This window comes from Tachysurus fulvidraco, chromosome 7, assembly GCF_022655615.1.
Source record: "Tachysurus fulvidraco isolate hzauxx_2018 chromosome 7, HZAU_PFXX_2.0, whole genome shotgun sequence".
Lineage (NCBI taxonomy): Eukaryota > Metazoa > Chordata > Actinopteri > Siluriformes > Bagridae > Tachysurus > Tachysurus fulvidraco.
The window spans coordinates 22,578,291-22,639,403 of NC_062524.1; the positions used below are offsets into that span (position 1 = coordinate 22,578,291).

At 36.1% G+C, this 61,113-nt stretch overlaps 3 protein-coding genes across 4 annotated transcripts; all 3 read right to left on the reverse strand.

Annotated features, from left to right (window-relative positions):
• Positions 1 to 1,231: 1,231 nt before the first annotated feature.
• On the reverse strand, positions 1,232 to 5,170 carry emc4 (ER membrane protein complex subunit 4). The gene is made up of 6 exons (XM_027134766.2): positions 5,012 to 5,170; positions 4,161 to 4,271; positions 2,596 to 2,710; positions 2,149 to 2,302; positions 1,586 to 1,746; positions 1,232 to 1,464 (listed from the first exon to the last, which is right to left on the reverse strand). Exons 2-6 carry the CDS (start codon positions 4,256 to 4,258, stop codon positions 1,429 to 1,431), a joined length of 564 nt encoding a protein of 187 aa, XP_026990567.1. The 5' UTR covers positions 4,259 to 4,271; positions 5,012 to 5,170; the 3' UTR covers positions 1,232 to 1,428.
• A 1,628-nt stretch (positions 5,171 to 6,798) lies between these two features.
• On the reverse strand, positions 6,799 to 22,503 carry si:cabz01101003.1 (ubiquitin carboxyl-terminal hydrolase CYLD). The gene is made up of 16 exons (XM_027134992.2): positions 22,373 to 22,503; positions 21,905 to 22,103; positions 21,545 to 21,820; positions 21,069 to 21,458; positions 19,609 to 19,714; positions 18,957 to 19,450; positions 18,316 to 18,481; positions 16,361 to 16,502; positions 15,702 to 15,821; positions 15,088 to 15,179; positions 14,934 to 14,997; positions 14,623 to 14,842; positions 11,254 to 11,362; positions 10,894 to 11,012; positions 10,604 to 10,811; positions 6,799 to 7,559 (listed from the first exon to the last, which is right to left on the reverse strand). Exons 2-16 carry the CDS (start codon positions 22,082 to 22,084, stop codon positions 7,375 to 7,377), a joined length of 2,871 nt encoding a protein of 956 aa, XP_026990793.1. The 5' UTR covers positions 22,085 to 22,103; positions 22,373 to 22,503; the 3' UTR covers positions 6,799 to 7,374.
• Positions 22,504 to 24,177: 1,674 nt separating this feature from the next.
• On the reverse strand, positions 24,178 to 46,631 carry LOC113635544 (adenylate cyclase type 4-like). 2 transcript variants are annotated; one of them, XM_027135034.2, is made up of 26 exons: positions 46,470 to 46,631; positions 42,241 to 42,990; positions 40,001 to 40,195; positions 38,476 to 38,637; positions 37,877 to 38,026; positions 37,464 to 37,609; positions 37,222 to 37,333; positions 36,973 to 37,100; positions 35,690 to 35,848; positions 35,005 to 35,161; positions 34,729 to 34,899; positions 32,468 to 32,511; positions 32,290 to 32,349; positions 32,140 to 32,203; positions 31,949 to 32,046; positions 31,603 to 31,687; positions 31,267 to 31,404; positions 31,089 to 31,169; positions 30,669 to 30,847; positions 29,151 to 29,235; positions 28,885 to 29,043; positions 28,069 to 28,215; positions 27,751 to 27,858; positions 26,366 to 26,480; positions 25,991 to 26,115; positions 24,178 to 24,684 (listed from the first exon to the last, which is right to left on the reverse strand). In XM_027135034.2, the coding sequence occupies exons 2-26, from the start codon at positions 42,772 to 42,774 to the stop codon at positions 24,550 to 24,552; spliced, it is 3,537 nt and encodes a 1,178-aa protein (XP_026990835.2). In that variant the 5' UTR covers positions 42,775 to 42,990; positions 46,470 to 46,631; the 3' UTR covers positions 24,178 to 24,549. The 2 variants fall into 2 exon arrangements, with proteins under 2 accessions (XP_026990835.2, XP_026990836.2); XM_027135035.2 differs by lacking the exon at positions 46,470 to 46,631 and adding an exon at positions 45,341 to 45,521.
• Between the last annotated feature and the right edge of the window lie 14,482 nt (positions 46,632 to 61,113).

The window sequence follows — 61,113 nt, forward strand, 5'->3', positions numbered from 1 at the left end:
TCCTGAGACATCTAGAGATCTACCAGCTCCAGTTGGACTCTATGATACCAAGAGGAGATCTGAACTCCATGTGATCTTTACACCAATTCAACACTTGTTTGGCTGTATATTTGTAATCTCACCCCCAGTTCCACCCATATGAGGATGGGTTCCCCTTCGAGTCCGGTTCCTCTCAAGGTTTCTTCCTTACCAATTTAAGGGAGTTTTTCCTTGCCACTGCTGCCGGAGTCACCTCAGACTTGCTCATTGGGCATAAATAAATAATACATACATACATACATACATACATACATACACACACACTGTGAACTATATATATCTTAATTTTTTACTATATTAATTATTTTTTCTCCTTATGTTTAACTTCTGTTCTATGTCTATGTTCTGTAAAGCTGCTTTGAGACTAAGCCCATTGTAAAAAGCGCTATACAAATAAACTTGAATTGAATTGAACAGACAGGGGGGCTGAAGCCAACCTAAAAAAGGTCTAGAACCACGCCTGCCTCGCATCATGTCGTCTAGACAAAGAGAGCATATTGCACCTTCATTCAAATAATCTAGTCCCAATTATAGACGGACAGATTAAATCGTTTGATCCAATCTGATACAAGTCATCCTAAAATGCCAGATTGTAAAAATCTATTTTTCGGCTGTACAAGGATGCCGTGGAACAGGTAGTACAAGTCGACAAGTCTGTTAGGGGTGTGTTTCTTCTGTTTACAAATGGCTGTAGTACAAATCCGAGAAATGAAACATATGCAAGGAATGTAGTCATTTCAGTACAGCTTTTTTTTTTTTTAATATTTTTTTATTTGACCTTTAAAATACACAAGTATAATATATAATATAACTAAACACGAGCAGTTACGATCACATCTCACACTCCTTAATTTATGAGATACGAGCGATTAGAATTCATTCACATAATTGAATGGCGAACACTAAGAGTGGGTCCAGCAGGAGTGCTTGTTTATTTATTTTACCTTTATCCCTTACACACCCATGTTAAAACCGACGTATGATATTTATCACGACACATGAAGACGCTGGGCACTTTAGATGTGGAATTTTTTTTGTTATTCATGAAGACAAATAGTTACTGTGATGACAATGTCGTAGACATCTGTTTATCCCGTCTGGTAAGTTTTGATAGCGAATAGTGTGGAATAATGTGGTTCCCGCCCTGGAACACGCTTTTAATCTGACGAGATGCAGAGACGATACTCCGACATGAAAATCAAAATTAGTATGTTTATTAAATATCTTTTTGTAATGACATTGTTTATATGTAGCAGAAGTATATGAAAAACAAAAAAAACAACAACAAAAAGACAGGATTGAATTCTAAACAGCCATAAATTAATGAATTTGGGTGTTAAACAGGAAAAGGGTTTGGGTGTAGAAATGTGTACAAGAGGTTCTGAGGGCTCACAGGACCAATCCTCCACCCATTATCTCCAACCTCTGTGGGTGGGGGGAAAAAACGCAGAAAACAGCTTTAGGGATACTAAGGGATACAGAATGTATTACTAGAGGTCCATTATACATCCATATCTTTGTTATTGACAGGAAGTTTGCTTCATACCTGTGGAGGTTCGATAAAGGCGAGCCAATCAGACGAATGCGTTGGGAGGAGACCCATTGACTGACACTTGTAGATGGCCAGCGCTGAGCCCAGCAAGTTGCCGATCAGGTAGACCGTCCCCTGGAGCCACTGCTGACTCGAACTTTCCAGCAGTTTAAAGGCTGAAACACGTTAGGATAATCAAATGAATATTTATAGTCTATTCACAGGCTTGCTTCACTGCATCCTATGCAGATCAGTGTGGCTCTGAAATGACAGGATGATCAGATCTCTAGAATTCCTTCAAAACCACCATTGACGGTTTCTAGTCTGAAGTTAAGTATTAATGCGTCAGATCTGCATGACTGCATCTTTGATTTATTTGCTGCCTGCTTGTAGTTTCAAGAGTAAATGGTTATAGGGCAGCATTTTTATTATTTTTTATTTTGCTGAACAAGTACGAACAAAAACGTATGTATTGCCTTACAAAGTGTGTATGGCAGCTTTGAATGTTAGTGTAGTTCAGTAAAGTGTTTCGGAGTGGTGTTAAGTGCAACGAAAATGCAAACGGAAGCTTTACTCACTGGCCGACATGGACATGAGCGCCTGAATGGGCCTCCAAGCCATCATACACACCATCATGATGGGAAAGATAGAAATTGTGTTGCCAGACATGTACATGATGAACAGATTCATAGGGATTTGCTTCAGAGGTCCAAGGGCTACATCCCAGCATCTCTAAAAAGACACACACACGGATCTCAGAAGAAATTTCACTTTTCAAATGCTACAAGAATTTACCTGTTGCTAAACCATATTTTGACTGATTTTGATCTTTAACCAATTAAGACTGCTGTGCTCTTTAAGCCAGAAAACATCCAGCTTAAAAAAAAATAGCAACGTACATTTTTGTAAACCAGGATATTATGGCTTTTAAGTGTTTGGTGTACCATACAGCATGGTTAAGTAGACTTTAGATGTTACTTTTAAATACGCTGCATTCCTTAATTCTACACTTCCGGGGCTTTTACCTTCTCCACGAGGTTGCGGTCTGCCTCTTGCACGCTGGTGTCAGGGACCGGTTTATCAGAGTAGCCCACAGGATACATAACTTCTCCATCCTTAAGCTGCCGGTCTCCTCGAGTCCTGTCAGATTAAGAGATCAGTGAGCTTATTTCTGTATGGCAATGCTTATTTTTCAGTGGACGTATTTCACAGTAATGAAATGCAATGTGCTGTTCATGGCATCCTACACAACATACTCCTCATCAGTGAGGGAGCAAGGGAGGATTCTGGTCTGAAACGATGTACTCGTATGAGATCGAAAGTTAATCTGAGACACTGATATAATGCTCATGGCAATAAATACGACTGAGTACAAGCGACAAAAAAACCTCTTGAGAAAAGATTTCTTGGGTGCTACATTATAATCAGTGTATGAACAGTTTGGGTTTCTCAGAGCTGCTTTCAGTAATCGCTTTTTCCTGGTCGATCAAAACGATCAAGACCCCTGGATGAATCCCACATAGACCGAGATAGAAATGTCAAACTCCACACAGGAAGTGGTGCTGCATTCGATAAGAGGTTATAATTCCTGTCCTCTGACCAGAATCAAGACAAAGAAAACGCCACCTCAACATTAAATTTCTGTGCAGCAAGAATGAAAGGTCTCCTCAATTCCAACACCCGACGCCAAATCCATCAGCAGTAGACAAAGTAGCACTCTTTACTATAAACAAGTATTTGCTTTAGATCGGTCTAAGCACAGACACAGCAGCTTGTAACGTCCATCGAGCTAACTATACAGAATGCTGACAATTAACTAGCAAGCTTGCAGCAAAAAAAACAAAACAAAAACACCTGCGATAGAGGTGTCTATCTATTTTCCTGTTTTCTTAAAAAACAAAAACAAACAAACAAATAAAATAAAAAAACACCTGTCATCTAGCATTTAACCCACAAGAACCGCACAACCACTCAGCGATGAGATCTGGCACTTTTAATCTGTTAAAAAGGAGAAATCATTAGATCAAACTGGGTAGCGTGTCCTCCCACTCATCAACATACCAGAGTTGTTTACAGGGAGGACCGCAGAGTGCTTGCATCCACCAGCCTCATGCAGTGAAACTGAGGCCAACGGGTATCGCACGATGTGATGACACTCCCTCCCCAAACAAGTACTCGAAGAAAAGTTCCTCTACATCTTTAGATATTTAAACAAAAATGATAGAAACAAAATTGTCAAATTCATCACTTCATCTTGAATGTACACATGTGCAAAGTGTAACATTAATATAAAAAAATTAATTTGAGAATACAGAAATATATAAATAAGAGAAAAAGAAAACTCAAAACAAAAATCCAGTCAAGGCAACATTTATACCAGATACAGATGTACGAAAGAGTGCGACGTCCTGAAATCTCTGCCCTCCAAGTCGCACGTCAAGTCGAGTAACTTGCTCTCAAGTCAAAGTCAAAGTCATTTTCATACTTTAATCGAGCAAGTCGCAGGTCTTGAGAATTGTGACTCGAGTCCCCCAAATCTGTGTAGTCAGTTCTGTTATTCTTGTGAATAATAAAGTTTAGGATTTCTCACCTGGTGTTGGCCAGACTCAGCTCCAGAGCCCATTTCATCCTCTTCGGTCCGGCGGCTTTAGTGGACAAAGCTCCTCCATGTCCTCCCATCGATGACATGACTCAGAATTTACTAATAAAGAAAAACAGAACAAATAAACGTTAAGTGCATTCACTGTGTACCAAGAACATACGGTAAGTTTTATCTTGTAATGAAAATTTTCATGTCAATCAGAAGCCAAAAGCTGCTTATGGGAGTCCAGACATTTCGGCTGTCATTCTTAGGCAAGGCAAGTTTATTTGTATAGCACATTTCATACACAAAGGTCATTCAAAGTGCTTTACATAGAAATTAGAAAACAATTTATAAGAGAGAAAAAAAAAATAATAAAATCAATTAATTGGTGTGCACGAGCTACACGCGTTATTCTGTCTCCCTGTGACGTCAGAGTGGGAAATTTCTCGACCAAATAACAAAACAGCCACAGCGTCTAAACACGTCGGAAAAGTGTTTTCTACACGCACAAGGCACGTTTCATGGTGTAAACGTTTAAAGCGTTTTAGGGTGGACCTTCCCTTTAAACCTAGATTAGCACATTAGCTAATCGCTAGCTACTAGCTAACACACTTAGCATTTAGCTAGCAAACGACACGTCTGATCTGTTCAGGTGGTCATTTGTTTAGAATAGAATTAGCACGGATTTAATCGTAATTTATACGATTTAAAACCGACTATATTATATGATAAGATGCTTATTATTCTTATTACAAATTCGGGACTGTGATTAGCTGATTAGCTAATCAGCTGTTAGCTGCTAGCAAGCTAACATCGACGTTACGATTTAAATGATAAATAAACACAGACATACATACCTTGGAATAGCTTAGTATGTACTTAAACAGGGTTATAATTAGAATATAATCCTCTCCGTAAACGTTAATATTCTCTAAACAGTATTTAGATCCAACAGCTTCGATTCTCTGCTCTTAGCAACCTGTCTTCTCGACAGGGTTGCCAAATCTACACCACAAAGACACGACGATCGAATAAATCGTTTTTATTTATTCGTTTTTATTTAACTATGAAATCATTTAAATATTATATCTCCGCTCCCACGTTTATATATGTCCCTAATATACATAGTTTATTTAAAAAAATGCTCGAAACAAAATAAAGAAAAAAACACGCTAAGGTAAATTCGAGTACCTGGCAACCATTCCGTTGACTTTTTAGGTGGTCTTATATCGCCCCCTACTGTACTGGAGACAAACTGCAGTACTTTATAGTAACATTTTATCAGATTTCAGTATCAGATTTATTGGCCAAGTGTGTTGACACACACAAGGAATTTGGTTCCAGCAGTTTGTGACCCTCAAAGGTACAGACATAAATAACACTATACTATACAAGAAAACAATGCAGACGATGAGATACAATATAGACAGAATGAGTATAATATATGGATATAGAATGAATAAAATATATATGTGAATATGAATATGGAATATGAATGTTCAATAATGTACATAAAGTGTGGGAGTGCAAATAACAATAGCGGTAGTGTGTAATATACAGATGATGTGATGACTGAAAGTCCTGATTACTTATGATAAGAAGCAGTGAATATAATTATGGTGAGTTGTTGATCAGGGTGATTGTCTGGGGAAAGAAACTGTTCCTGTGTCTGGCAGTTTTAGTAGAAGGGTCAGTAGTGATTTCCCCGGTTTCTGGTTCTTGTGTCGTACAAGTCCTGGGGAGTGAGCAGGGGGGTGCCAATTTTTTTTCTGCCGTTCTAACCGTGAGTTGCAGTCTGTTTCTGCCCTGTTTTGTTGCTGCACCAAACCAGATGGTGATGGATGTGTACAGGACAGATTCTATGACTGCAGTGTAGAACAGCATCAACAGCTCCTGTGGCAGACCATACTTCCTTAATTGACGTAGAAAGTATATCCTCTGCTGGGCCTTTTTGATGATAGGGAAATGTGAAATGGTAGTGCCCAGAAACTTGAAGGCCTCCACAGATGACACCAAGTTGTTGGATATTGTGAGGGGGAGTAGTGTTGAGGGGTCTTTCCTAAAGTCCACCATCATCTCCACAGTTTTGAGTTTTGTTTTATAGTTGAGGGGGGAAAATTTATATTTACATTTATAAGTCTATCATTGAATGCATGAACTCTGGTTCACTATGCTACTGTTCTGATCACACGTAAAAACATGTCACCTACCATTCAAATTATACTAAGCTGATCCTCTTAACCATGACCTGAGAACAAGAAAAACACTGATTGTACAAAGACTGCAACTATATCAAAGCCAGGATATATAGTCAAGAGCAGGCATCTTAGCTGTTGCAGCCATCTAAGATATAGTTGGATTTTAATGCACATCTCCCAGTCGTGCCAGAAAATGGTACTAGAAGTAGTGATTGCTAGTATAATTGGGGTCATGTAGTGTGTTTCACATATTTTCTCTGGTTCAAACTAGAAATAAAGCGCATATATACTGTACATACATTATCATTATATATATATATATATATATATATATATACACTATAACGATCCCATGTGAGAAACTATGCTGTCGGTATGAAATTACTGTTTTAAATTGAATAATACTGCAGTCTTAATGAACTGGCCAAAGGACACAACACAACAAACATGTTTGAAAAGTACATTTTATAACCTTAGCATTTGTATTGTGTTACATACACCAGCACACTCCTTTCAACCATTGTAAAGACAACGCTTTTAATAGACACTTTTTAAGAGACGTCTTTGTCAGTTGCACTTGCCCACATATGGTAAAAAAAATTCAGTGTGACTAAACATGAGAAACTGAATAACTGGGGAATAAATCTGAATGATTCAATATGAATGCTGACAGAAGCACAATAATAAAAACCCACCTGTCTCGATCAGACAGATGTGTACAGCTGCAGTCATATAAGGCAGTTATACAGGTTAGGATGAATTTAAACATACGCTGGCGGTAAAAAAAAGTTTTTGAGCTCAGACAGCGGTCGTCTCGACCGCGGGACAAATAGATATTTTATCTCAGACCTTTTTTCATTTCAACCAGAAAGACTTTACATAGTGTTCAAAATCCTTTGGCTGACAGTCTGTTTTGTAGCTTTCATCAATTTGTTACAATCTATTTGTCCTCTTCTGTCATGTGGCCCACATGCGTGTGTGTTTGAAACGCTGTAAGCACGGTGGCGTGTTTATACAGTACTTCACTTATACAGGCTCAGTTCAGGACAGTGATAAAGACACATGTAGGCATCGCAGAGCAATCTTCGGACTGATTCCTTCATGGAGCTGGAGTCTAAACGACTGAGCTCTACCTCTGATAAGCTCAGGTAGCGTCCCACTTCTGGACACGCCCTCACCTGTGGCACGTTGAATCCGTTCTCCCCTCCTGTCATAAACATATCAGGAAAGCAAAACAAACAAATCAGCCATTTAAAGAGATCTTAAATAATAGTCCGACAACGGAAGGGTTTAAGCGTCTACGTCCGCTACCAAGAACGTAATCTATTATACAACGTTGCCGTTGAACTCTCAGCTGTGATTGGTCGGAAGGTGTTGATTAGGTTTCTACAGCAGCGGTAACTCTGACATTTAATGGTGTAAAAATGAATTCACAACATTTCCACATAATCTAAGACTAATAATGGGTTCCATTAATAAAGAAGGATACGCACGCATTAATTCATAAATCTTTCATAAAAAATAAAAAAATTGTTTTCCAAAAACATTTATATTCTACTCCATAAGAAGACTTACAAATGACTCGATCAACTTTAAATCATATAATCTGTACAGATTACTGGATTTTTATGGACATACTGCTGAGTTTATATTGCTTATATTATTTCCTGTACAGAATTGAGCAGATCCCTTTATTTAGAGCAACATATTTGTAGTCTGTCTAAAAAAAAAAAAAAAAACACCCAAAAAACACGTCTTCATGCTAGTTCATTAGAACATGAACTAAAAATACCATTGAGAACATATTTGGGTCATTTTATTGAGTATCAACAGCAATTTGAAACAAACCCACAAATGAAGACAAGTAAAACAAATATTTTAATTAGGACAAAAGAAATCCACGATATAAAGCAGCGTATGAGCCAGCCTCTTGATTATTATTATTTAATTATGTAGTAATATATATTTTTCTTAGCATAGATATGACTTTTGCCTTTCAGTATTTACCCTAAATATTCATTCTGGGTCGTAAAAATTCCACACTTGTTTTTCAGGCTTTACCTCGATGAATCTTTTCCTGCTCACTGCTGTCTGTTCACCTGAACTTTTACTTAGAGTTTTGTGGTTTTTCACAACATGCAAATCAGTTGTGTCATTAACACTCGTGGTAATTTACAGATGATTGGCATTCGTAAGCATGAGAAGAAAAGAAATAAACGTTGCTGTGACCTTTGTTAATCTGGCGGAAATGTTTTGTTTGCTTTGTATTACTCAAACCTTTACACACAAGTTTAATGCAAGACTGATCAACGAGGTCACGTTAACTGATGCGGAAAAAATATATGTAATTAAATGATATGATGAAGTTTCTGTAATGAGAAGGTATCATTCAAGAGAACTGAGGCTGGTGAAGGAACAGCTTTCTTAAAGCACTAATAAACCAGTGCATTATATAAACATGAGAATAATCAATTATAGAGGTTTTGGGAAACCTATAAATATCTTCACACTGACCAACAAAACTGAAATATCTGTCTCTATTAAAAAGACTGCTTTAATGCTTCTCCATTGGATTAAGTGGGCAAGTAAACCCAGACCATGGCAGGTTTTTGTCTCGTATAGTCCAAGCTAAATGTATAGTGTTATTTTATCTGTATTGTATAATAGTGTTATTTATGTCTGTATTGTCTTGTATAGTATAGTGTTATTTATGTGTGTATTGTCTTGTATAGTATAGTGTTATTTATGTGTGTATTGTCTTGTATAGTATAGTATAGTGTTATTTATGTGTGTATTGTCTTGTATAGTATAGTGTTATGTCTGTATTGTATTGTATAGTATAGTGTTATGTCTGTATTGTCTTGTATAGTATAGTGTTATGTCTGTATTGTATAGTATAGTGTTATTTATGTCTGTATTGTCTTGTATAGTATAGTGTTATTTATGTCTGTATTGTCTTGTATAGTGTTATTTATGTCTGTATTGTCTTGTATAGTATAGTGTTATTTATGTCTGTATTGTCTTGTATAGTATAGTGTTATTTATGTCTGTATTGTCTTGTATAGTGTTATTTATGTCTGTATTGTCTTGTATAGTATAGTGTTATTTATGTCTGTATTGTCTTGTATAGTGTTATTTATGTCTGTATTGTCTTGTATAGTATAGTGTTATTTATGTCTGTATTGTCTTGTATAGTGTTATTTATGTCCGTATTGTCTTGTATAGTGTTATTTATGTCTGTATTGTCTTGTATTGTATAGTGTTATTTATGTCCGTATTGTCTTGTATAGTGTTATTTATGTCTGTATTGTCTTGTATTGTATAGTGTTATTTATGTCTGTATTGTCTTGTATAGTGTTATTTATGTCTGTATTGTCTTGTATAGTGTTATTTATGTCTGTATTGTCTTGTCTTGTATAGTGTTATTTATGTCTGTATTGTCTTGTCTTGTATAGTGTTATTTATGTCTGTATTGTCTTGTATAGTGTTATTTATGTCTGTATTGTCTTGTATAGTGTTATTTATGTCTGTATTGTCTTGTATAGTGTTATTTATGTCTGTATTGTCTTGTATAGTGTTATTTATGTCTGTATTGTCTTGTATAGTGTTATTTATGTCTATTGTCTTGTATAGTGTTATTTATGTGTGTATTGTCTTGTATAGTATAGTGTTATTTATGTGTGTATTGTATTGTATAGTATAGTGTTATGTCTATTGTCTTGTATAGTATAGTGTTATTTATGTCTATTGTCTTGTATAGTATAGTGTTATTTATGTCTATTGTCTTGTATAGTATAGTGTTATTTATGTGTGTATTGTATTGTATAGTATAGTGTTATTTATGTCTGTATTGTCTTGTATAGTATAGTGTTATTTATGTCTATTGTCTTGTATAGTATAGTGTTATTTATGTCTATTGTCTTGTATAGTATAGTGTTATTTATGTGTGTATTGTCTTGTATAGTATAGTGTTATTTATGTGTGTATTGTCTTGTATAGTATAGTGTTATTTATGTCTGTATTGTCTTGTATAGTATAGTGTTATTTATGTCTGTATTGTCTTGTATAGTATAGTGTTATTTATGTCTGTATTGTCTTGTATAGTGTTATTTATGTCTGTATTGTCTTGTATAGTATAGTGTTATTTATGTGTGTACTTTTGAGTGTCACAAACAGCTGAAACCAATTTCCTTGTGCGTGTCAACCAATAAACCTGATTCTGATAATGACACAAAATGTCTAATTTCTTACCCTCTCTATCAGCCATACTGTCGAAGAAGAGCCAATCGGTAGGGAGCGGCCCGTGCTTGACGAAACTCACGTAGTGACTAGTCTCAATACACGTCACGGCGAAGAGAGATAATTGCTGGCGAGCCCCATGAACCGGTCCCTCCCACGTGCCCTTGGGCATTCTGACCCTGACCGGCTTGTGTGTCTGGCGCTTCTTGTGGGCGTGGACCTGAAGTGGAATAATGTAATTAACATGTAAACTGGACCAAAGCACAAATATGAAATATGCGATTTTCCAGACGTCCGCATACCTGCGCGTTGCAGGTATTGCAATACTGTTTTAACTGGCCAGGTGTGATGTCCAGGTCCTCATAACACTGTGAACACTCCCAATGTGCCACCGACTGACATATACTACACTGTCGAAGAGCTAGAAGGGAGAAGAGAGGATTCAGTCGGACTTTCTGTAAACTTTCTGTTCTGTATTGGTCACAATATTGATTTGTCTGCAACAGAGCAATTTAAAACAGTACTAATGTGCAGTACTAATAAAAAAAATTAGTAGTAGAAGTAATATATTATATCCTGTATTACAGAATAATGAATAGTTTTAATATGTAGGAATTTAAATAAATGAATCTAAAAAGAAATCACGGAAAACAAATTCTCACTCTCGTCCAGTAGGTCGGTGATGTCGAGTGTGAGCGAAGGCAGGATGGCATCAAACATTTTAAACTCTTTGCCAAAGCGTGGCATAAGCAGAAGTAGACAGGATGGAGCCTGAAATATAAAAATAGAAATAAATCATTTTAGTTTAATAATAATAAATAGTTTTTAGATAATGATTTTAATATGAATGATTTTATTATACATACGCTGCCAAAAAAAAGAGGTCGTTTTTTTAACAAGTCACTATATCTTGAATCTGTCTAGACATATTTTACTATTTTTAAGACATTTAAATTTTCTTGTTCTGGCAGATTATTTTGCCAATTTTAAGCATTAATTTCTAAAAAAAAAAAAAAAAGAAGGAGCCAAAAGAATAAGAAAATTTCAAGCTCAAAACTAATGAAATAAGAAATGCCTAAAAACAGGATTAATGTTACAGTGCCTTGCAAAAGTATTCATACCCACTGAACTTTTCCACATTGACACGTTACAACCACAAAGAAAAGTGTATTTTATTGGGATTTTATGAAATAGAGTGAAAGAAAGTGGAACATAATTGTGAAGTGGAATGAAAATTTTAAATGGTGTCTTCAGATATTTATTTGTAAAAAAAAAAAAAAAGTAAAGTGTGGTGTGCATTTGTATTCAGCCCCATTTACTCTGATACCCCTAACTAAAATCCAGTGAAACCAACTGCCTTCAGAAGTCACCTAATTAGTAAATAAAGTGCACCTGCGTGTAATTTAATCTCAATATAAATACAGCTGTTTTGTCAAGCCCTCAGAAGTGTGTTAGAGAACATTAGTGAACAAACAGCATCATGAAGACCAAAGAACACACCAGACAGGTCAGGGATAAAGTTGTGGAGAAGTTTAAAGCAGGGTTAGGTTCTAAATTAATATCCCAAGCCTTGAATATCTCATGGAGCATTTGTACAATCCATCATCCTGAAATGGAAAGAGTATAGGCACTATAACTACAAGCCTACCAAGACATGGCCATCCACCTAAACTGACAGGCCGTGAAAAGAGAGCATTAATCAGTGGTAACTCTGGAGGAGCTGCAGAGATCCACAGCTCAGGTGGGAGAATCTGTCCACAGGACAACTGTTAGTCGTGCACTCCACAAATCTGGTCTTTATGGAAGAGTGGCAAGAAGAAAGCCATTTCCACTGTACATACAGCTGTCTTTATTATATACTGTATGTGTCATGTCTTATCAATGCCATTCTGTTTACACTGTGGAGCTTTTGCATTAGAACAAATCCCTTGTATGTGAAAACATACTTGGCAATAAAGATCATTCTGATTGTTGAATTAAAGCCATAAGAAATCCCATTTTTCAGTTTGCAACAAGCCATGTGGGGGACACAGCAAGCATGTGGAAGAAGGTGCTCTGTTAAGATGAGGCCAAAATTCAAAACGTTATGTGTGGCGGAAACCTAACACTGTTCATCACCCTTAACACACCATTGTGAAACATGGTGGTGGCAGCATCATGTTGTGGGGATGCTTTTCTTCAGCAGGGACAGGGAAGCTGGTCAGAGTTGATGGTCAGATGGATGGAGCCAAATCTTATATAAAAACCTGTTAGAGTCTGCAAAAGACTTGAGACTGGGGCAGAGGTTCACCTTCCAGGGAGACAACAACCCTAAACATACAGCCAGAGCTACAATGGAGTGGTTTAGATCAAAGCATATTCCTGTGTTAGAAAGTCAAGACCTAAATCCAATTGAGAATCTGTGGCGAGACTTGAAAATCGCTGTTCACAGACGCTCACCATCCAATCTGACTGAGCTTGAGCTATTTTGCAAAGAAGAATGGGCAAAGATTTCACTCTCTACATGTGCAAAGCCGGTAGAGACATACCCCAAAAGACTTGCAGCTGTAATTGCAGCGAAAGGTGGATCTACAAAGTATTGACTCAATGGGGCTGAATACGAATGCACGCCACACTTTTCAGATATTTATTTGTAAAAAATGGACACCATTTATAATTTTCCTCCCACTTCACAATTATGTGCCACTTTGTGTTGGTCTATCACATAAAATCCATTTTTGTTTGTGGTTGTAATGTGTCAAAATGTGAAAACGTTCAGTGGGTATGAATACTTTTGCAAGGCACTGTATATTTAGCTGATTGGCTTAAGAAATAGATCCATTTTGACCAGATTCAAGATATTATCACTTAAATATATTACTTGATATTATCTAAATAATTTTTATGTACTTATCGAAGATGCAGAATCTCTGTAAAACATGTAAACTAACAAATATATTAATATGATGCGAAGAACAATTTAAATGTAGATATAGCAAAAATCTAAATGTATGAACACAAGACAGTTATATGCATATAATATGCATCACGATATTTACACATATTTAAAAAAAAATTAAAAAAATGATATTATAATTTTTCCCAGCAAACCATGAAGAATATAAAGACAGGAAAAGCATGTTGTGTTACTTAAAAATAAAAGTACAAAACAAATAAATTAAAAAAAAAAAGTTAGCAAAGAGGAAACAAGAACAAAGGGGAAAAAAAAATTTTTTTTTTAAAGGTCCATGATTCATTTCATTTGATTCGTTTTGAGTCTAGACGAAACTCCTTAAACTCATGATCTTGTATGCTATGACATACTTTTTGCGTCATCATACAGTCAGCCCTAAATAAACCAAAGCACATAATAAAATGACTGAAACCTTTAGTCAATATGTATTAAGCTCATATAGTATTATTGAGTTATTCATCTGAAAAGCATCTTAGCTATAACTATTAAATGTACTGTATGTACTAAGAGACCATGGATATTAATGTCTGGAAACACTGAGCTGGGAGCTTAAAGGGATATAAAAGAGGTTTCACAGCTTGATCCTTCTTTGTTAATAACGATTCTGTGCTAAATGTTGGAAATTTCCAAATAGTCACACTGTGGGGGGAAAAGTTCTATTGGAGATTGTGCTGCCAGTCAGTCCATATTTTTCCACAAACCTCCCTTTAAAAACCTCTCCTTAGTTAAATTCAGCAGATTTTCTGACCAACTGTTGGCCGAACATTCTGGTTGAATGTCAAAGATATTGCTTTGGCTCTTGTTTAATGGTCAACTGCTTTTATGAATCGTCAGTTAACAAAATAACCTGCATACTGTGAAGACAGTGTACAAAATGCTGTTAAAAATCATATCTGAAGCTCACAAATTTCTCTTTTCCATATCTCATTTAACAACGGTCTGAATGACTTTAAGAAACAATGTAAGAGAATTATGTCAAAAACGACAAAAAAAAACTCCCCCACAAAGTTCATCGTGATGGCTACACGTTCTGTAGAGATCAGACACGATTATGATCAGTCACAATAAATGCATTTACCTCTGTGAATTTAAGCCCAGAATGCATGAAAGAAGATTCCAGCAGCGTCTGCACACTGGCAACCCTCATGAGTCCAACCGAGGGTGAAAACAGAGGGATTGGGGAGAGGGAGGAAGAGAGAGAGGGTGAAAGCGGAGAACGAATAGGTGAAGATGGACAGGGAAGCGTTGGAGGGAAGAGTTGATAAATGTGGCATTCCTGTGGTTCCTGGATCATAGATCTAGACGAGAAAACAAGCACAAAGAAGCAATGAGATGAGTAAAAAAAACAAAAAAAACAAACAACAAATATACATAACAAAAGGGTTCTACCTAATCTTCAGAAGAGGTTCCACCCGAAGGAGCTGGAAAAGCTTGTTGAGGAATTCCTCAGGATCTGAAACACATACGCACAGGTATGCAAAGAATCCTGTTAGACTCGTCACAGGAAGTAAAAGCTGGCTACGTCTTTTGTGTTCAACTCTACCTTTCTCTTCATTAGTAAAGCCTGCGTCTGTAGTCTCGGCTTCCAGAAGCTTCCGCAGTGCCATGGTCTTACTGGCGCACACGTATCCAAACCTAAACGTGTATAGGGCTTTATTTATACAACTACAGACCAAATATGTACGTGCAGACTTGACGTTACAGCAGTACAGTTTGCATGATTTAGACATATTCGTCATAAACAGCTGTCACTTAACGACATTACAGAATGATTCACATCTGCCATCGTCTTTAATATTAAAGTCAACAAGGACCACAATACCATATTGACTAAAACGCACACTCTCATACTGTATAAGCTAATCCTTAACCCATTTATTTTAGACTAGTATCCCTAGCAAGAGTGATTACTTCCCTGTCTAACTGTTGTGGTAAGATAACACCAAATCTATTTCATTTAGGTAGAATAGATGACATAACAACTTGTACTAACATTCCTCGGACAAATTCTCAGGTTAACGGTGCACTGATACGTCCCTGAAGGTAATATGACTTTCATATGAGGATAAATTAACGGATTCCATCCGCTTTTCCCCCAGCAGTGTGAACTTCACCCGAAATATATCTCTATATATTTCTATGGCACAAAATGCAAACCTGCGTAAAGGATTGACAATTTCACAGCGCAGCAGTTCCTGAGCATCTTTGCTTCGGTGGCCATCTTCGTTGCAGGGCCAAAACAAAACCCAGTCGACTGAACTGCAGCATGCGAACAGACTAAAGGAAGCGGAGGGAGAAACATTATTCACCATGAGCGTTACAGAAATTGCTCAATAAACAGCAAAAATTAAATAAACAAACTAAAATGACTATATCCATAGTCATATCCCAGCTTAACCTTCATAGTAAATCTTTTTTTTTTGGAAGTCATGGCCTAAAGGTTAGAAAGTTTGACTCCTATCCCTAAGGTTGTGGGTTCGGCAATATCACGACTGAGGTACCCTTGAGCAAGGCACCGAACCCCCCCAACTGCTCCCCGGGCACCGCAGCATAAAATGGCTGCCCACTGCTTAGGGGTGCGTGTTCACTGCTGTGTGTGTGTGTGTGTGTGTGTGTGTGTGTGTGTGTGTGTGTGTGTTCACTGCTGTGTGTGTGCACTTTGAATGGGTTAAATGCAGAGAACAACTTCTGAGAATGGGTCACCATACTGAACTGTATTTCACATCACTTCACTTCACTAAATCAAAAATACAGACACATTTGTTTTGTGGCATCAGTACAGGATAAATACTATTATTAATGTTTGAGAATCTCACCTGAAGAGTGACGCATCCAGGTAACAGGAGTTGAGATGGCCCTGAATACCTTTCTTAAAGCCTTCGTGCAGCTGCCGAGCCTCCGGTCCCAACAATGGTGGCGTGTTCTCCTCCACACGCTTACTGCCCCATTCTGCAAATGCTGAAATGCATACATGTACACAGAAAAATACCTGTGAAACTGTACTTTGTACCTGTCAAAAGTTTGCATACCCTGAAAAAAATAGTTCAACATTGCCATTTATTTGGAAAATATGACTGATAATGCAATTTTTTTTTCTTATTTAAGAATAGTGGTCACGTGAAGTCGTTAATTATCACATAGATGTTTGACTCCTTTTTAAAACCTAATGATAACTGAAATCACCTAAACAACCTTGATCAAACGTTTACATATACTTGAATGTTTCACCACATTATAAACGCACAGGTTGAGGTTTAAATGGCTATTAAAGGGAAGGTGCCACACCTGTGACTCGTTGTAACTGTAATTAGAGTCTGTGCATAAAGTCAGTGAGTTTCTCAGCTCATTTGGTGATGCACTGGATACGGCACCATGGGGAAGACAAAAGAACTGAGAGTTTCTGGTGATACTAAGCCATGGTCAAATAGACCAAGAACGGTTTCACTCACTACTGCCAAAAGAATTGTTAGGGATGCAAAGAAAAAAATGACACACAACTTGGAGAGAAATACGGGCCGCTCTGGAAAAAAGTGACATTGTTGGTTCAAGGAGCACAATAAGGAGGTACTTGAACACAAATGAACCGCATGGTCCAGTTGCTAGGAGAAAGCCGTTACCGTGCCCATACCACAAAAAAGGCCAGGCTTTAGCACACCAGTCATTTGAAGTGATAAAACAAAACTGAACTTTATAATCACAACCATAAATGTTATATCCGTACTGTAAAGCACGGTGGTGGATCTCTTCTGTTTTGGGGCTCCAGTGGCACGGGGAAGTTAGTAAAAGTTGATGGAAGATGAATGCAGCATGTTATCAGAAAATACTGGCAGGAAATTTGCGTCTACAGCAGGAAATCTGCACATGGGGTGCTCTCGGATGTTTCAACATGACAACGATCCACAGCACAAGACAAGGTTGACCCTCCAATGGCTACAGCAGAAAAAGTTGAAGGTTCTAAAGTGGTCCATCACGGTCTCCTGACCTCAATATCACTGAGCCACTTTTCGGGAGATCTTAAACATGCAGTTTGTGAAACTGAAGGCATTTTGGCAAGAAGAATAAGCAGCTATACCACTTGAGGGAAGGACCTCATGCACTGTTATTACAAAAGACTGCATACAATCACTGATTGAACCGGGATTATTTCCTTATTTAGGTTTTGTTTGATTGAGATATGCATTCTGTTATGCCTTACATATTAACTTGAGTCCTATAAGAAATAAAATAAAATTAGTTTGGCCTTCTCTGTTTTCTTTAAAAAAAAAAAAAAGTACCCATTTTGCAAATTCTCCCAAAAAACACAAATTTTTGAGCACAACTCCTCTTGGTATACACTAAGTCTAGATAATCTAAGTAAAAGCCTTAACAGAAGAGTGGATGCTATTATAATAGCAAAGGGGATCTAAATCTGGAAATGGGATGTAATGGTCATGTTCCTAAACTTTTAACAGTCTATCGTGGCCTAATGGTTAGAGAGTCTGATTCGTAACCCAAAGGTTGTGGGTTCGAGTCTTGGGCCGGCCACGACTGAGGTGCCCTTGAACAAAGCACCAAACCCCCCAACTGCTCCCCGGGCGCCGCAGCATAAATGGCTGCCCACTGCTCCGTGTGTGTGTTCACGGTGTGTGTGTGCACTTTGGATGGGTTAAATGCAGAGAACAAATTCTGAGTGAGTATGGTTCACCATACTTAGCCGTATGTCAAAATTTAAGAAATTTTTTTATTTATTTATACCAAACACATACAAGTCATGAGTCAACAGAACGCTCACCAATCGAGTTGCAGCGCTCCACCTGATTGATTGGCGCCTCTGGGACAGGAAATCTGGAATCCCGTCTACAGTTACGCAGTTTGATAAACAGCCCCTTGTTAGGGGGGCAACGGAAATGACGCTCTCCAAGGTAGTTGCCATCCGTGGCAGCAGTTAACTCCTGGTCCTGTGTATAAAAACAAACAAACAAAGAAAACATGTTCCCAAAATGTAATTTATGGTTTACCTTTGCTTGTGAATCAATTAGGGGTGGGAAGATATCATGGATTATAGTAAAAAAAAAAAAAGTTATAGCACTATCATTATGCATAGTAGCATAGATGCAATAATGCCACAAATCATTAAAACGAAGTATTGTTCGTGCATCTTTAAAAATGTTTCAGCAGTTTCTCTAATCAAGTAATGTATTGTTGTCCCGACGCTTTAATTTAGTGATTATATACAGTATACACACATTATATATATAACATGAAATATATATATATATATATATATATATATATATATATATATATATATATATATATATATATATATATATATATATTTCATGTTACATTTATTGTTCGCAAAAAAGGTTCTGTTAGAAATCACAGATAAAGAAAAACCTAAAAAAAAAAAAATAGAATCCAAAGTCATACCAGTTCGATGCCAGCCACCGGTTCTATAATTCCACTGATGAATCCGATCCACCTAATGACTCCAAAAAGTGGAGGGTCATTCACCTCGACCATCGACCCAACCTCCAACCACGATTTAGCCTCTTCTTTTTCCGTAATCAGTGGAGAAGGTGGATTGTGAAATCCATTTGAAGTATTTAACTGGTCAGTGGAAGGAGAAATGGGCAGGAGTTGTGGCTTAATAGGTGGAACGGGAGGTGGTTTGAGAGCAGCAGGTTTAATGATTGAGACAGGAGGAGGTTTTAAAGCAACTTTTAAAGCTGCTGATGAAGTTGGAGGTTGTAGAGCAGATTTAGCCATGGCTAGCATGGAAGGTTCTATCTGCAGTCTAGGGTTATGGCTGGAGTTTGTAGGTGCTGCAGTCTGTGGAATCAGTCGGCTATGAGTGGGCGAAGAAGGCTGGTGGGAGTTTTTGGAGGAAGGAAGTGGAGGGATTTCTGGAGTTGATCTTGTTTCTAAAAAATAAATAAATAAATAAATAAATAAAAATTGGAAAGAAAGTAAAAACATTACTGGTGCTGAATTTGAAAGTTTATGTTATTACAAGATTTACACGTGGCTTCACTCACTGAAACTCACTACCTTGGCATGTTCTGTTTGAACTCAGCATTACCTGCAGTTACTTTGGAGAGTGGAAGAAGGACACCAAATTCAGAAGAAGGAATGGAGCACAGCTTGTAGTTTTTAACATAACCATTCCAGTTTCCAACTGGACTATCCTGAAGACACACACACACACACACACACCAAAACAACACTTGTTGAATGACATTAGAATGGTCAGAAAGTGTTGAAGTTTCTATTGTTGCAGCTCTGACAGTAATGCTGACTGTAATTGAAATCATAGGTGATGAAATTATTTTAATGCACTCGCTCGAATGTGTTATCATTTGTTTAGTAACTATTTATACAGGGTCTTGGAACATTTCTCACATAATCCATGTACAATAATAAACTTATTTGCTCAGTACACCAGTGGACATTCCAAAGTGTTGTGCTGGCTATGCATTAACTGGCAGAGAGTGTATAACCTTTAATCTATTCCTTTAAAATGTTTACCAAACATATAGCCATAAGAAAAAAAAAGTACAACCTCCTTCAATTCTCTCGTTTTATTTATCTGGGCCTTAATAAGAACTGTGTGGTCCTTAGCAACTTCCATAAGCAAATAAATAACCTCAGGCAGCAACAACAATCCAGATTTCAGTATGTTGTCCCCCCCCCCCCCCCCAAAAAAAAATAAATAAAAAAATCAAACCTTCATTCAGAAACTAGGTGGGTTAAAAAAATAAGTACACCGTAGGAACACATAGCACCAACCATAGCAACAATGATATTTGACCCCATTCTTCTTTACAGCATCGTTTTCAGTTCATTGCTTAAGATCCTGCCACAGCATCTGATTGGTGTTGAGATCTAGACCTTAGTTCATATATAATTTTACTGCTGTTCTTTGCATCATTTCATCTGTCAATCAATGACAAAGTTTTCCAGGGTTATTGATTGTAAAACAAGCCCAAATCATCACCCATCAACCACCGAGGCTGACAGCTGGTCTGAGGTGTTGATATGCGTGATTTTCTCCATAGTGCTGTACATGATACCCACCTTGGTCTCAACGGTACAAAGGAAATAGCTAATGAGTTTTTGTGGTTTGTTCAGATGCAATTTTGCAAACCTAAGGCTGATGAGCAACAACTCTTGAGGTCATGGCTGAGTACTCCAGAACAGGAAAGTGCTAAAAACTCTGCTTTCACATGGGTAGTCACACTTCTTGATCATTAACTAATCTTGTGCTTTATGCTTGTGGAACTAGAAAGAGTGTACATATTTTTTCCCCACCTAGTTTCAAAATGTTGGTTTACTTTTCGGAAAAATTACTACATGTTGAAATCCGTTGTGTGTTTTTGTGATCATCTCAGAGATTGTTTGTTTTAACACAAGTTGTTTAGAACCACACAAGGCGGTTAACGTTAGACAGTTATTTTAAAGATACTTTTTTCTATTGACATTATTATAATATGTGCGTAAATGTATTCAATTATTCAATAATTATACTCAGCTTTCACACACCAGCAAAACTCCCACATACACTCCTCCTGATGTACGTCCAGGAAGCTGTCCGCAGTACTGCACCATGCCCGAGTGATGCACCTTGTCTTGGGTGAAACACACCCTTTGCCCCACTTGCAGCGGAGGTAAGCAAGTATTAGCTGGCACGGATTCTGCAGTACGAGCTAAAACACTAACAGGATTTGGGACATGAGTTGAACTCTGGTTGTTTTGATTTGGTCTGTTTATTTCAGTTTGTTGAGGGTCATTATCCCCCAAACTGCTGGCACGGGTGGATCGATGTGTTATGATATCGCTGGCTGACACAAAAAGGGCACACTGCTCAGGGCACGTGAAAAGCTGGTGGCCTTTGTAGCTTCCATTACTGTTGCCCCGGCCTGCTGCCGATCCCTGGGAGAGAGAGAAAGGATGTCAGGTATGTCAAAAAAAAAAATCTAAATTCATCCTCCATTTGCAGGAATATTTGAGATGTTTACCTTTAGTTGGACCCCAAAATACATGGCGCCACTTCCTCGCGTTAAGGGACCGCGGTAACGGAGCTCAGCATCAGCCAGGTCTCCTGACTGGCCATACCGCACTAGCACAGGAGAACCCAGCGGCAAACTGGATAACCTGGCAAGCCGGTGAGGTTTAGCGAGCAGTTTGAAACGTAAATCAAGGTCAGTAATAGGCTCCAGCAAACCAGCCTGATCTGCAGATATTTCAGTTAACAAGTGCTTATCAAGCTTCACCATACTGCCATTGTCTATAACCTGTAAAGAGGGAAAACATGTCAGCTCATTCAATTTGTTGCTTCTGAGAAGGTTAATAAGTGAGGAATATCTAGCATCCCTTACCTTCACCCATAAAAAGTCCCCTCTTATTCCACGTTCCCCACCACCATCCTGCTCCAGGCACAGGTTCCCCCTCTGAAGCCGAATGGTACCATCCAGGTGGTCTAGAACTTTGTGGTCGGACGTCAGTATGTACATTTTCGGGGGGCGTCGCCTCCTGTTTTGTTGCGTGACCCCCGACATGGTAAACGCGAGAAACTCACTATACATAAACGACAAGGAAAAATAAGGAAAAAAGCGTTGTATAAAAAAAACAACATGTGAATTATTTTACACACAAAGCTAACGTTAAACTGATTTATCCGCACGAGCGCACGCTATTCATTTAGCAACCTCGCTAACTTTTTAGACGTTTAGAAACACAGAGGGGGAAAAAAAACATTTCATAAAGTAGCGACCTTGTCAGAATAACACAAGTCTAACAATCCTACGAGCAACAACATTTTCACAACAGTTCACAAAGTAGCTTACCAACATCGCCGTGAATTAAACTTTAGAACTTCAGCACAGGAGAAAACAGGAAACGAAATGATTGACGACTAAATACACCAATCAACGACGAGGTAATTTTTTTTTCATCCAATCAGAAAGAAGATAGGCAAGAGGGAAATAATTGGTTTTGAGGGAAATTCCATTATTGCAAAATTGTGAGTTCGGAAATAAAAAAGTATAAATAAATACATCCGCTGAACAAGGTGTTGTTTTTGTTGGAAAAAAAATCCTGGTCCATTTATTTATTTATCTATCTATCTATCTATCTATCTATCTATCTATCTATCTATCTATCTATCTATCTATCTATCTATCTATCTATCTATCTATCTATCTATCTATCTATTTGTTTGTTTATTTGTTTATTTATTTATTTATATTTGTATTTATATTTATTTAATTATTTAATTGTTTTATTTATTTAATTGTTTTATTTATTTTTTAAATTGTTATAATGTTTTTTTTTATCAAATTAAAAAATATATTATTATTATAATTTGTAATGCAAAAAAAATCAGCATTACTTAGTTAATTATAAAGGTTATCTGTGACTGGGTGGGTTTAAATATTATGCCAATTATTTATGCCAATTAATGTTGAGATCAATGTTTATAAATATTCATACAACATTCTGTCTTGGGGGAAGTCGTGGCCTAATGGTTAGAGTTGGCCTAATGGTTAGAATGATCACCATACTTAGCCATACTGTATGTCACTTCACTTCTGTTTATTTTATACATTGGATTTCTATTGAACATTTTCTTTGCATAAACATGATACCAATTATACAGTTACTGCATTTACTCCTGAGCCAAAGTGTCATTTCATCTGTAACCACCAAAAGGTAAGAAATTTCCAATCAGAGGTTTGAACTGAGGACTTTGGTGCTGTGAGGTGGCAATGCTTCCTACAGTGCCACTGTATTCCCACCAGCTAGCTTCACTCTGACCTTCAGGCTTTTTTTTGGTCTTATTACCAGGCTTTACCTGAGCTGAAAATTTCTGATTGGTTTGCAGTTGGTCCAATCCGAAACTAATAATATGGTCTCCAATATTGGAGAACTCCATTCCTAATCTGATAATTGAAAGAACAACGAGCAGCCGACAGGAGCCAAAATCTATGATCTTTGAGGACTTTAATTTAATTTCTGCAGCTTATCTTGAAGTAGATAAAGGAGTTGTACATGTAGTGTTAAAGAAGAGTTACAGTTCCTGACTTTAACAACCCAAGAATTTGCCTTAGGCAGCATCAGATTGTTGTTCTATATAGGCATTCTCTAAATTGTGTAGTTCTGTGTGTAGTTCTGTTTGTCTGTATGAACACCACTTATTGATTGCTGCCTGCTGCCTTACCATTTCCTCTGCATGTGTCATGGAATGTTTCTCCGTTACTAAACCAAAACTTAAAAACATAAGTGATGTTAAAAAGGCTGTGTCAATTAATTTTAACGCAATTTGTCTGGTTTGGATTTACATATATAAATAAGTTTTAGATATTGTAAGAAAAAACCTCAGAGTTGGAAAGTGTAGAATCCATTAGCATTATCCATGACAATGTCATGACAGATATCTATTTGTTTGATTTTATTTTTATTATTCTATTCAAAACAATATGTCATATACGTAATCCCTATTGCATGGGACTGCTTGCTCAAAATGAATCATAAGCCTCTGAAGATTAAGAATATTTCAAAAGTATAATCAACCAGTCATAGGACAGTTATAGGCCCCATCTTAACCATCGTATTTTATTAACTTTAATTATGAATAGAAAACTGGGAGATGTATGTGGGAAGCAGTCTTTAATAAATACATATTGTAAACAAAGGCATTAATGAAAACATCCAACAAAATTCCATATTCTAATATTATCGAAGTGCATTTGGCACATGTGCTAAGCCACAGGGCTTGTAATCATTTAAGTGCAGCATTGCCTGTACAGGAAAAATTAACATTTTTATTTTATAATTATTATTATTATTTTTTTTTTTACATTTTTAAACATAAATTTCTGTCTGAAATTCATGTGCCATATTCAACAGTTAAAAAATGAGAAGTTGTGACACAGATCGTATCAACCACATAACTTGAAAGGTAGACTGGGTTTTTCAGAAATATCCGTACAGTCTGGTGTAAGTACTGTATTTTTGCTATTGACTATATGTGCAGTAATGATGGCTCATTGTTGATGAAGTAAGTGGTAAGCTGTCCTTTGCCTTTCACGTTCACGATGCCTCTCATGGTCACCACGAATCCTAGGCTCTCAGCCACGAGTGCAGTTTCTTCACTCGCCTAAATGAGGCAGCAAACAACATCTAAGTAACCTTCTGTGGCTTTATGTTCTCTGACAAATCGTAGTAAATGTCTGTTTCCAAATTGGCTGTGAATGTCATGTACTACAGTCTTATAAAGAGATTTAATAGCATAGAATACCAGATAAAATGCCTATATTATATATATATATGTGTGTGTGTGTGTGTGTGTGTGTATGTGTGTGTGTGTGTGTGTATGTGTGTGTGTGTGTGTGTGTGTGTGTGTGTGTGTGTGTGTGTGTGTGTGTGTGTGTGTGTGTGTATACAGCATCAGCATATATGGTTGAAATGACAATAAAATGACAATAAAAGCTTCTTGATTCTTGACTTCACTAATCATATACTGAAAGAAGCAGATATATTTACAGGCATCCTGTTTCACATAAAGAGAAATACTCTGTCTCCAAGCATCAAAAATTCTATTGCAGACAAAAGCACTTATGCAGTGTATTTTATGAACAAACAACAACAACAACAACAAAAACAACAACATAATAATACTAAACCATTTAAACTAAATTAAAGAAGTATTAATAATGTCATTGAGTAAGAGAAATGGTTTAATGTACCACTATTATTCATGTACCACTATTATTAATGTACCACTATTACATTATTATTATTATTGGGGCAAGTCGTGGCCTAATGGTTAGAGAGTCTGACTCGTAATCCTAATGTTGTGGGTTCGAGTCTCGGGCCGGCCACCGACTTGAGGTGCCCTTGAGCAAGGCATCGAACCCCCGAACTGCTCCCCGGGCGCCGCAGCATAAATGGCTGCCCACTGCTCCGGGTGTGTGTTCACGGTGTGTGTGTGTGTTCACTGCTGTGTGTGTGCACTTTGGATGGGTCAAATGCAGTGAATGAATTCTGAGTATGGGTCACCATACTTAGCCGTATGTCACGTCACTTATTAATGTACCACTATTATTGAATTATTTCTTGAATAATATTATTGCCAGCAAACCTGTGTCTACTATATACTGTATCTTGTATCTGTATCTATCTGGGATGTGGTAGCTCAGTGGTTAAGGTTTTGGACTACTGATCGGAAGGTCATTGGTTCGTACCCCAGGACCAAGCTCCCCTGAGCAAGGCCCTTAACTCTCGATTGCTCAGTTGTAAGTCACTCTGGATAAGGGTGTCTGCTGAATGCTGTAAATGTAAATGTATATGCCGGCTAACTAATAATGGTGACTTGGTGCTGTGATTATTTTAATCGAAGAGTAAGACAGTTTTAAAATACATTCTACCTGTTATGACAGTTAGCATTGTTATTTGTTTCCCACCTGTATTTTATTCAGTACGCCAGTGCTGTCCATTCTGCTGGCTACATTCACAGCGTTACCCCAGATATCATACTGAGGTTTATGAGCTCCAATTACCCCAGCAATAACAGGGCCATGGTTTATTCCTGAATTAAAAGCAACAAGATTAGCTACTCTATATTATAATGTATTAGAATGTGATTATAATAACAGTGTAATTATTAAAACTTTAACTTTTACTTTTGGGAGAAATCAGATTTAAAAATTCTATAACTTTAATAGTGATGATTATATGTTCATATGAGAGATCATTTCCAGAACTATTTATAGTAGACATTATACACTTTTTGTTTGTTTAAGGCTAGTACAGATTTCTGCAATGATGTTTGACTGTACCTATCCGGAGTTTGAAGTTGTTGAAAGAGTGCTTGTTGATGCTTTCGAGTCTGCCCATCAAAGCAATAGCGAAGTCCACCATACTTCTGACATTATTTTTGCATGCGTCACTGTCCTGCAGGAAGTGGCAGACAAATATAAACACTTTCACTCTCCAGGCTCTTTATTTTAAAATAAAGTTTGCTAAATTATTTTTTACAAAATAAAGAAAAACTGTTAAAAAGCTTATTATTATTATTATTATTATTATTATTATTATTATTATTATTATTATTATTATTATTATTATTATTATTATTATTATTAATAATATTATTATTATACCATTTATATAGACTTCTTTATTATAATAATAATAATTATTATTATTATTATTTTTTTTATTATTATTATAAAATTTATATAAAGACTTTATACTGCTACTACTACTACTACTACTAATAATAATAATTATTATTAATAATATAATAAAAAAAATCACACACTTTAATATTTTGTTGGAGAATCAATATTATACAATTTCAAATGCATAAATGCATAAATGAATGAATGAATGAATGAATGAAACAATGAATAAATAAATAAATAATATTTATTTCCTTAATAAAAAAGTAAATAAATAATATTTTATTAATCTTCTAGTGAAAGATTTGTTTTCTATCTTATAAAATATTTGTTCATATAACATATTGTATGTAACTCATTATGTAACATGGCCGGAGAGGGAAGCATAGCTTTGATTAACACTGTTATATGGATAAACAAAACTAATTTACATTTTATTAAAAGGTTTTTAGTTTTCACTAAATAATTTACTACAGATTTTATTTTATAATTTACTATAGATTTTATAATGACAGATTTTATTCTGCAATATAATTCCCCAAAAGGCATATTTATTAATAAATTAATCTATTTTTATTATAATACAGCACAAATACAATGAAGTTTCACAATGAGATGTTCAACACATGCTGCTGCTACAGCAATATCTCATATCGGTTTTGCTCAAAAAGAGGAATTGTTTTTCAGGCAACATTTAACAACAAAGAGGAACCTAATAGACACCAGTAAATTAATATGTGTTACCCAGAATACTTCTAACCAAGGTTCTTGAATAAATACCAGCTTTAAAATCTCCTTTTTGTTTATAGTCTCACTATAATAAGTGGCATACATACAAGTTCTTTACTGCCTAAATATATCCTTGATACACCCACGTTAACACCACACCCATGATGGATATAAAAATAGCTCATTTGTGGACTACATTCCGACCATAGCGAGCAAACATAATAAACTAGACTGTCATGACATTTAATTCATGTCAAGCTGCTAATCAAAACAAGACACATCTTTCCAACAATCAAAGTTTCTTCACTTACTTTTCGCTCCTCTCTTGCTGAAGGATTGGTCAGTCCAGCAGCAGCCATGTACGTGGTGCCAATAGTCTTGATTTTCTCAATGATATTAAATTTGGGCTTGCTTAGAAGCTGGAGAGAGGAAGAAAGAGAGGGCAAGCTAGGTCAAGTCCGCTAAAATGAAAGCAAGACTTCTTGTTCATTTGAGTTTACTTCATTTCAGTTTTTCAGTTTTGTTCGCAGTAGTACAGTAATAACAATAGACATTGTCAGGAAACCAGATTCAATGGGGAACCGTCCCTCTTCTATGTGAAAACATATAGTGGGATTAAAAATTTATACTTCATCAAAGTCTGTGATGATTTCATTGAGGAACCTCAGACACTCCAAACCGTCTCCATTTACACTGCTCTCTGTGTAGAATTCCTTAAACTCAGGCACCGAGGCGAACATCACACATACACATTCACAAGACTGACTGTACAAGTCCTGGAAAACACACACACACACACACACACACACACACACACACACACACACACACACACACACACACACACACACACACACACACACACACACACACACACACACACACAGGTTGATATATTATTGTGCTTTATTATTTTGCTAGATGCATTTTGTTAACATAAACTCTATTAAAAAAATTTGCCCCAAGCCAATTCTGATGACTGTTGATCTTTGCGATGTGTTTTTCGCCCTGTTGAACGCTAAGAAAGCTACAAAGTATATATTATTGAATTGTCAAATGGGTCAGAAGTTGTTTAAGGTGCTGCTTAATTTTCTATAACAGCAGCTCAGACCTGCTACACCTACAAGGCGGATCACTACTGTAGTTTACAGTATGTTAATGTATGAAATTTATAATGTGTATAACTTTATTATAACAGTATCACTGATAACAGGAATAACTTGCTTAGAGGATGATCGTCTGATTAAGCAATAACTATGAATGGAATTTATATCATAACTTGTCATTCTAAAAAAGACCTAAAAAAGAATAAATAAAAAAAAAATCAAGTTATGCACCCCTGTGTACAGTGCTGTAGACTATACGCACATTTGTAAAAGTTTAACTTGGATTAGCAATGACATTTTTATCTCTGTATGTTTAAACAAACAATATACTTGCATTACCTGGTTGGGAACATTTTTGCCAATAAAGAAGTTAGTAACATGACAAGGCAGCAGATTTTCGAGGAGAAGCTTGTTGACATTTTCTGTCATCTCCATCTCTTCTCTCTCTTTCTCAAAGCATTTCTCTAAAAGGAACTCAACGCGACATGCCAGCTCGTCCTAACACACATACACAGAAAGCGTGTGTTATGCAGCACTGAAATACGTTCTGTACGTCATTACACCACATCAAAATAGGGTCACACTCACTGGAACACGAACCCTACCTGACGGGCAAGAATTAGACAGGCGAAGTAGAAGATGCAAAGCCAAATCCCTGACATGATCTTAGTCTCCTTTAGTACTCCAGGTCTAACACAGGGAAATAAAAACGTTATATTATGTATATCACATTATTACATGCCTAATTTTACTTTGTTACTTTAAACTTTAAAAGATTTTATGTTTTTAGGTGGTGGGTACAATATGTGGATAGTTTACTGGCATACTCTTTCAAAATCACACTTTCGCTCACACTTTGATTCTTCCCTAAATATCATCATACTCACTTACATATTTACATGTATGGCATTTGGCAGACTCACTTATCCAGAGCGACTTACATTTTTATCTTATTTTATCATCTGAGCAATTGAGGGTTAAGGGTCTTGCTTAGGGGCCCAGCAGTGGCAGCATGGTGGACCTGGGATTTAAACTCAGAACCTTCTGAATCGTCGTCCAATGCCTTAAAGACTAAGCTACTAAGTTGAATATGCTAGTGCGTTGGCAAGAGTATGATAGCATGATTGGGTGTAGGGATGTGGTAGCTTAGTGGTTAAGGTGTTGGACTACCAATCAGAAGTCCACCAAACTGCCGCTCCTGGGCCCCTGAGAAAGGGACTTAGCTCCAAATCGCTCAGCTGCATAATATGTATAAATGCATATTCATATTCATACTATATTCCTTGGAAATGGAATATATAATATACAATATTCTGTTATATCATTATACTTACAAAGGATATACTAGGATACCGTTACACACACACATGCAATATACTATCACGTACAAGCACACTCTTTCCCACACGCATCATATTCACTGTCATATCATGCTTTCTTATACTTATATCTTATCATCTTTCTTGCACACAATTTTAAACTCTCACACACTCAGTATTATACTCTCACAGTATACAATATTACTCTCTCAAAAACTCACATACTGTTTTATTTACTTATTTACTGTTATTCTAGTCAGCACACTATTGAACCTTCTTGATTTATCATACCATTTATGGGATAAAGCTGAGCAGCTTCACAGGAGGCATAGCTTAATATATATATAAAAAAAACTAACCACATTTATTGCATAGTAATATTGCAAATCATCAACATGTTCATCTGGAACAGCGGTGTCCAATCTTAACTGGAAAGGACCGGTGTGGGTGCAGGTTTTCCTTCCAACCAGAGTCTATTAAAAGCCAAGAGCAACTGATTAAACAGGTGGAAGGAAAACCTGTACCCACACCGGCTCCTTGTGGATAAGATTGGACGCCGCTGATCTAGGATGTCTCTGAAATCATATAAGCACTAGGAAAACATTTAAAATGTACAAACTGCATTTTTATATTTATCCAGCTGGTCCATTTTTGTCTGTCTGGTTCTGCCATAATGTAATATGACAGATAAATATTTACTTATGCATATGAGTGTGTGAGAACAAGGCTGTGTTGAAATTTTTTTTTGTACATTTTGCCTATATTTTGGATAGGTTTTTAATGACTGTTAATGTTTGTTCTTACTTGCTGGAATCGTTGTAGAGCTGCAGCATGTAGCAATCAGAACGTGGTGCATAAACGTACAGGAAGAGCGCAAGGTACACGACTAGTGCAAGTGTGAGGAGAAAGAGTTTAACGGAAAAACACACTCGTACAAACACCACCACCCCCAGCATGGCCATTAAACAGCAATACAGATAATACTACAGAAACACAAACAAGAAACACAAGAGACACACATGAAAAGTCAATCAAGTGGCAACCTAATTAAATTGTACTTTCTACCTAGATAATGTTTTAGACTATATAAGATAAGAATAGTACTTAATATTAATAAAGTAAATATAGTGTGAAATTGGTGTGAATGGTATCAAAAATACTATTAATATGTTTCTCAAAATGAGCAATGACATCAGGATAAACATTTTACAATGGAACTCTTACCGGTACAGAATAGAGATTTAGATTATCCAGTGCAGTGGCATTATTGCTGATGTTTAGGCAGTCATCACCTGGAATAAACACCTGAAACATGAAAAAATAGCTTATAAGTATAAGACTAGATTAGAAGAAATAAACATTTGTGTATATGTGAATGTGTGTACATGTATATAACCCTTACTATGTTCAGGATGGCCATGAGTAGCGTGATAAGAAGGCAGGTGAAGACCAGGAGAAGTCTCAGCACCGATTTGGTGATCAGTCCACATGGCAGTAATGACATGGATTTCATCCCACACAGGATCTTAGTCTTCCATTTCTGAAATGGATGGAATGTACTATGCATCATTCTGTTTAAACTCTAGAGACTGCTTGAAAATCCAGCCGTTTCAGAAATACTCATACCAGCATGTCTGGCACTAACGAGCATGCCGCAGTCAGAGATGCTGAGATTAAATTTATTCAGATGTTTGATGTGATGCATGATTTTATACTTTGTTTACAGGTATTTGTGTACCTTTAGAAATCCGATGCTGATCACCAGCAGTATCAGCAACTGGACAGGAAAGGTGGTTCCATATGATATTGCCAGAGGTGTATTTCTTTAATTAGACAGACAGACAGACAGACAGACAGCCAGACAGCCAGACAGACAGATAGACAGATAGACAGACAGACAGACAGACAGATAGATAGACAGATAGATAGATAGATAGATAGATAGATAGATAGATAGATAGATAGATAGATAGATAGATAGATAGATAGATAGATAGATAGATAGATGTTAAAATCTCTGAAAACTTCTTTACTTGTTCATCATTTCAGTAAGTTCACTACATTCAGTTTAAAGTTTCTCTCACATTTGAGAAGTAAGCATCTGTACAGTGAATATGGCAGTGAAGATAAGACCCAGACAGGCAGCAGACTGATGCAGATCATTTACTTCACTCAGCAGATACTGCAAAAAACAACAACACAGCAGTCATTCTAAGAGTTCTTTATAATTAATAAATTACACTAACACATACACAGCAGAAAGCCAGAGTCTCACCTGCTTCTCCATATTTATATCAGAAAAAAGCAGCGTCAACCAGTTGAGTTTCTTCGTTTTTGTTCTAAAGGAATAATAGAAATAAAGCAATCATAACCAAGATAAATTAGAAAAGAGATCATTCTAAAAATCTAATATTTTTTCTCTCACCCTGAAACGTCTAGTGGGTCCAGTGACTGCATTGACCCATTTTCTGACAGAAATGAACGCCTGAAGAGAGAAAGAGAAAGAAAGAGAAATAATACATAGACCATACAAGATCCTCAATTAAAAAAAGCAAAACAAAACTATTTACTGTAATAACAGAAAGCAAAGCTGTGCATCATACCTGTTTTCTTGATGGTAAGTATATAGGTGGTGGTTAACTGATTCCTGTACATCACAAAAGTGCCATAAAAAGTCAGTTGTGTGCTTTAAAGACAAACCATAGTTCTATGTTAACGTTATCATGTTAATTCCACTAAAAGATCTCAATTTGCCTAAACATATCCTCAGTGCCATGTTTCATTTACTGTACACAGGATAATGTTCTCTGTGTTTACTTAACAATTCAACATAAAGGCCCATTTTGTGGAATTCATCTAGTGTCTGAAATGGCTTCCTATTTACAATATTTAAATATTCACAATTTGAATATTCACAGGCCTTCGGTTCACCAGCAAGAGGCTGTGAGGCGAGTGCGATACTCATTAGACAGGGAAGTAGTGACTCAGAAGTTAAGGTTTTGGGCTAGCAAGCTAACAAAGGAACCCAACAAACAACCAGTTTCTCATGAACTCTAAAACAATGAAGATATCTATGTCCACCTTTGAAGGACTGGGTACCTGTTGCTTACTACATGTTACAAGCTGTTACAGGCATACAGGGGTTGGACGACAAAACTAGTTTTAAACCACAATAATGTATTCGAATGGTGCAGAGCCTATTTTCCTGCCAATACAGCATCGATTTGTACTGGGTTTTAAAGATACAAGTCCTGCACAGTGGCAAGAGTAATTTTGAGCTATTTCTCCTACACTAACATTTACAGCACGAAGCAGACACCTTTATCCAGAGTGACTTAAATTTTTTTATTTCATTTTATACAACTGAGCTATTGATGGTTAAGGGCCTTGCTCAGTGGCCCAGTGGCAGTAGGATTCCAACTTTCCAACTGGTGAGCCAACATTAACCAGTAGGCTACCACAACCCCGTACAGAACAGTGGCCAGATCACTATACGGTGCTGGTGGAGGAAAATGTTTCCTGAAGATCACTTCTTCAAAACCCTAAAGTGGCTCAATTATAATCAGATCTGGTGACTGTCGAGGCCATGGGTGATGTTCAACTTCATGTTCATGTTCATGTTCATGTTCATGTTCATCAGACACCTCTGTTACCAGTCTTGCTCTGTATATGGTGCATTATCAGGGTAGGGTATTATATTAGAACCTCTGAGTGCACATGGTCCTCCAGAATGACCAGGTGTCCTTGATAGTGACATACAAATTTAGCACAAGTAGAACGATCCTTTACTCCTGGCATGCAGCATTTCAGGTGGTAAGCTTTTCTGGGGATCCTTCACACCATAACTCTTCCAGGTATGGGAAATGGTGAAGGTAGACTCATCAGTGAACAATACATGTTACACAAGATTTCCACTGCTGGCACCATTGAAACTGACGTTTGCTGTTGACATGAGTGGCCAAATGTTTGACTACAGCAGCCCAACCATGAATATTGACCCTGCGGATCGCCAAACAAATACTTTTGGTGGAAACAAGAGAGAGTACAGCTGCACATTTATTTTTGCCAGCTGGAGTGATTTTATGTTGTTTTTTTTGCATACAATCTGGGTTAGTACATCCCTTTCATACTGCTTCCTCTTGTGTTGGCAGTTACTCCTGTTAGATGTGGTTTGTCCTTTGTAGAGTATGCTGACATAACAAAGACTTTCTGTCCTGATCGTGTGCACCAACAATGTTTATCCTTTTTTCAACTCTGATATGTTTCCCATTATGTTATGTGGATTGCAATATTTGGTGTACAGCTGTATGATTACTATTCTAACTCAATTTCAAACTCTTCTCTTATGGAATGTAAAAAAGTATAGTTCGAAATTGGTCACCAGGCAGCGCATATAGAGGCTTGAAACCTCCCTTTTTGTCCAGTCCCTGTTAATCCATGAGGTGTGGTATGTACAAGATGAAAAAAAAAGAAAAGTCAGCTGTGTGACAATGGTATTTATAGCAAATTATTACATAATAAGGTCACTTTGTGACTTTGCTGGTTGGGCTTGGCTTCTGTGAGCACATACACAAGAAGGTTTTCAGTATAAATTCACCACCCTGCAGTTAGGAGTGTTGAATCATCATAGGCTATACTGAACATGCATAGACATAGACTATACACTGGGCTAAATCTTGCATATTTGTGCACAGCACATATCTGATTTATTTCCAAGTGGCTTTACATTTCTTTCTATAAAATTACATCATGAGTTTTTTAGGTTCTAATATTAATCTATATGATCCCATAGATATTTGGGTCTAACTGGGATAAACAGCAGCACATTCCTGAGTAGAATTTTTAGAACAATTATGGCACTTACTGTGTCTTCTTGTGACTGACCGAAGTCACTTGTTGGGCTTATTGGAGCAGCGATCATGTCTTCTGTTCGGTTCAGCTCGGAAAAGGGGTTGATACTCTTCCAGTCCTGTAGATACTGAGACATTCTCACTGAAGCCCTCTGCTTTGGTTTACCACTCGCCAGAATGTTGATCTATGCATGTACAGAAATATAAGAAGAATAAGCCAATTGCAATTTCCGCCATTACTCTGAGTTTTTGATCAACCTTCCTAATATTCAATGAAAATTCACATCCACCTTTGGTTTTGGATCAGTGCTGTTCTGTGTATTGGGGTCAATCACTAGGAACGTATTCCTGCCCTCCAAAGCAGAATCCCGACTGGCTCCGTTCCCCTCCTCCACTTGGTATGATCCACCTAAGTTTCCAAGGGTTTCTTCTGTAATGTGAACCCTTCTGCCATGGCAAAAAATATGATTCATAAGGAAAGTTACTTTTAAGAACTGTTGGAAGGAAGTTGGGAGGAAGTCAGAGCACATATATTGGTTCATTAATAAGAAAAAGACGTATATCTGAATTATGGACTACATAAGAAATGTACGTTGTATTTAATCTCAAATAATTTTGTTTTTTCTGTACAGTACACAGAAGTCAGGAAATATATTATGCAACTCCTGCAAGTCCTTCTTTTATATATATATATATATATATATATATATATATATATATATATATATATATATATATATATATATATATATATACGTATATATATATATACACGTATATATATATATATACGTATATATATATATACGTATATATATATATATACGTATATATATATATATATATATATATATATATATATATATATATATATATATATATAATGATCATTTTCTCAACAATGCTAAGTATATAATAAGAAAAAACAAGCTGTATCTGTCAATATTCCACCTTGTCAATCATCAGCTGACTTACCCTGGAACACCTCCAGACTCCATGCGGTTAGCTAGAGTGACGTCATTTGACCAGACGTCATACTGCCACTTGCGTGAGCCAATTACCCCACAAAGCACGTTTCCTGAGTGCACGCCAACCCTCATGCTTATGTCCACACTTGTCGCCTCTCTCAGCTTACTGTGAAAATCATGATCAAAGGTTATTTCTGGGACAATGGATGAGATTAGTGCATTATCATGTTAAAAAAACAAAGGGAGCTTAAATACGAAACATGGATAGATTTTCATCTGCCTATTCACCTGAATATAAAGTCACAGAATCTGAATTAAATATACATGTAATTAGACATGGTGGGTCCAAATTTGTAACCAATGATCGATCAATTTGATTATAATGAGCTAGGTAAGCAAATGAAAAGTACGGATAACTCTAAACCTTCACTCAGTCATGGGTAAACATAAAGTAGAGAAGATGTTGAACACAATTCCCAAATGGATCAAATTCAAAATGATTGTTGAACTAAAATAAAAGAAACTTAAACATTTTTTTCACTGTTGACCTGTGAGCCAAATAGGCTGTTGTCAAACAGGTTCATTGGTAATAATATAATGGTTGAGTTTATGAGGAGCAAGAAAAAGCAAGAAAAAAGCCAGTTAGACTGCCTTCTGTGTATCACACAGATTATTCAACCACGCCTATTTGATGTTTAATGTAGCAATCTATGTGTGGATTTTTAGGTTTAGTTTTTTTCAGAATGGAGCGGGCTAAGATCCATGAATTGAATCATGATTCATGATTCATGATTCATGATACATACATAGTGGGATGGGGAGGGAGGAGTGTAGGTTCCTAACCAAAGACCAAGGATTTCCTAATACTGTGATAAATTAAACCATCCTGACTGGTTTGCATAGTGACAGGCAACTAAATTATATGAAACTTTCCTTTATTTAAAATCCAGACCCACCATCCCTTTCTGTGCATTGTATTGTTTTCAAAGTATTCCACATGTTTGTGGCATAATGACAGACAATGTTATCCAGAGCGACTTATATTTAATCTCATATTATGCAACTGAGGGTTAAGGGCCTTGCTCAGGGGCCCCGCGGTAGCAGCTTGACAGACCTGGGAGTCAAACTCGCAATTTCCGATTAGCAACACCTTAATTTTTATTTTTTCATCTGGCTCTCAAGACAAACCCTTGTCGAAAATTTTGATTAAATTTATCGGACAGAATCGACATTGAATTTGTTTTGGCAATGGATTCCAATGGCACTGTATCTGAGACCGTCATGACTCACTTTATAGAAGTGCACATATCCAATCCCATTTTTACACAGTTGCGTGCGTGGTGAGGGATTGGATCTGGGAGGCCTGAAACGCAGTAGTAGCAGTCACCTAGAATCTTGATACGCAGACACTCATTTTTCTGCAAAGTGAGCGAATAGAAAAAAACACCTGAATAAAACAAATTTTGTGGAATGCATTATTTTGTGACATAAATTTGCCCAGACTAAGATCAGAATATATGAACAGAAGTCAGAAGTCACCTTGGCTAAGTCATCAAACTTGCCGAAGAGTTTGTTAAGGATGACAACAAGCTCCTCTGGAGTGCAGGCGCTGGCAAGGCTGGTGAAACCAACAATGTCTGCATACAGAATGCTGCAGAAAAGAAAGACATTTCAGTTCATTTCAGCTATTTTAATGTGTTTACGTATAGGTATATGTATGCTGGACATACAGTGTGTAACTTCATGTGGCGGTTTGTTTATGTGTAATTTGTAGCTGTCACCTGACATCTTTGTGCTGCTTAACATACAAATTGTGGAAGTTTGCCTTATTCTCGGCTCCTGTGAATGTTCTAGTCAGGCCTTTGACAACCTCTACTTTGAGTTCCATGGCAATGTATCGTGGCAGCACAGACAGGAGGAGGTGTTCCTGTGGTAAGGGTTGGGGCAGTGTAAGAAAAGTTAAATAAAAAGCTAAAATTTTTTAAAAATAAAATATATAAAAATAAGAAAAGTAAATAACTGTTTAGTTGTTTTTATGTATTGCATAATTATAATTTTACATATAATCTGTTATTGCATACCTAATTGTATGATCACTAACCAGATCAAATATATTTTGTACTTTGCACACTATTTATAACATCTATTATACTTGCAAATGGGTTAGTGTGTATGTGTGTGTGCCTACGTGTACCTGATCACGCTTCTGAGTAGCTCGTTTGGAGCGATTGTAGCTAAAGGTTTCTCGGCTCATGGTGGACTTTCTTCGTGCGTTCTCAGTAAGCCAGAGGTGAAAAACCCCCACACAATTTATACACAAAAACAGCACTGCATTTGCTACCACCTAAGAGAGAAACATTGAGAACGGTCAGGTAATTGCTGATTTTTTTCACTTTAATATCATATTTATAGAGGACAAGCACAACAATACATAGATATACTGTAGATGTTTATTTATTTAAAGAAGAATTGCCTAAATCCTTGACAGTACCACAGGACAAACATAAAATGGATGAATTTTTTTAATATGCTTTCGTGATCATTTTAAATAGGTCAGATACAATGGAAAATGAGACTGGATGATGATGCAAATATTGATGTTAACTAACAGCACCAAATGTAAATATCTGGCTTTTGCACACTATGGCTACTAGAATTTTGTTAGAACTCTCTGTCCTTGTTTTAGTTTTGCGGTTAGCTGGCCAACTCTATAGCTGTTTCGCATTTGAATAATTTTGCATTCGGTTTTCCATTCTGACTAAACTCTTTCCTGTATATCTGGGTGAATCTTACCTGCACTGCCACGCCACGTGACCTAGGGCGGCTGACAGACACGATGACACTGATGATGATGATGTGACACAGGCTGGCTCCGAAACCAAAGATGATAGCCCACCAGACAGAAAGTGGCAAGATTGTGTATACTGATAGAGAGAGAAATAGAAAAAATGCCACCTAAGAGAGACAAGAAGAGTGAGACACAAATATTGTACAATTCATTAGAAAATTGTATTTTATACAGCTTTGATTGTGTAAAACTCATATTATATTAAAATATGACTAATTGTAATAAAATATATTACCGATCCTAAAAGTGACAGATCATGTAAACTTGAGCCCGTATTCATTAAAATTCTTAGTGAAAATTTTCTCCTAGTGACAAAATTCTAAGAAAAGTCTAAAGAAAATTAAAAAGGAAATCTTAATAAAGATAAAAGTTATTCATAAAGCATCTTAACCCATAAAAGGGTTCATAAGGTCAAAAAATCTTAGCAGTAGAGAGGAGGACTTAAGAGGCTTAAGAGTTTTAAGAGAGGAGAAAATGGCCGAAAGGTGAAAAAGGAGAAGAAATGTATTGTGTACAATATTTAATAATGATAGTGATTTGAAAAGATGATACAGATTAGATTGTGTAGGGATTACAGTTATCATCATATTAGTGATAACATCTCAGACACAAATACTAAATACATATAAATTATACATTTCTGAGATCGGTCCTGATGATCGGTTCTCTGAGTTTGGTCCTGAATCACTCTTAAGCTGAGATTCCTAGTTAGAAATCGTTTACTAAATTAGGAGCTCTCTAAGTTCATTCTTAGAATCTTTATGAATATGGGCCCAGGTTTTTAACCATATTTAACCATCACCGGCAATTTGTTAAAAAATAATGTCTAAACTAAATCATGTAAACAGAGGATGTTGAATGACACAAATAAACGTTTACAGCTTGTCATTATACCCAGGGGGTTTGTTGTTTTGATTTTTGTTAGTTCCCTATTTTCCTGGATAACTCAGCTAACAAATTTAGGATTTCAGTTTGTGTTAGGTTTCTGAATGTTATGGCCCTAGAAATGATTTAAATGATTTCTTTACTATTGAATTCTGAAAACATATGCAACCAAATACTCTCACAGTGTTTAACCCAATTGTTGAGAAAACTTCAACATGACCTGTTGAGCAATTAATAGAAATGTAAATTTTCAAAAGCAATAGGACATGACGAATAAAATCGTATGAGCATTTACGAAAAAACTAATGCCGTATCCGTAACTGGAACCTTTGAATGTAAGTACAATAGAACTACAAGCAAACTGTAGGAGTTGCTATAAATAGTGGGGTATTGCTGTGTATCCATTACACTCTGGATCTTGTTAAATAAACCTGGTTTAAGGATGTTGCTTGGAAATGTATTTTTAGAACTTGGCAGCTTTATATTTGACTATGTTTTAAATATATCTCTAAATCTTTGAATTATCCTTTCAATTAGTTGTCTAATGTGTGAGATATTTAAAGACACAGCTGAAGTGAGACTGACTTGTTCCCATGGTGTGACGACTTTGTCGGTGAAGATGAAGACAATGGCAGTGATGAATAGTGTGAACCAGATGGAGAGCGCAAGCATCTGTTCACACCTGCGCAAGCTGGGCAGGCACGGCAAACACACCAACAGCGGGACACAAAGGCAGAGCACAACACACACCACTGCTAATGCTCCTACTTGAGTGAAATGCTATATAAGAATGAAGGTTAGGAAAAAAAGAAAATGAGAAACAAACTTAGTACAGTCTGTAACATTTTAATTAAGGGTGGTGTTTATAGGGCTACTTGACCCCTACCCTTCATGACAAAAGACATGTTTTAGTCATGATGACACCTGTCAATTTTGTGTGAGTGGTCAAAAATCAAGTGTATTTACAGTCCAGCAGTTTACCACAGCCTGCCCCAAGTGTCATTTTTTGATATATATATATATATATATATATATATATATATATATATATATATATATATATATATATATATATGACAAGTCATTTTATAGTGAGCCTGATCAGGTCGATGGAGGACGCCATTTACACTGCTCTTCATCTACATCTCTCACCCAACCAGATAATAACAACACATACTTTAGGATGATGTTCATTGACTTCAGCTCTTCATTTAACACAGTTGTCTCCATTAAACTGGTCACTGAGCACAGCGAACTAGGTATCTGCACATCCATGTTCAGATGGATTATGGTGTGTTGGTTGGGTAATCACATGTCCTTAATTCTCATCTTGAACAATGTTGTCCCACAAGGCTACATGCTGAGCATATTGCTCTACTCCTGGTTCACTCATTAATATGTTCCATTAAATAACTCTAACATCTTCATCAAGTATGCACATGATACCATGGATGAATCAGCCTACAGGGAGGAGATCCATAGCCTACCAGCATGTGTTCCACTTATAACCTCACCCTCAATGCAATGAAGATTAAAGAGCTTGTTGTAAACTTCTGGAAAACAGCAAATAATAGCAGCAGACACTACTACATCCCCTATCTACATTTCTGGTTAGGAAGGTACAACAGTGTCTTTACATCCTGAGAAAACTTAAACAATTGTATCTTTATTTATTTTATATTTATATTTTATCTCTATCTCCTGAGATCTTGAACAATTTTTACAGCTGCATCATTGAAAGCATTCTTACGAACTTAAACACAGTGTGTTACGGCGACTCCACAGTGTGTGAAAGGTAATCACTGCAAAAGGTGGTGAAAGCTGCCCAATGCATCATTTGCACCCAACTTCCTTTCACAGAGTCTCTTAACCTCAGTAGATTTCTGTGTAGAGCCCACAAAATAACTAAGGACTCCTTACAACCTAGTCACAATCTGTTCAACATCCTCCATACTAGAACCAGCAGGTTCAGTGCCGTTTTTTTTCACCACAACCATAAACTGAACTCTACACTACATGACTAGGACCTCGATGTTTCACTGATACTTCACTGCCTGTTATCACCTTGCTATCTATCTATCTATCTATCTATCTATCTATCTATCTATCTATCTATCTATCTATCTATCTATCTATCTATCTATCTATCTATCTATCTATCTATCTATCTGCATTAGGCCATAAGAACTGACTTTGTACAGTAGCTCATTGTATATCTGGTCAGGTGAGCATTTCCAGAATATCCTCCACATAATGCTCCAAACATTTATTTTTACCTTTCTTCTAAAAGCATGACAGCTATACTATCACATAACAGCTATACTATCACATACAAGGAAGACTGGAAACTAACAGATTCTTCCTCCTTGACATTTAAAGCCAGAGAGTTGCATCTTTTGTCACTGCTGTAAAAAGGGCAGATAAACACTTAGAGAATTGTGCTATCTGCATTCTTCCAGATACATGAGACTCTAGACACTAGAGTGGCTAGATCCGATTATCAGGGGACACAGCAATGTGATGCCTCCAGAGCATGACCAATTTTTCTTAGTATTGGAAAGTATCGTAGCATAGTCTTTTTTTTTTGTAGAAAAAAGACTTTTAATGTTTATGTCAGTTGTTAGTAAAGTCTTATGTATAGGTCATGTAGCCCCATGAATATTATGTGAAGACATGTGCAAAAGTGTTACTGCAAAATCTTTTGTTCAAAATTGATTGTTAGGTCTATAGTTTAGTAAAGAAACTATAAATACTATAGAGATATATAATAGAAATACAAGAAATAAATATTATAAATAAACAAATGGCTTCAGTAATTGGCTTACTCTTTCAGTGGCAGTGATGACAACGATGATTGTCACACAAAACATGATGGTCAGCACCAGGCCTGGTACCACAATCGGGGTGTCCTCCAGGCACTGCAGAAATCCGAGCCGCACTGCCTGGTAACAGCGACATGCACCAGAGGCAGCATTGCGTTCAATTCTGACGCTTTGACGTTCAGGGACTTGTATAATTTCTGGCTCTGCTTCTGAACAATCATGATTAGTTCTGCAGCATTGGAAGCAGTTCCTTACACAGCTGACATCGGCTTCAGGAAATGATGGGTTTGTGATGCCATTTGAGGTTGTATTGGATGTCCTAAAGGATGTGCACACTTGAAGAGGTTCTAGGGGCTTCTCTGTCTTAGCAGTTCCTAGCTCACTGTTGTGCTTATTCCCATTCTTGAAAAAATAATTGTCTTGTAGTTCTTCATTCTTACACTGTTTTCCATTTTTGTTTATATAGCCTGTTTGGTGTGACAAGTCCTTAGGGTTTGTTGTGTTCATTTCAACACAATCATGTGAGTCATTCTGCATAGTGAACCTTTGGAGATCGAAGCTTGTTTTTTAGAGTACTTTTTATTTTCTTATTCTATTTTTATCAGCTGTAGATATCATCATCACCTGCTTTAGGCCATGATCAAGGTGCACCAGATTTCTCCATCAACTTCCAAATAAATGAAAAACTGCTGACCACATGTTGGTTTTTTTATGGCAAATCCAGTCTTGGACAGGAACACTTCAGGCTTTTTCCTAGAACAATAAAAATGTTAAAACCATTATCTCAGAGCTAATTATACATTCTAAAACAGTCATGCAGACACTGGAACTCGCTGGGGAGTGTTTAGCATATTAATTATTTTGGGGCATAATTGTGGCACAGTGAGTTGTGTTTCAACCTCATACTGTAGCTCCAGGATCCCTTGCTGAAACCTAAACTAAATCTAAAATCATTCCACCTCCCAAAACGTAGACATGAGGACTGGCAAAGACAAATAGCCACCATTAGTTGCAGAGTGTGTAAATATATGTACATAATTCCCTGCGATGGACTGGCATCCCATCAAAGTGCTTTCCTTTTAAAAAATGGCTGCTCTGTGTCTTGATTTCCCAAGTTCATTAACTAGGGGTGATTGTGCCATTTTAACCATCAGCCTTTAACAGTAATTGAGACTAAAATTTGAAGAAACAGCTAATTCTCCTGGGTACCAGCTCTCCAGCACCAGAGTTGAGCACCAATGACCTATAAAGTACTTCTGTGATTCTGTTGTAAAATACTGTAGTGATAAATGTGATAAATGAAATCATGTTAAGTGATAAATGAAATCATGTAAAGTAGGTAAGCACATTAATATGAAGGAAGTAGAAAAAGAAAAAAATAATAAAGAGGCATTGGCTTGGTTACTAAGCAATAACCGTGTAGCGACTTTGCATATATTCTGGAAGTAATTTTTATACATATGCAAAAAGACACACATGTTCCTTTGTATACTGAACAGATGTAAACAAGGTTATTTTCATTACAAAGACCAGCTGCCTGTTAGATTTATTTATCTTTTGCACTTTCTCTCATTCGTGCTATTGATTTACTCCAAATTGACTCACCAGTGACTGAAAAGACATGTCAGGAATCAGCTGGCTAATATATATATATATATTTAACGAAATTCCATTATACTGATATATACAGTATTTTACTTTAAAAATAATATTTATTTTGCTTTATGAGATACTGGGTTCAATAATAATTTTTTATTGATTACTAAATTGAAAGTTTAAACAAAAACACTTCTTGCCACACTCATCATTTTTTAACTTACTATAACTTAGTGTATTTGTGTACACATCGCTCTATAAAAGTCCCTTCAGCGATTTCTACCACTTTCTATTGTTAAATATTTAATCAGACTTTTGAATATGGGTTAAGAACCAGAACAAAGGGGTTGAGCTTTTGCTCTTAGGTCATGATGATCTCAATAAACTGTTTTGTTTAACTAGCAAACCTGTGCCATCAAAGTGACTTCAACAACAGCGTCAGTAATTCATAAGTACAATAATACTCATGAAAATATCGTACCAAACATTTTTTTTGGAGCTATTCAGCAAGAATCTTTGTGATGATAGTCCAGTTTAGAAAATCAGAATATCATCATAAGAAACATCCAGCATAACAGAATGAAACACATATATTGATTGCTTACTGGGCCCTGTGTTGCTTAGAAGACGTAGAGTGCCAAAAGGTCAAAGTGTCTCAGTATTGGATCTGTCCTCACCTAACCATAATGATATTAAGTCAATAGCAGATTAGCAGGCTAAAAGAGACCCAACATTTAACCCAACAGCCTTATAGTCTTTCAGCATACCTTTTTAATATTTAAATGGAATTTAGATGCAATGATGTGTTAAATAGATATTTATTTCTGTAAAAATTAATCACATTAATTAAATGAGAATTCATAAATTTTCACTGTTTGAAAGTGGTAGTCTAAAGTAAGATGACTGGTCAAATCCGGCGAAATTCACATTGATGCGGCTTCAAGCTTCCTCTATTTTATCTTTTCCATGAACAGGTTAGATGACCAATGGAAACTACTAATCACTGCTTCAAAGTTACAATGGGTATTTCCAGGATTTCATATTTATCAGAGATAACAATTACTGTAATTCTGAACCGTAGCTTTCACTTCAAACAGCAGCACAATGGCCTAGTAAAACAAAACCCCAGCAGAAACACAGAAACATATAACAACAATATGGTTGAAATCAACCTGTGTGTGTTTGGAGAACAAATAATTTTCCAATAAATCAGAAGCATCATTTCACACATGAACATTGACTATAAAGCGCTTAAGTGATTAAGATTCGTAAGAGCCATTGCCATTTTAATGATTCAAGAAAAAAATTTTTTGGTTCAAAATTAAACGAAAAACAAACGTTTAATATTTACGAATGTGATGAAAGCCATATTTAGGTATCCTTGGAAACAAGATTGACAAAACATTTTCTGCCCTTGTGAACATTTAAGACAGATATTGAATACATTTTAGATATAAATATTTAGAATAAGTTGATTCAAGAGAAAAAGAACTGCAGTGTGTCTTACCTTTGACTGCCCTTTGCTGCTGCACACTTTGTATTTATTTTTCTTTATCTCTACTCTGTCCCTCTGCAAAGCTCTTCTCATTACCCTATCTGTGTGTTCTCTATCACACACGCGTCTCTGTTTTTCCTCTTCCTCCCACTCTATATTCTGTTCCTTCTTTCTCTCAGTTCATCATATCCCTCCTTTCTCATGCTCCTCCTATATACCTCCACGCTTCCTCTTTTAGAGGCTTGTCAATGACTCACATACACACATTTCAGGGGACATTAATCACCTTAGTCGTAGTTATTGTATACAATCAGTCTTGAACAAGGAGTCCAGGTGGAGTCCGCTTGCCCCAAATGAGCACCGAAATATAATATTATAATATATGTATATATTATATTATAAATATATAATTCAAGCAGTATTGGCACCCTTCATGAACATTTTGTAAAATTTAAAGCACATGAAATGCTTGGATCTTAAACATATGGGAACTCTGCATTGTTCTGTTAAACATGTAAAGCACTGCATATTTCCAAGTAATGGTTTCAAAATTATTGGCACCCCAGAGAATACCTAAAGCAATTCAAACTATAAATTCAAATCTAGAAACTCTGATAGTCTTAACAAACACAGATAAATTACAGTCCATACTTTGCTTAATGCTATTTTTATACAGTCATTTTTGCATACTCTACTGAAGGACAACACTAACCTAGTTGACTGCATGCTTTCACTTTATATTCAGTTGTTGTCTATGCCTTGCTTTTGTTTTTGATTAAATGTGTTTAGGATTATTTTTTCCCTAATAGGCATCAGTTAAATGTCCAAACTTTCATGGTGTTTCATTGTTATGTACATACGTTGTGTCAGAAATAAGAATAAAACAGAATACACCCAAGATAGACACAAAAACAAATCAATTTAATGAAACTGACTTCTAAATGAGCAAATTTCAAACCTCTCATGGTCTGTCTGTAGATAATCTCTCCGCTGTGTCTTATTTCACTAAGACAGCTTTGTCCCTGTCTGGAGAAATCGGCTCTCCAAAGCTCAAAGAATGTGTTAGCATCAGCTGTTCTACAGAATCCATTAAAGATCTTATCAAAGACAAAAAATGGCACAAGGTGACTTGTAAACATACCAATTCTGCGTGCTGTCTCTGCTTCAGATTGCCTGACTTTCACACTTACTGGAGTTTCTTTGTCACCCCGATGTAAAAGAACACTTTAGAAATAGTTTGCTGTACCATTTTCCCTCACCCAAGCATGTCAAACCAGTTAAACAACGCCTTTATTCCAGTAAGAATTTTTAGAATACAAGTAGGCTTGGCAAGTCTATTCAGTTGTGGTGGAAAACCACACAGGGGAGTTACCTTAAATGAGCTAGACAGAGTCAGGCCCAGTACAATCGCGCAATTGGCATTGTAATATGACGTAATAACATATATTGCAGCTATTTAAAGCACTTTATCTACTATAGTATTTCTACAATATCTAACTTAGACATGATAAAATGACAAAATCTGTGATAAACCACATGTATTCTTTTGTATACAAAATGTTCAAAAGAAAATAAAACGTACAGTTTACCATTATATTACCTCAAGCTTTAGCCTCACAATTACATAACATCTTGCACTAGTCAATAACATAACTCCATTTCCAAAGTGTAGATAATAAAATTTGAATCAACTGATTTGTAATATGTAATATGTTATATGTAATACCCCTCATTGGTATCATTTTTTCCATGATACTTCTTATGTAATGACATGTAATGACTACTTAGTATTAAGTTAGTATTCTGTTTGTGCACCATCTTGTGGTGAGAAAAATAAAACAGTTAAATCAACTGTTTCTAACAAGGTAAATTTTGGTGAATATTTGATTAAAGGTGATTTAATCCTCTACAGATAAATGTTGGAGTGTGCATAATGATTGTTTTATGTCCTGGATTGACTCACAATGAGCAAGTTAGTAGAATATGTGTCATTTATAATTGGATTATTTCACTTGTCTTCAGGTTTATCCTGGGCACTTGTGAATAATACTAGTCAAGGATGCTCCTTGAACAGGAAGCCAGTTTATCACATTCACACCTAGAGGCATATTCGCACAGAGAATACACTGACTCGAGTGTTTTTGTGAGGAAATCAAAGAACCACACAGACAAGGGAAGAACAAGAGATATGAGAAACATAAGACACTCCACACAAAAACTTGAGTCCAGGGTTGAAACTGTGAGACAGAAACTCCACCTTCTCCACAGATTGCCAGATAATTGACGCACCAAATTTCTAATATTGCCTATAATACTGTCTTAAACAAAGAAATCTTTGTGCTTCATTAAATCAGTGTCTCAAATATGAGCAGAAGTCCAGTGTGGCTGCTTGCAATCCTCCTAAGAAAAGTTCTGAAAGCTTTTTAACTTTTCAGGTGTTGTTATGTTAAAAAAATTGACATACATTTTTATTGGCATAGAATAACCTAAATAACATTCACTTCTACCTCTGACAAAATCTTTGTCTTTCAGAATTTCAGCTGTGTGAGCGTTGCCCTTTGTTGTGTTTTGTGAGCTGTGCAGAGTACATGACTGATAAATTGTGGAGTCACACGATACTAAACACTTCCCCTTCGGTACAATGGGCTCTGTGTTGTTCTCGGTTTTCACCACTCGATGACACCAAAGAAAGATCCCACACAGAGAGAAAGGAGGAAACCTAATGCTGGACCGTCCATCTTATTCTGAAGTGATGTATGGGACTATTTTGTTTTCTTTGATTCGTAGTGGTTGTAATTGGAATAATACGAATTGGGTGATAGTCTGAAATCTGTAACAAAGATATCAAATATTTATAAAATGATCAATGTTTATAGTCTTAGCTCGAGGTACTAATCATTGGATATATCCAGTTCTATTAAGCAAACTTTTAAATTTTCCCAATAAAGCATTCTGTCAGAACTTTTGCTTGGACATTCTCTGCCGGAACATTAGGGGGCATTAAAAAAATGTCAGGACTTTTGCTTGGGCATTTTCTGCCGGAACACCTCTAATGCCCCAATGCCCCTTTTTTTAACACTCACATTTTCAACGGCCAAGTTTTTGTGTCAAGTGTCTCGTCGTTCCTTGTTAATACATATTTCATATATATAAAATTATATGTTATACCTGAGTTTGGGTCTGCTCTTATCACCACATTTTCTGACACATTTACTATAAGGCTCCCTGCCACTGTTCTGATTTAAAGACGTTTAATAAGGAGTTTTCACGAAAACAGACCTATCAGAATTGAAATACTGAACCTGTGAAGCTTGGAACAGAGTCCAAGCTTTAAAATGAGAAGTCACAGGAAGAAACAAATATACATTTGCTATAAATGTTATAATTTTGACTCAAACTGTTAACTCGGTAATGTATGACAGCTTTTTATTAATTTTTTTCTTACAGCTAAGAGTTTTTTCTTGCTACTGTCATCTCAGTCACCTCAGGATTGCTCATTGGGAATAAATACAAACACATTTAAATATAAAGCTAATATTATTTTTTGTACTCAATTAATCTTTGTATAATATAAAATCTTTTGTATTATGTTTCTTATGGTCTGTAAAGCTGCTATGAGACAATGCCCATTGTTAAATGTGCTATACAAATAAATCTGAATTGAATTAACTGAATTGAATTGAATTCAATAATGCAAGCACATAGCCAAAGATGGATATACACATATTTATTCCATTAATATTGCATCAACATGCAGAAGTATATATTCACTGATAGATACACTGATAGTGTTTACACCCATTAGCTACATAAGAACCATTTTCATTGTAGGTACTGTACTACGAAAAACACATTTAACTATTAAATTACTATTTACTCTTAAATTAGTAATTACTATTGTACCTTACACAAAGGTGTCCCAGCAAATTCAGTCTAATCTAAAGTTCAGACAGTTTAATGCTCTGAAACATATATACAGTAAAACACAAGAACTACATGATTTGACCTACAGGTTGCTTTAAACACATTAAACATTTATGCGAATGAAAAATAAAATACATAAGTAAAGCTTAGCTAAATCTACTAATTAAATTTGATGGTTATGATTGATTGTTTTATCTAGCAATGCAAACCAAAAGGCATTAAAGTATTAAGTCTGTTCAATTTCTATCTTTAAAAAAAAATGCTTAAATTAACCAAATTAGTCACATGTTTCCCGTGATTTATATACTTTTATCTTCTGAAAGACCATGCCATCTGGTTGCTCTCTCCATTTTATTTTGCCGTTACTTGATATCCCATGTTCCTGCAGTTTTTGCTTGATCTGAAAAACAAAATATGACATCTATTACTACATAATGCAGAATACTGTACAGGCACTAAAATCTTATGAGACTTGTATGTTACTGAGACTGAAAACAACATCAAGGTAATAATTACAACAAAGACCATGTGCCAGATGTTGCGGATTGTATATTGGAAACCTGAGGATTTTATCACACCTTCTCTAAGATTGCCGCCTTCATTGCAGAATCATTCACATCCTGATTCGATGTAATCTTTATTTTTATGATTTGTTTTTTTGTAAAATCTGAAGACAGAAATGCACATGCACATAAACATATACAAAATTAAGCTTACATTATAAAACCTATTACAACTGGTGAAGAATAAGGGCCAGAATGGGACTTTAGCTTACTTGCGAGACAGAAGAAAGGCATTGTATTAGAGCATTGTGCAGCATCAACAAGGCCATTAATAAAAGTACCACAATTCTCATTTGACTGCACACCCCATGGAGATCCTCTATACCAACCAAAAGTAGAGAACTTGTTCCGGTCTAACCACAACCAGAGGTCTCTGGACAGACCAAACCAAGCATTATCAATGGCTGTTTGTTTTACAATTGTATTTTCCTCTATCGTTGTTGCACTGGCCAGGTCTGTGTAATGTTGTCTGCAGTAACTCTGAGCATCAAGAAATGTAGCAGCAGTAGAAATAAAAATGTATCTGCTGGATCCAGTGTTGCTGGCTGTCAAAATGAAAAACACATGATTAATTACTGTTTTGAAAAACAAAAATGCTTAATTAAGAACACTGCATTGACATTTATTAATTTGCCAAACAATGTACATGTAAAAACCTTTACATTATGAATATTTAACTCACTTTTCACACAAACATGTGAGGATTTTAAAACCAGAGCATTTTCTCAAAGCACATTATTGTTACTTACAGTATTTACCTCACTTGACCACCAGGGATGGTGAAATTCACCTGGATATCATCCTATTTATTTGTATGTACATACTGAGACCAAAATTGATGTTTGATTGGTGTTTGACACAGTTTGCAATAAATACTGCTGATATAAAGCTTTTTCCTTTGATCTTTTTAGATTTTAGGCTAAAAAATTTCTAAACCATAAATAGAAATTCCAAAAATTTTAAATTCAGAAATACAGACTTGATGTTAATGTCTACTCTTCAATGATAAATCTCTAGGAAAAGATGTCTGACAGTAAAGTTAGAAGGTCTCAGAATGCATGTCATACACAAAGTATACGCATAAAGTAAACCGATAAAACCAAGTAAATCAATAATATTTTGTTTACTTTTGTCAAATTGGTTTTTAAGCTGTTTAACATTTTTGGTACTTTCTAATTTAAATTCACTTTTAACTTTTCTTCACATTTAAAACACTTTTTTCATTCAACAATTTCTTACTAAATTGCCTATTAAGTGCGGAAATATTGTTTCTCACCATCAAAGCACACAAAGAAATATGGGTTTGAACAAGGCGCATCAAACCAAGACCAGTGATTTAGAGCAACACAGCCTTCCACTTTATAAGTAGGCTCGCCAAAACCCCAATCTGTCAGACCTCCAAGTGACTGATTTCCCAGTGACCAGCGCCAGCTATTAACATCATTGTACAGGCCAATCCAACCATGGGAAGTGAATTTTTTATTCTGTGCCTGATTTTGAAGCTTGACCATATCATCACTGACATCAGCAATCGCCAGGTCAATGTAGTTGGCCTGGCAGTAAGTCCGAGCATCACTCCAAGTTTTCTCCTGTTGGACTAGGATGTACTGATAAGGTACAGACAGGACGAAGAGAAAGATATCTGTAGATGACAGATTAGATGATGTTTTTTGGGATCTTCTTTATTCAGTGTAGAAGGATTTATATATTTATACTAAAATGTAACAAATAATAGACACAATTTTATGTTTTTACTGTATATGAAAGAGTAACTTGAAAGTATTTAAATAGTTTTACTTGTGGCATTGGGCCACTTATCAATCATTTGATCGATGTTTTATTAAAATTGTGTATATATGGTTTCATAAGCCAGGCAAAGATATTTACAATAGTTAAATTATGTGAGATCTATTTATTTATTTATTTATTTATTTATTAATACATTTTTTTTTAAACCAATGCAACAGCAGCTAAAAAGGCTGAAATATGGAGATAAATTACAGAGGAATTTATATGTGAATTAACTAAAAGTAAGAACATCTGAAATGACTTGATTGGACATGATGGAGGAGAAAGATACCCAGGTAATCATGGACACCAAACAAATCCTGAATCCTGGGGAATCCTGATTTAAAACTGTTTTTAAAGTAAGCATCCCAGGGACTATGGCTGAAATTCTGTCATGTGCTGGATAAATTATTGAACAGCATTAAAAGATTAAAAAGATGATAAATGAAGCATTTTTAGCTCTGTATGGCTTGTGCTAAATCTTTTGTCAGCTGAGTCAACTAATTACACCTATTCACAAACAAGTATATCTTTCTTTTTTTTTTTTTGGTGGCTTTTTTTGACTTAGTTAAATGACTACTCCTATATCCCAAACCTGCTTGGTTGCAATAAAAGCCTTAGCTAGACCAGCCTTTTGCAGATAAAGTTAAAACTTTAAACCATCACTCTATTCACTTAAACAGTTTTGTCTGTCTAGGAAAATTACGAATTGTTTGTACACAATAGTTATATCTTTCCTCTAACCTGTGAGATACAGAAGTTGAAACACGCGATTCCCCATCACTGTTGTGGTACTGAGGAAATAAGAAAAAGGAAATAAATCAAGTGAGAAATCTCTGAGCAGTCCTACTTAAAAAGTGTGAGACTGGAAACTGGTAACTGCAACTGAACAGAATTTTATTAAAGGGAAGACATGCATTTCATTGTGAGGGATATATCCCAAATCAGGCTTAAAAACCTTAAGGTAGCTTAACCAATTGTTCACAAGTTGGTTTAATAGGCATCACAACATGAGTTAACAACTCTTATGTTGAGCCAGGCTTTCCTCATCATGTTGTGTACATTCATTTTTAATTTCAATTAACATGGCACGCTTAAAGAAAATGAGTAAAATAATTAGCAGTAAATAGCTTAGTCTTCTTTAAGCAAGAATTCACTGATACCAAACAGCACTCAAATATGTTTAAAATAAGACATATTTTATTCAACTCTATTCATTTTTATACCAGCTCTGCTTACATTAAATATAACAAATGTCTGTATTGGTCCGATGAATTTAATTAAAAAGTAAAATATGATTTGAAAAGTAAAATATTACAAGTACTAAAAGGAAAAGTATAAAATATATTCACTCACTGCTGTGGTTGCCAATGAAAGTTTAAAACAGACTGCTGAATCTTCAGCACTTCTTATAGTCTTTTATAAGTTTAGCTTGCATTAAATAAGGGAGAAGTCATTCATGCAAAACATCTTCGTTTCTTCCCCAACAGTAATTTAAATGTCCTTCTGAATTGACATAGAGTTGAGTTGGGAAGTTAAAAATTCTGAATGAGAGAATTTCTTTTGCTGAATTTCATGTAGATGCATCCAAATTCTTATGTGTCCAGATCTTAATGTGAATTATAGAAGCTTCATGAATGAAAAACATTTTTCTAACCTTTGCAGTTTCATTTATTTTATTTTTGTTAACAGGTAATTGACCCAAAAATTGACCAAGGAAGACCAAATGGAGAACCAGTGATAGGTCAGCAGAGGCAACTTTATGCTCTAGGCAATGTTCTGCTTGGAAACCTTGGATACGGGTATTCATTTGGAATTAACTTAGATCTAATATTGTTATAGTCCAAATACACCCCTTCATGGTGACAGGCCTCCTTCTGCAGGATAATGCACCCTGACACACTGCAAAGATTCTTCAGGAATGGTTTGAGGAACATGATAAAGAGTTCAAGATTCTGAAGGAGCATCTGAGGGATGTGCATGTCTGATATGTGAATCTTGCAATTTCAGAAATTAAGGGATCTACTGCTGATGTGTTGGTGCCAGACAGCACACCTTAAGAGTTAAAATAAAAAATTAAATATCGTAAATATTTGTTTGAACATTTGTTATCCCAATGAGTAATTTCTTTTGCTTTGACTTCAGACATTTGCCTAGACTTTGCATTGATGATTTGCATTGAGATTTAATCGTGTTGCACCATTTCTTGAACATGAACATTGTGGATTCAAACCCTGTAAAACATGATTGGCCTAAAACACTGTTATTGGAGTTGTGAGGAAATGCAAAACAAATTGTTTTTCCCCAAACACTGTCTTAAAATGACTAAATTATATTAAACAAACAAACAAACAAAAAAAATACCTATCAATGCTGCAATTTTTTTTAAGTAAAATAGGTATCTATTTTAATTCCTCAATATCTGAGGAATTATAGAACAAGTATTATAGAAAAGTATTATAGAAAAGTAGAAAATATATTCACTCACTGCTGTGGTTGTCAATGAAAGTTTAAAACAGACTGCTGAATCTTCAGCACTTCTTATAGTTCTTTACAAGTTTAGCTTGCATTAAATAAGGGAGAAGTCACTCATGCAAAACATCTTTGTTTCTTCCCCAATGGTAATTTATATGTCCTTCTGAATTGACATAGAGTTGATCTGGTAAGTTAAAAATTCTGAATGAGAGAATTTCTTTTGCTGAATTTCATGTAGATGCAGCCAAACTCTTAAGTGTCCAGATCTTAATGTGAATTATAGAAGCTTCATGAATGAAAAACATTTTTTAAACCTTTGCAGTTTCATTTATTTGATTTTTGTTAACAGGTACAGTGTAAGAGAAGTAAAAATACAAGGCAGGGAGAGGATATGCCAGCTAAGGTGAAGCAATATGCCCAAAGGTGAAGGCAAATCACAGTTTAGTCTTTTTTACTCAACTTGAATGGGAATGTTATTTCTAAAGTATTAGCATTGATCATATCTATTCTGCATTGACTATTATGTAAATACATATAAATTGCTTATAGACTTATCCATAAGAGCCATACCATTAAAACATCTGCCAGGAGAATAAAATCAAAACTCATAATCACATTACAATGGGAAATTTAATGGGGTCGGATATATTAGGCAGCAGGTGAACAATCAGTCAGTTAGTTGATGTGTTGGAAGAGGAAGAATCGGCAAGCGTAAGGTCCTGCTAGACTTTGTCAAGGGACAACTTGTAATACAGTAGATAGATGCTGCCGTCAGATGATCTAAAACAAAGTGGGTCTTATGGGCTGTTTCTGGTATGGAGTGGTTAGTACGTACCGAAAATTGACCAAGTAAGACCAAATGGAGAACCAGTGATAGGTCAGCAGAGGCAACTTTATGCTCTGGGCAATGTTCTGCTTGGAAACCTTGGATACTGGTATTCATTTGGAATTAACTTAGATCTAATATTGTTACAGTCCAAATACACCCCTTCATGGTGACAGCATTCCCCAACGGCAGTGGTCTCTTTCTGCAGGATAATGCACCCTGACACACTGAAAAGATTCTTCAGGAATGGTTTGAGGAACATGATAAAGAGTTCAAGATTCTGAAGGAGCATCTGAGGGATGTGCATGTCTGATATGTGAATCTTGCAATTTCAGAAATTAAGGGATCTACTGCTGATGTGTTGGTGCCAGACAGCACACCTTAAGAGTTAAAATAAAAAGTGAAATATCGTAAATATTTATTTGAACATTTGTTAGTCCAATGAGTAATTTCTTTTGCTTTGACTTCAGACATTTGCCTAGACTTTGCATTGATGATTTGCATTGAGATTTAATTGTGCTGAACCATTTCTTGAACATGAACAGGTTTGATTCAAACCCTGTAAAACATGATTGGGTTAAAACACTGTTACTAGAGTTGTGTGGAATTGCAAAACAAATTGTTTTTTCCCAAACATTGTCTTAAAATGTCTAAACAAACAAACAGACAAAAAAATACCTATCAATTTTTTATTATAGTAAAATAGGTATCTATTTTAATTCCTCAATATCTGAGGAATTATAGAACAAGGCAATGTGACTCAACATAATGAAGTTTTATAACAAAATTTAAATAAATGAAAAGAAAAAAAGAAAAACAAAATAGATTGCTTTCCAAAATCTGCTTTAATGAAAAGGAATGAAAACAGATATAAATGCAGGGTTTCTTCAAGAAAATGGAGGCAACAAAAGGGGAAAGTGAATTTGAATTCAAACATAATTTGTGAGCCCAGTGTGTAAAAATCTTTGTTTACATTGATGTACGATTGTGTAACCATTAAAATCATTGTAGTTTTCACATGAATTCTACTTTGTTGAAATGATCAGCTGTTTACATATGGAGACTTGAGTGCAAATCTTTTGTCACATTAGCAGCCAAATCTCTTTTATCTTTAGGCTGCCCATATATAGCCCTGTGAATATGAGTAATATGAAATTTAAAGACTACTGTAGACTTTTTGTGGAACAAAGTGTGGCAGATACATTGAGGCCACAGAAATATTTACAGTTAATTAAGAATGAGATGAGCATTGATTTGGGAGCAAATGTGTGTTCTCTCATAAATGTCAATATCTTTATCTAATCCTCTTTATAAGGGGTCAAAGAAGTTCAGGTTTACACAAGTAAACGAAAGTAGAATAGATTTTGAATTGCAAATTTGTCGTGACTGTTCTCTAAGCATCATTTGAAACTCAAATTGCTTTGTTGATGCACCATATCTTAGAACAAGGCAGGAGTAACAGGGCTGCATTTTTAAAACAAAAGGTCTGAAATTATTGTTTAGAGTTTTTAAGTGTTAATTGTTTCAAGTGAAGTGTTAATTGTTTTTTTTATTTTTTATTTTTTATCAAATAACAATATGGAAAGTAAATAAACAGAAATCCAAATCAAATCAATATTTTGTGTGACCAGCCTTTACCTACAAAACAGCATCAATTATTCTAGATGCACTTGCACACAATGTTCGAAGGAACTTGGCAGGTAGGCTGTTCCAAAAATCTTGGTGAACTTACCTTATATCTTATGTGGATGTCTCTTTATGAAATTCCATACAGACTTGATGAGATCAGGGCTATGTGGGGGCAAACTATCACTTCCAGGACTCTTTGTTCTTCTCTACACTGAAGATAGTTCTCAATGTCATTGGCTGTATGTTTGGGGTTGTTGTCCTGCTGCAGAATAAATCTGGGGCCAATTAGATGACTCCCTGATGGTACTGTATGATGGATAAGTATCTGTTTTTATTGAAGCAGATTAGCCCAACCTATACACCTACATTTTAGGCTGTGGAAGAACCCTGGCCAGTAACCTGAACACAGGGTAAAACCCAATACCCCGGAAATGTGATGTAGCAGCACAAACTGCTGCTACTTACATACAAGGCTCTTAATGGTTTAGCTCCCATGTATCTAACTAGTCTTCTAACACGTTACAATCCTTCACGCTCTCTGAGATCACAAAACTCAGGACTTCTGCTAGTTCTAAGTCTACTAAAGGTGGTAGACCGTTTTCGTATTTAGTTCCCAAACTTTGGAATAGTCTTCCTGATAGTGTTCGGGGCTCAGACACACTTTCCCAGTTTAAATGTAGATTAAAAACTCATCTCTTTAGTCAGGCGTACACATAATACATCCCATAATATCATGCACCAGTACATAAGACCAGCACATTTTTATGAACAGCAGATATGTTAATCCCTTTCCACTGCTTCTCTCTTTGTACCCATCCCGAGGCATCCAGACATTGTAACAGCTCCCAACGTCCTCTGTGGGACGAAGCCTTTGGACGTCCACTGAGCCGAGGCCGACTCTAAGAATCCTGAGACATCTCCAGTTAGACTCTGTGATACTAAGGAGAACCGAAGTCCATGATCCTTACACCAATACAACATTTAAATGACTGTATATTACAATCACACCCCCAGTGTCACCCATATGAGGATGGGTTCCCCCTTGAGTCCGGTTCCTCTCAAGGTTTCTTCCTTTACCATTTTAAGGGAGTTTTTCCTTGCCACTGCTGCCTGAGTCACCTCAGACTTGCTCATAGGGGAATAAATACATACACATTGTGAACTATATACATCTAATAATAACCTTGAATTTTTATTCTGTAAATTCTTATTTCTTTTATTATTCGTTATTTCCTTTATCATTAATTATGTCTTCCTTCTGCTCTATGTTTATGCTCTGTAAAGCTGCTTTGAGACAATGTCTATTGTAAAAAGCGCTATACAAATAAACTTGAATTGAATTGAATTGAATAGCTGTGGCAGCACCAACCCAAATTTCACCAAATGCTATGAATGAAAATGACCAAAATATTAAAACACTAAATAATGCTGTTCTTTTTCAAATAAATAACTGTAAATGACAATATATTTATATAAAATCCTCTTAATAAGTGCTCAAAGGAGTTCAGTACTCAAGTAAATGAAAAAAAGGATAGATCATGAATTGCAAATTTGTCTTTACTCTTCTCTAAGCATCATTTGAAAGGCAAAATCTTTGATGATGTTCTCTATCTTCATCAACTCATTCTTCTGAGAGATAATTTTTTTGGAATAGGTACTTCAAAAACAAGAAGAACTAAGGACAAATCCTGTTCGAACATTTTATAATTTTTTTTATGTTTATCATTTAAATTTTACATTTTAATTTAAAAAAAGGATGGGTGATACTATTGTCTAGCCGCATGTACTTAAATTGTAGTCACGTAAACCTTGGCTTGGTATTGTTACAGTTGTTATCACCCAAATGATGAGATGATACTATTGTTTAAATGGTAATCACGGTCACATATCCCCTTTGTTCAGTGATGGTTCTTGATGTCCTGCTGCCACTTCTATACTAATAATTGATTAAGGTTATTTTTTTAGTGTTCTAAAATGTTCCTCTATGAAATTTTAAGCCTTTTTGGGAATGAGCTCTTTCTGACGTGTATCTTGGATTGGAATCTGGGTTTAGACAATCTGTAATTTCTTAAATGCCTTTGGTCCTGAAGCATCACTTTTGAACAGTTTACACCTCCCGTCTTTGGCAGGTTCCCAGTGGCGATGAAGCCTTGTCTTAGCTTGTCCTCCTTCACTCCTCAGAGATAATAGCTCCTTGGTGATTCCATTATTCAATTCTCTATGTATATACTGTACATGTGGAAGAGTTGACAATAAAGAAAAACTCGAACTTGACCTTATTCAAACTTATCACAGCGTGTCTCTTAAAATTTGGTTCTATGTAAAATATTTCCTGGGTTTGGATCAGGAGGAACGGACGCTCCCTAAATTGACCATTAAAGTATCTGCAATCTGACATCTCAATATGGAACACATACAGCATAACAAAATGCATTGAGAAATAATGAGTAATATGCAAACACAAACAGCAGTTTCAAAGTTACATCCCAAATTATATTGAATAGATAATAATTAACAATCATGCATTGGGCCAGATCTATATATTTTATCTATATTATAAGGCCAGATCTTTTTCACTCTATAGTGGCCCTCTCTCTACAAACCCCAATAACTTCTGACTAAAGGAGGCTTCCTTGGGATATTACTTGAAGATATTCTGTTAAGTCGTCTGTAGAAAAGCTGGTTGCAACAGCACTGTGATAGCTCAGGAATGGTGTTGTCAAAAAGACCTTATACATTCTTGTCACATTCTGTCCGTGGCTTTGTTCATCTGTATCTGTGGACCACACTGTTAGATTCACCAAGACTGAAACATCTATTGTAAGTCGCTGATTAGCACTTTGGGTCTCGTCAAAACAACCTATAAACGGGTTATTTGTTGGCTTGTGCGCTGTTGTATCTTAACTGCTATCAGTAGGGCCACCATCCTAGTTCATCGTACATCTTTATTTCTTATTGGTTTGTGAATCTGAAAAACACTTGCAAACATAATGAATTTATGCCCCCTTTTTCAAACAACTCAGAAAACATTAAAAACACATACAATACACCCTTGCCAATTTTCATGGACCTTTATGATTACCATTAGATTTTTTTATGGTTTTAGCATTTTGTTGGTTTGTCATTTTGTGGCCGAGCTTGTAAACTGAAGCTCCACAAGATCTCACCCAGTTAGTGGACCATGAGCCCTCAAGTTGGTAGTTCTTTATGATGACTTCATCAATCTTTGTTATGGTGCACATCCTTAACAAAATACATATTGTTTTTCTGACAATATTAATTTGCTGAGTGCCTTGGTGATGAATAACAGGCAAGGAGTTTTTTTGAATAACAGGCAAGGAGATTCTTGAGCTCCATACTCAGTCTGATTACTGTAGCCCCTAACTGATTTAAGTACATTTTAGGCCTGTTCACTTAAAGGAAAATTTGCATTCCCTGAAAATATGTCCCTCTATGCCACATGAATAACACACCTGGAAAAATTGAGGGTTATGATCCTCCATGCCTTCTTGGATCAACAGGTCCAGCCTATTTTGTAGTACCTCAAGTAGTAAGCGCTACAGCAAAGGCCAGATCTTTATCCTACAAAGCACCACAGTTATAGAACCAACTAGTGTTCAGGAATCAGACACAGTTTGAGTGTTTAATTCCAGGCTGAAAACACACTTGTCTAACTTTTTCTTAGGTAAAGAAGCAGATCTGAAAGGTTTATAGGGATAGAGTGTTTGGTGAACTGGGATGTTTGGATGCTACTGCCTTGCCACCCTCACCACTGTGGAGTAGTTGGACACTTTATATCCCAGGCCCAGGAAGCCCTAATGTCTGTTACCTTCTGGCTCTCCCTTTAAGTTAATCTGTGCTTGCTGGAGTCCCGATCTGCACTTTGCACATATTGTACTTTTTAGTATACCTATCAATCAATCAATCAATCAATCAATCAATCAATCAATCAATCAATCAATCCATCAATCAATCAATCAATCAATCAATCAATCAATCAATCAATCAATCAATCAATCAATCAATCTCTCTCTCTCTCTCTCTCTCTCTCTCTCTCTCTCTCTCTCTCTCTCTCTCTCTCTCTCTCTCTCAAGTTCCCAGTGTGACCACTTCCCACTTCTTCTGAGAAAAATCTGCATGGACAGCCCAGGAATAAACCCATGGGATTACTGAAGATAGAACCACTTGGAGATATCACACTGTCTTTGAACTACCATTGCATTTATTGTCCAATCCCCAAATTAGGATGGGTTCTCTTCTAAGCTTTTTTTCTCTCCAGGTTTCTCATTATCTCAGGGCATTTTATCTAATATTATCTCAGGGCATTTTTCCTTGCCTCCTTCGCCCCCAGCTTGCTCATTAGGGATGTTAGAGATAAATAGTAATTACATTTGAAACGTTACAATTTTTATTCTGTTTTTATGTATCTGTAAATGTAAATGTTTTCTTTGTTTTCTGTAAAGCTGCTTTCTACGTTTTCTATAAAGCTGCTTTGAGAAAGTGCTATACAAATTGCATTGATTTAAATTATAAGGTCTTTCCTATCTATCTCCAGTAGCATGGCCCTACAGTTTTTTTAA

Excerpts from the sequence above, each read along its gene's own strand:
- emc4 (XM_027134766.2), bottom strand. The coding sequence starts at position 4,258 with ATGTCATCGATGGGAGGACATGGAGGAGCTTTGTCCACTAAAGCCGCC. Across the intron at positions 2,711-4,160 it reads CTGAGTCTGGCCAACACCAG|GACTCGAGGAGACCGGCAGC; the intron begins GTGAGAAATCCT and ends TTAATCTGACAG. Across the intron at positions 1,465-1,585 it reads CCTTTATCGAACCTCCACAG|AGGTTGGAGATAATGGGTGG; the intron begins GTATGAAGCAAA and ends CCCCACCCACAG.
- si:cabz01101003.1 (XM_027134992.2), bottom strand. The coding sequence starts at position 22,084 with ATGTCGGGGGTCACGCAACAAAACAGGAGGCGACGCCCCCCGAAAATG. Across the intron at positions 19,451-19,608 it reads ACTCTCCAAAGTAACTGCAG|AAACAAGATCAACTCCAGAA; the intron begins GTAATGCTGAGT and ends TTTATTTTTTAG. Across the intron at positions 10,812-10,893 it reads GCAATACCTGCAACGCGCAG|GTCCACGCCCACAAGAAGCG; the intron begins GTATGCGGACGT and ends ATTCCACTTCAG.
- LOC113635544 (XM_027135034.2), bottom strand. The coding sequence starts at position 42,774 with ATGCAGAATGACTCACATGATTGTGTTGAAATGAACACAACAAACCCT. Across the intron at positions 32,047-32,139 it reads ATATAAATATGGAGAAGCAG|TATCTGCTGAGTGAAGTAAA; the intron begins GTGAGACTCTGG and ends TGTTTTTTGCAG. Across the intron at positions 31,688-31,948 it reads CAGATGCTTACTTCTCAAAT|AAATACACCTCTGGCAATAT; the intron begins GTGAGAGAAACT and ends GTCTAATTAAAG.